At 39.8% G+C, this 72,089-nt stretch overlaps 2 long non-coding RNA genes and 1 pseudogene across 2 annotated transcripts in view; all 3 read left to right on the forward strand.

The window, feature by feature from the left end:
• The first annotated feature begins 23,342 nt into the window (after positions 1–23,342).
• Positions 23,343–52,941, forward strand: LOC148977329 (uncharacterized; annotated as a pseudogene).
• On the forward strand, positions 38,545–40,963 carry LOC148977330 (uncharacterized). The gene is made up of 6 exons (XR_016169877.1): positions 38,545–38,734; positions 39,196–39,250; positions 39,353–39,404; positions 39,513–39,556; positions 39,684–39,744; positions 39,847–40,963. It is a non-coding gene; the product is annotated as an uncharacterized LOC148977330 (long non-coding RNA).
• Positions 52,942–71,257: 18,316 nt separating the features above from the next.
• LOC120485936 (uncharacterized) overlaps positions 71,258–72,089 on the forward strand; it is a 5,232-nt gene continuing 4,400 nt past the window's right edge. Inside the window, exons 1-2 of the long non-coding RNA XR_005624074.2 lie at positions 71,258–71,431; positions 71,793–71,896. This is a non-coding gene — a long non-coding RNA (uncharacterized LOC120485936). The remainder of the gene's footprint in view (positions 71,432–71,792; positions 71,897–72,089) is intronic.

Here is a 72,089-nt window from a genome sequence, read left to right on the forward strand (position 1 = left end):
GTAAAACGCATCGTGCAGACCAAACCGTAAGTGCTGCAGCTCTGAAACTTTGTCAGATGGTAGTACAAAAATCGAGGAGAGGTTATCAAATTATGAGCCCGATTGGCCCATAGGTGGCGGTATAGGGACCAATTGCGCGAAACTGCTCATAACTCCTAGACCATAAGTCGTACACTCAAGTGTCTTATATCGTTGGAAAGCTGGTCACCTGACGAAAAAAACGTATATCTCCGATTTCATTTCCGGTATGCAAATTTTTCCGCCATTTTGAATTTTGTCGAAAAACTACTTTTGCGAACTAGTCCCTGGTTTTTTACCCGATCGGAACCAAACCAGTGCATACATGTTCTATGGAGTCTGAATATCAATAATTATCAAAAACATGTTGAAATTTGTATTCAGGGTCGCTAGGGGGCGCAAATTGATCGTTGTGGGAGGAGCCTATTTTACAAAAATGGCTATAACTCGAGAAGTAAATGAGATATCTTCACCAAACACAAAACACTTGTGTAGGAGGACATTATAAGGTCACAGTAAAAAAACGGCGTTGATTGGCCACATGGTGGCGCTATAACATTAAAAAAACATAAAAAGGGCTATGACCACATGACCTTTACCCCAATTGACTTGAAAATTGTTATGCAGTGTCTTGGACCAAGGCCCCATGTATGTGTCTGAGGACATTGGCGTATCTCAAAAAACATGGCCGCCATCGGCCAATGAAGTTTGAGCATCTATGAGACAGGGTTAACGGAGGCCGATCGGAACGAAACTCGATGGGCATGTTCGACTCATGGCCCTAGAGGTCTGTAAGAATTTTGAAAAAAATCGGCCACTAGTTGGCGCTAACGAGTTTTATGGCTCTGTAATCACGTGTTGTTGCGCACATCCCCACGAAATGCATATCATTCGATAGATCTCCTCATGATGAACAACTTTGCCTCTAGAACCATTGCTGTCAATCAAATTGTTCATTAAATATTCACGAATATGTTAAAAACCTACTTTTGCGAACTAGTCCCTGGTTTTTTGCCCGATCGGAACCAGACCAGTCTAGGATAATTCTTTGGACTCTCTAGATCAATAATTATCAAAAAAATGTTGAACTTTTTAAATTTGCGCATGGTGTTAAATGGTCATTTAGAAAAGGGGCGTGAGAAAATGCACCCAAAAGCCTATAAATCCTAAATGAAAAGTCAGAACTTCACAGAAATTGATGAGCATATGTGTCATAACATGCCGAAGAAGCATGCAAAGTTTCATTGAGATCGGACTATAGGTGGCGCTATAACTGTTAAAAAGCTGTAAAACCATATGTTTCCTATGGTAAATTGCCAGTATTGGCTGTAAAAAATTTGAGCACCTATGAAACAAGGTTATTGAAGGCCGATCGCAACGAAACTCGATGGGCATGTTCAACTCATGGCCCTAAAGGTCTGTAACAATTTTGAAAGAAATCGGCCATTAGTTGGCGCTAACGAGTTTTATGGCTCTGTAATCACGAGGTCTTGCGCACATCCCCACGAAATGCAATTTCATTTGATAGATCTCCTCATGATGAAAAACTTTGCCTCTAGAACCATTGCTGTCAATCAAATTGTTCGTTAAATATTCACAAATATGTTAAAACCTAATTTTGCGAACTAGTCCCTGGTTTTTTGCCCGATCGGAACCAGACCAGTCTAGGACAATTTTTTGGACTCTCTAGATCAATAATTATCAAAAAAAAATTGAGATTTGTCATTTGTTTTGCTATAACAGGGTCATTTACAAAAGGGGGCATGACAAAATGCACCCACAAGCCTATAAATCCTAAAGGAAAAGTCAGAACTTCACAAAAATTGGTACGCACTTGTGTCATAACTTATTCAGCAAGCATGCAAAGTTTCATGGAGATCGGACAATAGGTGGCGCTATAATTGTTAAAAATGTTAACAACAATGTATACCCTATGGTAAATTGCCATTATTGAAACTTAAAACTTAATGTCTTTCGATGCTTTTGTGCTTAAAGGCCTTAAAGGCCTGAACTGCTTGAACCCCGCTAAATGCTGCTTGCAGCTTTAATTATTATTATTAGGGGTTCAAGCACGAAGTGCTGAAACCCTATTGTAATTGGTAGGATTTTTATTAGGTGTTCAAGCACGAAGTGCTGAAAACCTATTGTAATTGTACCGATTTTTATTATTATTATTATTATTTTTCTTCTGCCGTAAAACGCATCGTGCAGCCCAAACCGTAAGGGCCAGAGCTCTGAAACTTTGTCAGATGGTAGTACAAAAATCGAGGAGAGGTTATCAAATTATGAGCCCGATTGGCCCATAGGTGGCGCTATAGCGACCAATTGCGCGAAGCTGCTCATAACTCCTAAACCGTAAGTCGTACACTCAAGTGTCTTATATCATTGGAAAGCTGGTCACCTGACGAACAAAACGTATATCTCCGATTTCATTTCCGGTATGCAAATTTTTCGGCTATTTTGAATTTTGTCGAAAAACTACTTTTGCGAACTAGTCCCTGGTTTTTTGCCCGATCGGAACCAAACCAGTGCAGAAATGTTCTCTGGAGTCTGATTATCAATAATCATTGAAAAAAAGTGGAAAATTTCTATTTCCGGTCGCTAGGAGGCGCAAAATAAACGTTGTGGGAGGAGCCTATTTTACTAAAATGGCTATAACTAAAGAAGTAAATGAGATATCTTCACCAAACTAGGTACACATGTTTAGGAGCTCAATTTGAGGTCACAGTAAAAAAATAGCGACGATTGAACACTAGGTGGCGCTATAAAACGAAAAAAAAACAGATAACCACCTAACCGTCAGTCCGATTGACTTGAAAATTGGTATGCAGTGTCTTGGTCCAAGGCCCCATGTACGTTTATGAGGACATTGGTGTATCTCAAAAAACATGGCCGCCATCAGCCAATGAAGTTTGAGCACCCATGAAACAAGGTTAACGAAGGCCGATCGGAACGAAACTCGTTGGGAATGTTCGACTCATGGCCCTAGAGGTCTGTAAGAATTTTGAAAGAAATCGGCCACTAGTTGGCGCTAACGAGTTTTATGGCTCTGTAATCACGTGGTTTGCACACACCCTCACAATATGTATATCAATTGATAGATCTCCTCATGCTGAACAACTTTGCTTCTAGAACCATTGCTGTCAATCAAATCGTTCGTTAAATATTCACGAATATGTCAAAAACCTACTTTTGCGAACTAGTCCCTGGTTTTTTGCTCGATCGGAACCAGACCAGTCTAGGACAATTCTCTGGACTCTCTAGATCAATAACTATCAAAAAGAAGTGGAACTTTGACATTTGTTTTGCTATAACAGGGTCATTTACAAAAGTAGGCGTGACAAAATGCACCCAAAGCCTAAAAATCCTAAAGGAAAACTCAGAACATCCCAAAAATTGATGAGCATATGTGTCATCACATCATTAACAAGCATGCAAAGTTTCATGGAGATCGGACCATAGGTGGCGCTATAACTGTTAAAAAGCTTTAAAACCATGTATTTCCTATGGTGAATTGCCAGTATTGGCTGTAAATGGTGTTTTCCATCTCTGATCATATCATAATGTTAAAACCAGTGCAGTACAATTCTCTGGACTCTCTAGATCAATAATTATAAGAAAAAGTTGAACTGCTTCATGTGGATGGCTTCAACATGTACTGTGTTGAAGCCATCTACTACTACACTTTCAGTGTCCCTGAAAGCGTTGATCTCTTCAATAAACAAGTCAGAACACGTGACATTAAATAATCATGAACATTTTCAGACAGATCGGACAAAATATGCCTGTAGAACAGTTAAAAAGGTGAAAATGATGGTCTGTTAAGCCAATAAGTGGAGTTTTACTGCCCCCTGCTGTTCAAAATAGTAAGTTGTCATGTATAATTTATATTATGACTTTATCAATTCACTAATTTAACATTTACAATCACATTTAGTCAAAAAGTACTATGACAACTGTCATATTGAATTAAAATCTACACACACTCATTCAGTTGTAGATAAATGATAAGAGTAACTACCACTGTTGTCACTGTTTTTAACATAGTTTTATAACATTAGATTACAAAGAAATATCCCAAAGGTGTGTGTGTGTACATCTCTGATCATATCATAATGTTAAAACCAGTGCAGTACAATTCTCTGGACTCTCTAGATCAATAATTATAAGAAAAAGTTGAACTACTTCATGTGGATGGCTATAATCGATGGCTTCAACATGTAGCCTTAAAATGAATGCTCAGATCACAAGACTTGTTAAAAACAAGTCAGAACACATGCCATTAAATAATCATTAACATTTTCAGACAGATTGGACAAAATATGCCTATATAACAGTTAAAAAGGTGAAAATGAAATCAACATGATGGTCTATTAAGAAAATAAGTAGTGTTTTAATGCCCTCTGCTGTTCAAAATAGTCATTTTTACACTACTCAACTATAATTCATATTATTACTTTATCAATTCACTATCATATTTTGTCAGAGTTTATCACTTCAGTTGTTCTGAGTTTTCACCTAATTGCTATTAACATGGTAAATAGCTGTACTATATTACCAGAATCACATTGAAATCCATGTTGAATCTTCTAAACGCAGCACACAAAGATATGCATTTCAACTTTCAACTCCCAGCTCAATTACTCAGCAACACCAGGATGGGTGTTCAAGAGGGCTCATTGAACACTAAGGTCTGAGTTTCAGATTTTTTCACTTTATCATTCCCGAGACATAAGTTAAAAAAAACAAATTTCCCGTCATTCATTTCAAGTTTATGTAGGTTGTAAAACCAATGTTGTCCACTAGAGAGAGCAACAGCATTGGTTATTTTTAATCTTTTTTAACCAGTTTCCAGCACTGGCTAACAAACAAATGCTCAAATCTATTTATTATGTTGGAAATAATATTTATAATAATTAATATTATGTTAACCCTTTATGACCTGCCATAGAACAATTTCACTAGAGTATATCTTTGCATTTTTACATGCTGTGCTGTCATTCTTTTGAGCATTTTCAAATGCCACACATCAAAATTATCCTTACTCTCCCAATTTGAAGGCTATGTTTGTAAAAAAAAAATCAATAGAAAGAAGATAAATATCTCAAAAGTGCAATAAACAAAAAGAAAAACAATTAACAAAAAATCTACATAATTTTATTCAATACAAAAAATTATAAATGTCAACCTTAAACTTGTCAATGTGAAAAACTTGCATTAAACAATTTAAAACTATACAGAATACATCAATTAGTTTTGAATATACACTCATTCAAAAAAGGGGGTAAAAATGCCATGTAAAATATTCAAGTACATTGAATGACGATTGAACACTAGGTGGCGCTATAACATGAAAAAAACATACTGTGTACACACAGTAAAACATACGTCAACACATGTACTGTGTTGAAGCCATCTATTACTACACTCCCAGTGTCCCTGAAAGCATTGATCTCTTCAATAAACAAGTCAGAACACGTGACATTAAATAATCATGAACATTTTCAGACAGATCGGACAAAATATGCCTATATTACAGTTAAAAAGGTGAAAATGATATTAATATGATGGTCTATTAAGCCAATAAGTGGTGTTTTACTGCCCTCTGCTGTTCAAAATAGTCATTGTCACACTACTCAACTATAATTCATACTATGACTTTATTAATTCACTAATTTAACATTTGCAATCACATTTAGTCAAATATTAATATGACAACTCACATTAGGTCCTGAATTTAAAAAATGTGTAATCTACACACTCTCATTCTGTTGTAGATAAATGATATTAATAATATGACATATTGTATATGAAGGCTGTAATTCCACTGTTGTCACTGGTTTTAATATAGTTTTATATCATAAGATTACAAATAAATATGTGAATGAATATGCTTATAGTTCAAATAACAAATAAACTATCCCAAACGCGTGTGTGTGTGTGTGTGTGTGTGTGTGTGTGTGTGTGTGTGTGTAAGCATGAAGCATGAATCATCTATTGAAGTAACAATTGAGTCACTTTGGATCCTTTTCAAAATGTCTAAAGTATGAGTTTGTGTAGATGATAATAGCACTGTTGTCCACTAGATGGAGCAGCAGCATTAGACTTTTTTAAACTTTTTATTATTCTGCCGTAAAACACATCGTGCAGACCAAACCGTAAGTGCTGGAGCTCTGAAACTTTGTCAGATGGTAGTACAAAAATCAAGGAGAGGTTATCAGATTATGAGCCCGATTTGGCCCATAGGTGGCGCTATAACAACCAATTGCGCGAAACGGTTCATAACTCCTAAACCGTAAGTTGTACACTCAAGTGTCTTATATCATTGGAAAGCTGGTCACCTGACGAAAAAAACGTATATCTCAGATTTCATTTCCGCCTGGATAGATTTTTCGCCATTTTGAATTTTGTCGAAAAACTACTTTTGCGAACTAGTCCCTGGTTTTTTACCCGATCGGAACCAAACCAGTGCAGAAATGTTCTCTGGAGTCTGGAGATCAATAATCATTGAAAAAAAGTAGAAATTTCTATTTCCGGTCGCTAGGGGACGCAAAATAAACGTTGTGGGAGGAGCCTATTTTACTAAAATGGCTATAACTCGAGAAGTAAATAAGATATCTTCACCAAACTCGGTACACATGTGTAGGAGGTCAATTTGAGGTCACACAAAAACAATGGTGACGATTGAACACTAGGTGGCGCTATAAAGTGAAAAAAACATAAATTCAACTGACCGTTTGTCCGATTGACTTGAAAATTGGTATGCAGTGTCGTGGTCCAAGGCCCCATCTATGTGTGTGAGGACATTGGTGTATCTCAAAAAACATGGCCGCCATTGGCCAATGAAATTTGAGCACCAATGAAACAAGGTTAACGGTGGCCGATTGGAACGAAACTCGATGGGCGTGTTAGACTCATGGCCTAAGAGGTCTGTAAGAGTTTTGAAAGAAATTGGCCACTAGTTGGCGCTAACGAGTTTATTGGCTCTGTAATCACGTGGAGTTGCACCCATGCCCACGAAATGCATATAATTGGATAGATCTCCTCATACTGAACCACTTTGCCAATAGAACCATTGCTGTCAATCAAATCGTCCATTAAATATTCACGAATATGTTAAAAACCTACATTTGCAAACTAGTCCCTGGTTTTTCGTCCAATCGGAACCAAATCAGTCTAGGCCTATTCTCTGGACTCTCTAAATCAATAGTTATCAAAAAAATGTTGAGATTTTACATTTGTTTTGCTATAACAGAGTCGTTTACTAAATGGGTGGGACAAAATGCACCGAAAAGCCTATAAATCCTAAAGGAAAACTCAGAACTTCACAAAAATTGATGAGCATATGTGTCATAACGTGCCGAAGAAGCATGAACAGTTTCATGGAGATCGGACCATAGGTGGCGCTATAACTGTTAAAAAGCATAAAAACCATGTATTTCCAATGGTAAATTGCCTATATTGGCTGTAAATGGTGTTTTCCATCTATTATGTCAGTGGATAAATGTGTGTTATATAAAACTGAATGCCTTTTGATGCTGTTGTGCTTAAAGGCCTTAAAGGTCTGAACTGCTTGAACACCGATAAATGCTGCTTGCAGCTTTAATTAGGGGTTCAAGCACGAAGTGCTGAAACCCTATTGTAATTGTATTGATTTTTATTATTATTATTATTATTATTCTGCCGTAAAACGCATCGTGCAGACCAAACCGTAAGGGCTGGAGACCTGAAACTTTGTCAGATGGTAGTACAAAAATCGAGGAGAGGTTATCAAATTATGAGCCCAATTGGCCCATAGGTGGCGCTATAGCGACCAATTGCGCGAAATGGCTCATAGCTCCTAGACCGTAAGTCGTACACTCAAGTGTCTTATATCATTGGAAAGCTGGTCACCTGACGAAAAAAACGTATATCTCCGATTTCATTTCCGGTATGCAAATTTTTCCGCCATTTTGAATTTTGTCAAAAAACTACTTTTGCAAACTAGTCCCTGGATTTTTGCCCGATCGGAACCAAACCAGTGCAGAAATGTTCTCTGGAGTCTGAAGATCAATAATTATCAAAAAAATGTTGAAATTTCTATTTCCGGTCGCTAGGGGAAGCAAAATAAACGTTGTGGGAGGAGCCTATTTTACTAAATTGGCTATAACTCAAGAAGTAAATGAGATATCTTCACCAAACTCGGTACACATGTGTACGAGTTCAATTTGAGGTCACAGTAAAAAAATAGCGACGATTGAACACTAGGTGGCGCTATAACATGAAAAAAACATAAAAAGGGCTATGACCACATGACCGTTAGTCCGATTGACTTGAAAATTGGTATGCAGTGTCTTGGACCAAGGCCCCATGTATATCTATGAGGACATTGGCGTATGTAAAAAAACATGGCCGCCATCGGCCAATGAAGTTTGAGCACCTGTGAGACAAGGTTAACGGAGGCCCATCGGAACGAAACTCGATGGGCATGTTCGACTCATGGCCCTAGAGGTCTGTAAGAATTTTGAAAAAAATCGGCCACTAGTTGGCGCTAACGAGTTTTATGGCTCTGTAATCACGTGGTGTTGCGCATATCCCCACAAAATGCATATCTTTTGATAGATCTCCTCATGATGAACAACTTTGCCTCAAGAACCATTGCTGTCAATCAAATCGTTCATTAAATATTCACAAATATGTTAAAAACCTACTTTTGCGAACTAGTCCCTGGTTTTTTGCTCGATCGGAACCAGACCAGTCTAGGACAATTCTCTGGACTCTCTAGATCAATAATTATCAAAAAAAAGTTGAACTTTGACATTTGTTTTGCTATAACAGGGTCATTTACAAAAGGGGGCGTGACAAAATGCACCCAAAAGCCTATAAATCCTAAAGGAAAACTCAGAACATCCCAAAAATTGATGAGCATATGTGTCATCACATCATTAACAAGCATGCAAAGTTTCATGGAGATCGGACTATAGGTGGCGCTATAACTGTTAAAAATGTTAAAAACAATGTAATCCCTATGGTAAATTGCCATTATTGACTGTAAATGGTGTTTTCCATCTCTGATCATATCATAATGTTAAAACCAGTGCAGTACAATTCTTTGGACTCTCTAGATCAATAATTATAAGAAAAAGTTAAACTACGTCATGTGGATGACTATAATAGGATGGCTTCAACATTTAGTGTGTTGAAGCCATCTATTACTACACTTTCAGTGTCCCTGAAAGCATTGATCTCTTCAATAAACAAGTCAGAACATGTGACATTAAATAATCATGAACATTTACAGACAGATCTGACAAAATATGCCTAAATAACAGTTAAAAAAGTGAAATGATATCAAAATGATGGTCTATTAAGCCAATAAGTGGTGTTTTACTGCCCTCTGCTGTTCAAAATAGTAATTGTCTCACCACTTAACTATAATTAATTTTATGACTTTATTAATTATCTATTTTAACATTTGCAATCACATTTGGTCAAATATTGAACACAATCATTTTTTTGTCAAAGTTTATCACTTCAGTTGTTCTGAATCTTCACATAATTGCTATTAACGTGGTAAATAGCTATACTGTATTCCTAGAATCACATTAAAATCCAATCATCCAAGCCCCAATCACTTTAAATAATGATAAATCATGCTAGAACGTGGTAAATTAATGTACACTATGGTCAGAGGTGTAGTGGTAAAAAAAGAGGTGGGTAAACTATAAATTCTGGTGTATTATTTCGAATAATAAGACACTATGGGCTGTTACTCTAGGGGCTGATCAAATTAAATCATTTACACTGAAAAAACACAATTGCATAAAATAATGTTATGACATTTATTTAAATTTACATAAGAAACTGGGAAAGAATGATACTACTTTTAAACATTTAACACTAAACCGCCAGTAGGTGGTGGCAGGCGACCGTCTTAATGAGTGAGTCATTCAATTCATTCATTCAAACGATTCGTTCAAACGGCTGATCATTCAAGAATGAGACCGATGTTTTTGAATGTGTCTTTGAATCTTTGACTCAATCGATTCGTTCAAAATGCTGAATGATTCAGTAATGAAAACACGTCGAGTGTTCCTGTGACATGTGCCGTGGTTCTGCTGTGTTGTTTGGAACTATTTTCGCTGCTGAAACACAACAAAAACAGCCAATATAGCATCTAAAATGTAAGTGATTTAATTTTTTACTGTTTATTGAACTGTTGTAGGAAATCAATGTCACATTTTCAATCGTGATGGTGTTCAGGAAGAATAAGAGACCCCATTTACACCTGGTATTAAAATGCGATCTGTATCCAGACAAGTTATCCGGATAATAAGTACCGATTCCATTTACACCTGGCCACATAAATGTGTTTTTGCAAAACGGATATAAATCCGATCTTAAACTCCCGCGTATGCAGATTTAATGGATTGAACGACACCAAAAGCAACAGATATGAGCTGCATTTCGTTGGTCATCAGCTAATTTCCAAATCAAAGACATCAATAAAAGAGTGGCAACACCGCTGGTAAGATAATTTCGTTTCTTTACTTGAAGATGATTGTGTGTTAAGCGTCTGTGACTTACTTTCACTTTTATTTGCGATGTTTGCACGTTGGCTCGATGAATAGACGCTCATGAGCGGTGATGGGTGATCCGTGTCGCAGTAGCGCCGTCATATCTGACTATAACATGACTTATAGCCTATATAACAAGCTTACTCGTTTATTTTTTTGCCTTTTTGGGAGGAGTAAAATATACATATGTGGTTTCAACAACCAGATTGCGTTTACACCTAGTAAAGATCCGGACACAATGCGAGCCAGACTACCTGCAGATGTGGTCAGGCAGATCCAATCGCGATCACAACGCATTTACACCTTGCATTAACATGCGTTTTTTTATTATCCGGATAACTTATCTGGATACAGATCGCATTTTAATACCAGGTGTAAATGGGGTCTGAGTGTGTTCTGCGCTCATTTGTGTAGATTTCTGCTCGAGAGGCTGCGCGAGGATCAACAGTACAACCTTACCGTCAGTAATAGTCAACAACACAGTAATGCAGCGCAATATAAGAGTTCGTCTTAGGTGCCTGTTGACTTTGGATCAATGCATTGTTTGTGTGTTGTTGCATAAGGAGATAAAGAAATAATACAATTGGTGACAGTGATCAATCAACACAAAAGGAACAATGATATAAATGAACAAAGATATGAGTACTAATCACAATAAAACAGGCTGTAAAAAAATCATTGAAACAAACAATCTTTCAACATGGCTCAGGGCACATGTCTGGCAAACAAATTAATCAATTAGCAGCGCACAGGCTGACAGTGACATTAAATCATAAAAAGGCATAAACAATGTAAACACAATCAAATTAATAGATGGACTCACGTAATTCATGAAGACACACACAGTTATGCATCAAAATGCCAGGAAAGAGTGCAAAGAATGAGCCAAAGTGTTCACAATCAATTGAAATTGAAAAAGCGAAATGGAGTTGAAAGAGATTAGAAAGGAAATCTTTTCAATTACTATTATGAATTATTTAATTATATCCATTATGCAATATTGGTTGGTGTTTTTCTATAAATCCAGCAATGAACATGTAACAAGAAAAGTCATTGAGAAGAAAATAACAGTCAGCCATTACCTCATGAACCATGGTTAAACCAACAACTAATAAAATACAATTGTGAACATTATGAACCCCAACACCACAGTGAAGGACGCTTAACAGACAGAATAAGTTAGGGATTACGCAAAGCCTGCGGGTTTATATTCGCTATAACAACCGCCTCGCTCTACATTACCCTGCTTATTACATTGCTACCTACCAAGTAAATCAATAATTTGACTCAAAATATAGATATAAACAGTAGTTTATTGATTTAAAAAACGATTGCCGATAAAAAAGAAAAATAGTCCGTTCTGTCTCTACGTTTAGAATCCATGGCAACGCTCTGTTTTTCATGGCAACGGTGTGTTATACTTATAAGCAGCGGCCTGTTATAAAAACAGACCGCACTCTACATTAGAATTCAACCAAGCCATATAAGAAACAAATAATTACCGTTACCAAGCTAACAGAGCTACGTAAACAGAGCGAACAGGAGAGCACTCGTCTGCAGACGTCAATAATGGAATATACTCCCGATCAAACTCCGCTTCCCGAAAGTTATAAACTGCCTCTGGAACCTGGTTAAGCTACAAACATCTATTCAACAAAAATAGTGATGCAGTTAAGTGTTTTTTCGCTCAGCCGAGCCCTCTCTGTTGCTGTGTGGAGCAGCCTGTGTCAGTCACCTCTTTCTGAACGTTGCTCACTCAACTCGCGCACTGCGGTCTCGTGAGGAACGCAGCTTTTTGACATACAGTATTTCTTGTTCCCGAACACAAATATTTTTTAAGTATTTGTTCGGAATAAGTATTCGTAAAAAACACATTATTTGTGCCTTTCCGAATACCGTATTCGGCTCCACCCCTAGTACACACTATATTTTGCATAGTTAATTTATTTAACAAATTTCTTTTTGTTAATGTTTTGCAGTCAAACTATACATATACTGTACACACTATAAATGTGTGTGTGTTTGTGTGTGTGTGTGTGCGTGTGCGTGCGTTTGTGTGTAAGCATGCTTTATGAAGTTAACATGAAAAAAATGGTTTGCTTTAGTGCAGAATAGTGGAGAAACAAAGCATTTCAAAATGGAAGTGTGCCAATAAGTGGTCTTCTACTGCCCTCTGCTGGCCACTTTTCTTATTAATAGTCTTTTCACATGCTATATTGTGGTAAACCATCCTATAACATGGTATATCAAGGTAAACTATGGAAAATCATGTTAGATTCATGGTAAATCATACTAGAACATGGTAAATCATGAAAAATAACATTGAAATATGGTTTATCATGGTAAATAATGCTTGCTACATAAAACTTAATGTCTTTTGATGCTTTTGTGCTTAAAGGCCTTAAAGGCCTAAACTGCTTGAACCCCGCAAAATGCTGCTTGCAGCTTTAATTATTATTATTATTCTGCCGTAAAACGCATCGTGCAGACCAAACCGTAAGTGCTGCAGCTCTGAAACTTTGTCAAATGGTAGTACAAAAATCGAGGAGAGGTTATCAAATTATGAGCCCGATTGGCCCATAGGTGGCGCTATAGCGACCAATTGCGCGAAACTGCTCATAACTCCTAGACCGTAAGTCGTACACTCAAGTGTCTTATATCGTTGGAAAGCTGGTCACCTGACGAAAAAAACGTATATCTCCGATTTCATTTCCGGTATGCAAATTTTTCCGCCATTTTGAATTTTGTCGAAAAACTACTTTTGCGAACTAGTCCCTGGTTTTTTACCCGATCGGAACCAAACCAGTGCATACATGTTCTATGGAGTCTGAATATCAATAATTATCGAAAACATGTTGAAATTTGTATTCAGGGTCGCTAGGGGGCGCAAATTGATCGTTGTGGGAGGAGCCTATTTTACTAAAATGGCTATAACTCGAGAAGTAAATGAGATATCTTCACCAAACTCAAAACACTTGTGTAGGAGGACATTTTAAGGTCACAGTAAAAAAACGGCGTTGATTGGCCACATGGTGGCGCTATAACATTAAAAAAACATAAAAAGGGCTATGACCACATGACCTTTACCCCAATTGACTTGAAAATTGTTATGCAGTGTCTTGGACCAAGGCCCCATGTATGTGTCTGAGGACATTGGCGTATCTCAAAAAACATGGCCGCCATCGGCCAATGAAGTTTGAGCACCTATGAGACAGGGTTAACGGAGGCCGATCGGAACGAAACTCGATGGGCATGTTCGACTCATGGCCCTAGAGGTCTGTAGGAATTTTGAAAAAAATCGGCCACTAGTTGGCGCTAACGAGTTTTATGGCTCTGTAATCACGTGTTGTTGCGCACATCCCCACGAAATGCATATCATTCGATAGATCTCCTCATGATGAACAACTTTGCCTCTAGAACCATTGCTGTCAATCAAATCGTTCATTAAATATTCACGAATATGTTAAAAACCTACTTTTGCGAACTAGTCCCTGGTTTTTTGCCCGATCGGAACCAGACCAGTCTAGGATAATTCTTTGGACTCTCTAGATCAATAATTATCAAAAAAATGTTGAACTTTTTAAATTTGCGCATGGTGTTAAATGGTCATTTAGAAAAGGGGCGTGAGAAAATGCACCCAAAAGCCTATAAATCCTAAATGAAAACTCAGAACTTCACAGAAATTGATGAGCATATGTGTCATAACATGCCGAAGAAGCATGCAAAGTTTCATTGAGATCGGACTATAGGTGGCGCTATAACTGTTAAAAAGCTTTAAAACCATATGTTTCCTATGGTAAATTGCCAGTATTGGCTGTAAAAAATTTGAGCACCTATGAAACAAGGTTATCGAAAGCCGATCGCAACGAAACTCGATGGGCATGTTCAACTCATGGCCCTAAAGGTCTGTAACAATTTTGAAAGAAATCGGCCATTAGTTGGCGCTAACGAGTTTTATGGCTCTGTAATCACGAGGTGTTGCGCACATTCCCACGAAATGCAATTTCATTTCATAGATCTCCTCATGATGAACAACTTTGCCTCTAGAACCATTGCTGTCAATCAAATTGTTTTTTAAATATTCACAAATATGTTAAAACCTAATTTTGCGAACTAGTCCCTGGTTTTTTGCCCGATGGGAACCAGACCAGTCTAGGACAATTTTTTGGACTCTCTAGATCAATAATTATCAAAAAAAATTTGAGATTTGTCATTTGTTTTGCTATAACAGGGTCATTTACAAAAGGAGGCATGACAAAATGCACCCAAAAGCCTATAAATCCTAAAGGAAAAGTCAGAACTTCACAAAAATTGGTACGCACTTGTGTCATATTTTATTCAGCAAGCATGCAAAGTTTCATGGAGATCGGACAATAGGTGGCGCTATAATTGTTAAAAATGTTAACAACAATGTATACCCTATGGTAAATTGCCATTATTGAAACTTAAAACTTAATGTCTTTCGATGCTTTTGTGCTTAAAGGCCTTAAAGGCCTAAACTGCTTGAACCCCGCTAAATGCTGCTTGCAGCTTTAATTATTATTATTATTCTGCCGTAAAACGCATCGTGCAGACCAAACCGTAAGTGCTGGAGACCTGAAACTTTGTCAGATGGTAGTACAAAAATCGAGGAGAGGTTATCAAATTATGAGCCCGATTGGCCCATAGGTGGCGCTATAGCGACCAATTGCGCGAAACCGCTCATAACTCCTAGACCGTAAGTCGTACACTCAAGTGTCTTATATCGTTGGAAAGCTGGTCACCTGACGAAAAAAACGTATATCTCCGATTTCATTTCCGTCATGATAGATTTTCCGCCATTTTGAATTTTGTCGAAAAACTACTTTTGCGAACTAGTCCCTGGATTTTTGCCCGATCGGAACCAAACCAGTGCAGAAATGTTCTCTGGAGTCTGAAGATCAATAATTATCAAAAAAATGTTGAAATTTCTCGTTCCGGTTGCTAGGGGGCGCAAAATAAACGTTGTGGGAGGAGCCTATTTTACTAAAATGGCTATAGCTTGAGAAGTAAATGAGATATCTTCACCAAACTCTGTACACATGTGTAAGAGTTCAATTTGAGGTGACAGTAAAAAAATCGCGACGATTGAACACTAGGTGGCGCTATAAAATGAAAAAAACAGATAAACACCTGACCGTCAGTCCGATTGACTTGAAAATTGGTATGCAGTGTCTTGGTCCAAGGCCCCATGTACGTCTATAAGGAAATTGGTGTATCTCAAAAAACATGGCCGCCATCGGCCAATGAAGTTTGAGCATCTATGAAACAAGGTTAACGAAGGCCGATCGGAACGAAACTCGTTGGGAATGTTCGACTCATGGCCCTAGAGGTCTGTAAAAATTTTGAAAGAAATCGGCCACTAGTTGGCGCTAACGAGTTTTATTGCTCTGTAATCACGTGGTGTTGCACACACCCCCACAAAATGTATATCAATTGATAGATCTCCTCATGATGAACAACTTTGCCTCAAGAACCATTGCTGTCAATCAATTCGTTCGTTAAATATTCACGAATATGTTAAAAACCTACTTTTGCGAACTAGTCCCTGGTTTTTTGCCCGATCGGAACCAGACTAGTCTAGGATAATTCTTTGGACTCTCTTGATCAATAATTATCCAAAAAAAGTTCAACTTTGTCATTTGTCTTGCTATAACAGAGTCATTTACAAAAGGGGCGTGACAAAAAGGCCCCAAAAGCCTGTAAATCCTAAAGGAAAACTCAGAACTTTACAAAAATTGATGAGCATATGTGTCATAACATGCTGAAGAAGCATGCACAGTTTCATGGAGATCGGACCATAGGTGGCGCTATAACTGTTAAAAAGCTTTAAAACCATGTATTTCCAATGGTAAATTGCCAGTATTGGCTGTAAATGGTGTTTTCCATCTCTGATCATATCATAATGTTAAAACCAGTGCAGTACAATTCTCTGGACTCTCTAGATCAATAATTATAACAAAAAGTTGAACTACGTCATATGGATGACTATAATAGGATGGCTTCAACATTTAGTGTGTTTAAGCCATCTATTACTACACTTTCAGTGTCCCTGAAAGCGTTGATCTCTTCAATAAACAAGTCAGAACACGTGACATTAAATAATCATGAACATTTTCAGACAGATCTGACAAAATATGCCTAAATAACAGTTAAAAAAGGTGAAATGATATCAAAATGATGGTCTATTAAGCCAATAAGTGGTGTTTTACTGCCCTCTGCTGTTCAAAATAGTAAGTGTCTCACTACTCAACTATAATTAATATTATGACTTTATTAATGATCTATTTTAACATTTGCAATCACATTTAGTCAAATATTGAACACAATAATTTTTTTTGTCAAAGTTTATCACTTCAGTTGTTCTGAATCTTCACATAATTGCTATTAACGTGGTAAATAGCTATACTATATTCCTAGAATCACATTAAAATCCAATCATCCAAGCCCCAATCACTGTAAATAATGTTAAATCATGCTAGAACATGGTAAATTAATGTACACTATGGTCAGAGGTGTAGTGGAAAAAAAAAGAGGTGGGTAAACTATAAATTCTGGTGGATCACGACGTGGTCACCAGGTAAGGTGGGCCACTGTCTACCGGTGTATGTGTATCCTGATAACATTGCTATAGGGAGGCCTCGACATTAACCCTTTTAATACGCTTGTCCTTCGGACAAGTAAGTCTGCCATTCATTTGTCTGAGTAAAAAAGTTGCTTGACCAGATTTTTTATTTTTTATTTTGTGTGTGTTGATTTATTCTGAAACAATATTCTCATCAGTGTTCAATCAGCTTTGATATTTAAATCACATTATTTTAATATCCCCTCACCCAATATTATTAAATGTATGCTTCATCTTTCATTTTAAATAGTTAAATTTGATAAATAAATTAAATTATTTCGAATAATAAGACACTATGGGCTGTTACCCTAGGGGCTGATCAAATTAAATCATTTACACTGAAAAATCACAATTGCATAAAATAATGTTATGACATTTATTTAAATTTACATAAGAAACTGGGAAAGAATGATACCACTTTTAAACATTTAACACTAAACCGCCAGTAGGTGGTGGCAGGCGACCGTCTTAATGAGTGAGTCATTGATTCATTTATTCAAACGATTCGTTCAAACGGCTGATCATTCAAGAATGAGACCGATGTTTTTGAATGGGTCTTTGAATCTTTGACTCAATCGATTCGTTCAAAATGCTGAATCATTCAGTAAACACGTCGAGTGTTCCTGTGACATGTGCCGTGGTTCTGCTGTGATTATTGTTTGGAACTATTTTCGCTGCTGAAACAGAACAAAAACAGCCAATATAGCATCTAAAATGTAAGTGATTTAGTTTTTTACTGTTTATTGAACTGTTGTAGGAAATCAATGTCACGTTTTCAATCGTGATGGTGTTCAGGAAAAATAATTGAGGTTGTTTATTAAAATGCGATCTGTATCCAGATAAGTTATCCGGATAATAAGTACCGATTCCATTTACACATGGCCACATAAATGTGTTTTTGCAAAACGGATATAAATCCGATCTTAAACTCCCGCGTATGCAGATTTAATGGATTGCACGCCACCAAAAGCAACAGATTTGAGCTGCATTTCGTTGATCATCAGCTAATTTCCAAATCAAAGACATCAATAAAAGAGTGGCAACAACGCTGGTAAGATAATTTCGTTTCTTTACTTGAAGATGATTGTGTGTTAAGCGTCTGTGACTTACTTTCACTTTTATTTGCGATGTTTGCACGTTGGCTCGATGAATAGACGATCAGCTGCTCATCTGCGGTGATGGGTGATACGTGTCGCAGTAGCGCCGTCATATCTGACTATAACATGACATATAGCCGATATAACAAGCTCACTCGTTTATTTTTTGCCTTTTTGGGAGGAGTAAAATATACATATGTGGTTTCAACAACCAGATTGCGTTTACACCTAGTAAAGATCCGGACACAATGCGAGCCAGACTACCTCCAGATGTGGTCAGGCAGATCCGATCGCGATCCGATCACAACGCATTTACACCTTGCATTAACATGCGTTTTTATTATCCGGATAACTTATCTGGATACAGATCGCATTTTAATACCAGGTGTAAATGGGGTCTGAGTGTGTTCTGCGCTGTGTAGATTTCTGCTCGAGAGGCTGCGCGAGGGTCAACAGTGCAACCTTACCGTCAGTAGTCAACAACACAGTAATGCAGCGCAATATGAAAGAGTTCGTCTTAGGTTTAACAACCTATGAAACTAATAATGAACAATATATAACTAAAACGACACAAGCTTAATTTAAAATGTCTTAGGAACCACATGCAGGATATTTAGAGGTGGATTAACGCAATTGAGAGGTGGATGCGTTCATGTTAGTTCACAGTCCATTAACCAATGTTAACTAATGCAACCTTTGATTTTAATAACGTATAAGTAAATGTTGGAATTAATATTAACTAAGATTAATAAATGCTGAAGAAGTATTGTTCACATAATGTACATGTTAACTAATGTAGTTAAATAATGTTAACTAATGAACCTTATTGTAAAGTGTCACCAAAAATGCCTAATTCTGCTTCTCTATCTAGTGGACAACAGTGCTATTACAGCTAACGTATACAGTATGCCATGAATCTAGCATGATTTACCATAGTCAGGGATGTAGTGGAGGCTAAATGCACTCCACTACATGGGTAAACGCTACCTATGTAATGGGTAGGTGGGTAAACGCTATTTCCGAATATTGGGAGATACGTAAACGGCGTTTACGTGCATTTAGCCTCCACTACATCCCTGACTATGGTCAATCATGCTTCATGGCATAGTGTATAAGTTAGCTGTAATAGCACTGTTGTCCACTAGATAGAGAAGCAGAATTAGGCATTTTTGGTGACACTTTACAATAGAGTCAGAAGATGTAAAATGATATGGAACAATGAATGAGGCAGGGAGAAAACTAGTTTTTTTCCAACACCAGTCTTAATTTATTGCATCATGCCTGTTGACTTTGGATCAATGCATTGTTTGTGTGTTGTTGCATAAGGAGATAAAGAAATAATACAATTGGTGACAGTGATCAATCAACACAAAAGGAACAATGATATAAATGAACAAAGATATGAGTACTAATCACAATAAAACAGGCTGTAAAAAAATCATTGAAACAAACAATCTTTCGACATGGCTCAGGGCACATGTCTGGCAAACAAATTAATCAATTAGCAGCGCACAGGCTGACAGTCACATTAAATCATAAAAAGGCATAAACAATGTAAACACAATCAAATTAATAGATGGACTCACGTAATTCATGAAGACACACATCAAAGTGCCAGGAAAGAGTGCAAAGAATGAGCCAAAGGGTTCACAATCAATTTATAGGCAACAGGTGAGTCGTGCATGGTGAAGTGGCAGAGTCTCATTGAAAAAGCGAAATGGAGTTGAAAGAGATTAGAAAGGAAATCTTTTCAATTACTATTATGAATTCTTTAATTATATCCATTATGCAATATTGGTTGGTGTTTTTCTATAAATCCAGCAATGAACATGTAACAAGAAAAGTCATTGAGAAGAAAATAACAGTCAGCCATTACCTCATGAACCATGGTTAAACCAACAACTAATAAAATACAATTGTGAACATTATGAACCCCAACACCACGGTGAAGGACATTTAACAATGTCCCTGCGGGTTTGTATTCGCTATAACAACCGCCTCGCTCTACATTACCCTGCTTATTACATTGCTACCTACCAAGTAAATCAATAATTTGACTCAAAATATAGATATAAACAGGAGTTTATTGATTTAAAAAACGATTGCCGATAAAAAAGAAAAATAGTCCGTTCTGTCTCTACATTTAGAATCCATGGCAACGCTCTGTTTTTCATGGCAACGGTGTGTTATACTTATAAGCAGCGGCCTGTTATAATAACAGACCGCACTCTACATTAGAATTCAACCAAGCCCTATAAGAAACAAATAATTACCGTTACCAAGCTGTCAGAGCTACGTAAACAGAGCGAATAGGAGAGCACCCGTCTGCAGACGTCAATAATGGAATATACTCCCGATCAAACTCCGCTTCCCGAAAGTTATAAACTGCCTCTGGAACCTAGTTAAGGTACAAACATTTATTCAACAAAAATAGTGATGCAGTTAAGTGTTTTTTCGCTCAGCCGAGCCCTCTCTGTTGCTGTGTGGAGCAGCCTGTGTCAGTCGCGCACTGCAGTCTCATGAGGAACGCAGCTTTTTGACATACAGTACGTCTTGTTCCCAAACACAAATATTTTTTTAAGTCTTTGTTCGGAATAATTATTCGTAAAAAACACATTATTTGTGCCTTTCCGAAAACCGTATTCGGATCCAACCCTAGTACACACTATATTTTGCATAGTTAATTTATTTAACAAATTATTTTTTGTTAATGTTTTGCAGTCATACTATACATATACTGTACACACTATAAATGTGTGTGTGTGTGTGTGCGTTTGTGTGTAAGCATGCTTTATGAAGTTAACATGAAAAAATGGTTTGCTTTAGTGCAGAATATTGGAGAAACAAAGTATTTCAAAATGGAAGTGTGCCAATAAGTGGTCTTCTACTGCCCTCTGCTGGCCACTTTTCTTTCTATATTGTGGTAAACCATCCTATAACATGGTATATCAAGGTAAACTGTGGAAAATCATGTTAGATTCATGGAAAATCATACTAGAACATGGTAAATCATGAAAAATCACATTGAAATATGGTTTATCATGGTAAATAATGCTTGCTACATAAAACTTAATGTCTTTTGATGCTTTTGTGCTTAAAGGCCTTAAAGGCCTAAACTGCTTGAACCCCGCTAAATGCTGCTTGCAGCTTTAATTATTATTATTATTATTATTATTTGCAGACACGGAGTTTTTGTGAAATGGACGTTTTGCTTATTTTCAATTGGCAATTTCAGTTTGAAGGGTGATGGAAATGGGATTTAACTGCTCCGTACTTGCTGCGTTTTATTTCTATAAATTAATTTCGTTTCAAATGGGGTCCAATCAGTTATTAAAGGTGTTAAAAATTTACTCTGTATCTCGAGGTTGCGGCGCGCACACTATGCACCGAGTATTAACCGATGGGCCTCGGTTAACGATTAATGAATAACTTGAAAACGTGCCCGCAGCCTGTTATATTGCGCAAAAAATCGCTGCTTGAAATGGAGAATCGTCTGTACTGGTCTCGTGACACTATTGCAGCCACTACGGCAGGTGAGTTAATATAGCCTACATGCTATCTTCCTAATTTACAAAATAAATTAATTCATAATACCCGCTGAAATGGGTTGGGTTTTATGACGTTTGATCCTGAAAGGCGTGTTAGGGGTGGGGTCTGGGGCAGCGCTGCTACTGGCCCGGCAGTGGAAACGCAAGCCAGGTGCTTGAGGCCCGAGGCCACTAGCTCGGCCCGGCTCGCTGTTAGCTCTGGCCCAGCCCTAGCCCGGCAGTGGAAACGCGGCTAATGACATAGGAGCAAAGATGTGACCAACAGCGGAAGGCAAGCAAAATAGTGTGAGAACAACAGCTCATAACAGCAGACCACAGAAATGCAAAATTAGAGACATGAGATGAAAGAGAGGGGTTGGTTTTATTGTGTTATCCGTCATACTTATTAGTGGTGCTTGCCAAAGGATTAAACTACCATTCAATATGTACTCATAAACCTATCTACCTATCTGCCTACCAGAGCATATGAGCGGAGTGGAGCGGTGAGAATCTCCGCTCCTCGCTCATGGAACTGTTCACCCCACCGCTCCCCTGCTCAAAGCCACACCAGGCCACTCTGCTCATTATCGCTCAGCGCTCAACACAGTTTGCGACAATAAAAGACAATAAACAACAATTCTCAAGAGCAAATTTTGAAGGAGACACCAATAATACAGGCAAAAAAAAAAATACAGAGGAAAGCCTTATTATTAGTGTAGCATGGAGACCATTTCATTATAGTTCTTAAAATTTCTTTCTGGTTTAAGCCAGCGGTGAATCTGTTTACTCTCATCACGCAGCGAGCGACTCATTTTATTTCATTCATTGACTCACTCTTTAACTATATTAAATGATATAAACTGCCTAAATCACAGTGAAAGCATTAAAATCTAAATTCACAGCGCACCCGGACTAGTCTAATCTACAAGACTAACGTTACATCACGTAGTATTGTATGTGTACACTCTGTGTGTTTGTGTGTGGGGATATACTGTATTAAACAAGCTAAACGCATAGACTATTATAAACAAGGAAGGGTAACGTTATAATCCCTAACATAGCAGACTGCATCAGTGACAAAAGTAAGCTACATTGGTTACACAATCATATTTGTTTTTTGACATGATTTATTATAATAACTCAGCATAATCTATATTAAAGAGAAAATAATCACTTCATCTGATGTTTAAAGTGAATAAAATAACATTAACTAAAGGGGGTCGCACGGACGAGAAGCGCAGCGCCGCGTCGCGTCTAGGACAACTCCAGGGGGGCTGTTTCATAAAAGCCGCTTAGAAAAGCGGGGATTAAAGTACAAAACCTGACTGACTTGAATGAGCCGAGCTAAAAATCTGCGCTTAAATTGGTTCCATAACAGTAAGTTGAGGATCATATGATCTTACTAATTTGAGTCAGGTTTAAATAGTCTAGATAATTGTACGCCATTCTTTAAAAGTCCTGAAAAGTCGAGCATGGGTCAATTGATTTACTGTGGGCTACCATGGCAACAAAAGGAAAAGATAGAGCGGCGATGTTCACGGCAACAGAACAGCAGATTGCTATTGGAAACATAATGAAGAATTTAAAGATGTCATCACCAAAAAAGTCAATACAGTGGCAGTAAATAAAGATTTTGTCCCTGGACAAAATCTTGTCCAGGGACTACGGATGAAAAATAGCCTTTGGCTAATTCTGGTACATTTACAGGAATGTGTTATACAATGTCCCTGTCAAACTAAATAAAAAAATTTAAAAAAAGCAAAAGAGAAAGTTTGACAGGAAATTGCTGATCGTCTCAATGCATAAGTAGCGGTGTAAACTATTTAAATACTTCAACATTTAATGTGTGTCATTGCAAAATTTGTGTGTGAATAACAGTAACGTTAATGTAAACAGTAACGTTAGCAACTTAACCCGTTTAATCCCACCGGTCACAATTGTGACCGCAGCTTTTTTCTTATTTCTGGAAGCTCTAAAAATGTTGTTATTGACTTTGGGCAAGAAATTCAACTTTTAAATGACAAAATAGACTGTCTTGATTAAAATCAATTAATGTCATGTGACTAGTGTGAAAGGTCACATGACCAGATCAGTTCACTTCCTGCTTGCACATCTAGAAGAAGATTTCTTCCTCAGACTACTAAAATAAGTAGTATATAAAACATCTTAATTTACAGATAGAACTATCAAATTTTGTACATATATTCTTTAAAGGGTCTACTACTGATATATTTTGAGAATTATACTCCTGCATTTATATTTTGCTCGTAAGACTTGTAAATTTGTTTACGGTCACAATTGTGACCGGTAGTATAACAGTATAGCAGTGCTTCAATTGAAAACACAGGTATAGGGAGATATTGCCGGGTATTGGCAGTCCTACACTGAATATGCCACATCTGTGAGGAGGATGGATGATCTCGGCGAAGGAGAAGTGCTCACTAACACAGATTTAGACAGATTTGTGAACAATATTTGAGAGAAATAGGCCTTTTTTGTACATAGAAATGGTCTAGATCTTTGAGTTCAGCTCATGAAAAATGGGGGCAAAAACAAAAGTGTTGCATTTATAATTTTGTTCAGTGCAGTTATCAGTATCCCAGAAACGTTCAATGTGTTGGACCTTCTTGACGTGCATGACCCCCTTCCCCCCACCCCTACCCCCACCCCAAATTGAAAGTGACTGTGATAGTGATGGCTCATGTAACACAGGTTAAATAAAGGAGGTTAAGTTTAATTTAATTGCAATTTATTAACATCTAATTTACCTAATAAAGGTAAAATAGTGATGTGTAAAAGTGATTTAAGAAAAATAGCGATTTAAGAAAAGCAGTTATTATTTGAATTTTGATTGACCAATGAGAACGCGCCGACGTCACGCGTGTGTGTGGACGCGCCCGCGTAACGAAAAAATGAGTTGAGCACAGAGGAGAGAAGATGTGAGTCGATCTTCACGAATAAAAGTTAAAAGTATATAGTTGAAAGAAAAGAAGAAAAACGTTAAATTAGTTCATTTCATACCGTGTAGTGTATGGAGAGGCTAAGTGAGTGTTGAGTTGCATTTACTCCGGTGAGTTAACATAACTTTCTAAATGGGAAAAGTTAATGTATAAATTTCCTAACCCGATAAAAGACGTTAATTCGTTTGACTAAAACAGTGTTATTTCCAATTTCATGTCATACTTTTACGTTAGAGATTATAGTGTATCGTGTGGATATTCCTTGTGTTCACCGACGCCATTGCTGGCCATGCGGGCCTGTGAGATGCGCTTGGGTGAAAGCAAAAGACGATTAATAGAGGTAAATGAGTTCTATATAAGTTCTTGTACTAAACAATGCTATTTTCTGCTGTTTATTTTTAGTATTTTATTCTAAATGTTTATAAATGTGGTTATAGTGAACCGCGTGGAGATTCCTCCATTTTAGTTCATCTGCGCCATTATTGGTTCACGCGCCTTTGTGCGAAGAAAAAATAGGATTGTTCTAGAGGTACATAGTGTAATATCTTTTCTTGAAACATGACATTTGTATGTTTAATCTTTATATTGATTGTTTTGATCTGATCTGTGATGTGAAATGGTTTCCAAAATCACTAAATCAATGTTCTGGTCTGTGATCAGGCCAGGTTTTTTTTTGTGCGTCTTCTTTGTATTTCTATTTTGTCGTTGGTACTGCGGATCGTGATGATCTGTGATAACCTGTGAGAAATTTGATGGCGAGCCACCCGAATCTACTACAGTGAAAGAATCCTCTACGGTGGAAGAGCAACAACTCTTAAAGAAGAGGACCATATCCTTTCCTTTTCTTTCTCCAGTCTTGCTGTAGTGAGACCATTCACAAATAGAGACTATTGAGTTTTTTTTTCTTTTTCTCAAGATTGACATTGTAAAAATACAGAGACTGATGAAAAGAAACTGATATGTGCTTTGAAAAGCATTTAATCCTCGTGATAGTGTATGGTTATCCATAACTACATTTGAATTAGAACTGAGGTTCTTGTTGATTGACATTGTGATATTTTGAGAGAAGAGTGTTTAAAGGAAAAAAAGACACCACTCCATTATTCATTTTATTTCTTTTATTTTGTTTTGTCATTGCATTTATCTGTGATTGTTTAGGGGTAAAAGAAGAGTGCACTCTAGGGGTCATTTCATGTTTTGAGCTGTGTTTAAATTACTGTCATTGTAAATTTTTTTCTGTTTATTTTCATTGACAACAAAAAATTACAAACCAGTTCATATATCACTTGTGTTGCCTGTTGCTTCTCACCACAACCCGCTACCTCCTTCACGAATTTAAGAATCTTCTGCTAAACCTATTTACATCAACAGCAATTCAATTAATAAATTGTCAAATTCTTTAGACACTTGTTACATAAACTTTGGCGAGCCAGCCAGGAGGTGGCGCTGTTGCTGAGAACTAACGGCTGCACATCCACACAGGAACGTATTTCAGGGTTCTTTTCTTTTGCTCTCAAACAAGCGTCGATAATGGAGATTGTTGAAGCTGAAGGGATTATTATCCCAAACTCCGTAATCGTCAGTGGTTTAACTGACACCAAGAGCGATGACGAATTGTTTGATGCTCTGAAACGATACGGGTCGTTTGCCAAAACTGTGCGTATCGATGACAAAGAATCCGAGCTCTACCGAAACGTGATTGTTGAGTACAACAGTAACCAAGCGTTGCAATCACTTGGACCAAAATTGCCGTATACTCACCAGCTGTCAAACGAACCCGGTGTTACGTGTGAAGTGAGAGCATTGGCCAGTGAATTTACACAGCAACTAGGTAGTAGCATAACAAAGTCCTACCTGGACAGATTAAAAGAAATAGCAGAAATGAGCGGAAACAACTTTGAGTCTGTACTGAGTGAAATGTTGTCGCAAATGAGTGCTGACCTCCCACCAGAGCCCTGAAGGGGTGGTCAAAATCCCTTGCCTCTTCAGTATATATTTCATAATATAATTTTGAATGATTATGTATTTCTTTTATAAAATCAAAAATTAAGTATGTTTATTGTTACTTAATCATTTATTGACATAAATGTATTCTTTGTGCTTTTGCTTGTGAAATAATATTCTTAAATGCATGCTGATGTACATGCACAAGTCACCAGCTTCTTTTAGGTGCACAAGGCCATTTGTCTCTTTCTCTGGTCTCAGGAGAAAGGTTTATGGATCATAAAGGCGTCGTGAACACATATGTCCAACACATATGATACTTCTCTGTACAGATGGTCAAGCTATATTGAGCATTGCTTTATTGAACTTTAATTGTTATATTAAACTGTATTCTTTCTATTATATTTGCTTTCTGAGAAGCAAATGTTATCTGTTTTTCTCCCAAACGAGTGAATGTTTTACCATTATGTTTTGGTACACTTAACTGATAATAAGACGCTCAGACTCTCTTCAGCCTTGATAGGAGCTCCTATTTGCTAGTGTCCTATGTGAACGCAGTAACAGTGAAAATAATAGGGAAATAGAGATTTTGGTTTATGTTTGAGTGTTAAAACATAAACGGGTCTTTGAAGCCAACAGTTTAAGGCACTATTTCTTTGTTAAAGTCTTACTCCAGTTAGACTAAAGTTTAGTGTTAGTCTTCTTAGTTGCAGGTTAAGCAACCACTGCCATTATTGGAGGTTGAATAAGTTGTTGTTCTGGACACACTGGCGCCAGCAACCCAAATCTGTGACCTGGAAGGTCATGACGTGCCTCATCGATGGAGATATGTTTCGTCTATCTGTATATGTGTGGAAAATTACTGTGTTTATCTATATCGTAGCCAATGAGAATCATTCAACGTGTAAGCAATGACGTAGCTTAGACCTTGAAAATGGTATAACTGCTGTGATTGTTGTAACTGTAAGGGGGCGGCCTACGAACTCCTGAGTGAGTCTTGAAGCTGACTTCTGCTGATGAAATGGCAAACTATGTTCAGTAAACTTTTCTTTAATTTTTTATAATTCTGACTCCGGGTCTTCATTCTTCATATCTGGTTCTGGGTCCTTTAACTGTTAACCCCTAACAGTTTGGTGGAGGATGCGCGGGCAATTATTCTCGGTGACACCCCTGGCAAATCAACAAACAAGGTAGTAAGCTTTTGTTAATTGTTAGGGCTGTCTGACTGGAAGAGATTTTGAAGGAGGTCGGGAGAGTCTTCACTCAGATGAGGCGAGTGAAGAAGTTAATTATACTAAAGTTTAAAGTATAAAATGAAGTCGCTGATAGCATTGTTTAAGGTTTAAAGTTAACAAGAGCGGACAGCGCAAGCGAAGCGTGCTTTGTGGGGGCCCCACTGGGCATTGTTGGTGTAGCAACACCCCAGCAAAGTACGTCCCTGGATTGGGTTTAAGTTCCAGGGCACCGCGAACCTACTCTATCTCTTCCATCTCAGATAGGGGTACCCCGAATTTAGTGGATTAGGCAGTTAGGGATACTAACAAAAACAGGGTTGTTTGCCAGGGATGCATCAAGAACGATTCCGGGGAAAAATAAATAAAAAGTTGGGACCCAAATTGGCGTGGACCAGTATATGTAACTGTGATTTTGCAGTATACTTTGCAGTTTCATCACGCAGAAGCCAAGCTGAGTTGTTCAAAGATTGCCGCCTCCATTTCTGCAATAACTTCAGGTGAGTATGAACTATGATTAAGATATGGCAGAAACATTGGATAACTTAATCAGTAATCTGAACAGTCCTAAAACAAATAGTGCGACAGAAGAGAGCAAATGCTGTAAACAGCTGTGCTCTGAAGCCCTCACTTTGAAGAATTTTGCAGAAATTATTAAGTAAATGGTAGTCAGGGTTTTGAGTCTGATTGGAAATTTAAATGACAACTTGACTGGTTATAAAGAAACTGAAAGATGAAATTGTTTAGCCTCTTATTGCTAATGATCATTACAAAAAGCAAGTAGAATAAATTCTGGGGCGGGAATAATTTCCCTAGGCAAGTGATTAAAGTTAAACTGAAACTTTGTGAAAACAACTTAGAAATAGTTTGAGCATTTCGATGCAGCTTCTGAAAATTAATGTTCTGTCAATAATAATGATGAAGATTATGATTGGGCTATTGTGATTAAATCCACCACTGGTGGACTGTAAAATAATACAGAGAACTGCTTATCAGTGGCTCTGTGTGCATTCCTGAATGGGTCACACACTGCTTCAAGAGTGTGCAATAAGTTGGAGCAGATAGAGAGTGTTTTAATTGTGGTCAGCAGGATTATTTAAACGCGTAACTGTAAATGCCCACAGAGAAGGTGTCTCAAAATGTGATAAAGTGACAACAACTTCTGGTATTAATGTGGGTTTGGAAGTGTAGATCCGTGTTTAAATGACGACATTAACATTTTTCGTCTGAGAAATAAGAGATAAAAACAAGGTCAAAAGATTGAAGTTTTAAAGTGAGTCCTTTTGAAGAAAAGATCTATAATAGTAATTTTTATAAGTGAATTAATGAAATACAGTTTGATGTAAATTGAATGACTCCAACAAATGTGAGTTGCAAAATATATCAAAGTAACTAAAAGGATGATTGTGTTTTAATTAAACATTTTAAAAAGGTTTTAGATGATATAGAGAGACTAATCGCACAGATGATTTACAATAACTGTAAAAGTATCACAAGCAGAGAGTGCTTGCCTCGTCAAAGTTAGTGTGAATCCTAATTGGAGATTGATAAACTCCAAGAGAAAACTTAAGTCAAATATTAAACTATGGTTGAACTCGACGATTGAAATTGAGATTGAGAAATGAGAAATGTTATTGAGAACAAGAATAATTATTTTTATTTTAAAAACAAATAAGCAGAAGCAGTACTTTATTAGCAGTTGTTGAATGCTAATTAAACAAACAACTTGAGAAGTTGACCAAGAAAGAACTAGAAGCTGATGTTTAGCTTTCAAAAGATAAGTTTGTTTTGGGCTGTAATGAAACAGTTTGCTTATCTGAATCTGATGTGTACTGTGGCTGAAAACTGCCAGTGCAACAGAGACTCAATCTGAGAGGAAATTAGTAATGCCTAATTCCCTGATGTGGGCAAAAGACAAATGTAAATAATGTTAATTTGAAACCGTATGTAATTTCTGGCAAAGATGCCTTAAGTTGGAATAGAGTTAAACGATGGGATAAAGTTTGATGTTAGAAGTTTATGAGCGAGCAGTACCAGTACTGAATCCCTCACAGTCTCTCTCTCATTCAATGTCAGCTAAAGATGTTATCTGAGCCTGTGTCATTAGTGATAATAAGATATTTGTATTAAAACACAGTGTTTCAGTTGAAGATCATTGACACAGATATGTTAAAAGAAATCATTGCCATTCAGAGGCAATTTGTATTTTAAATGTTTTAAAGGTAAAACTGAAGGACTTTCAAGAAGTCATTAAAATAATAATAGATGAAATAAATTGACATCTTTGACTAGGTTGTTTGCGAACCAGTAACTCCGTGCCTGAAGATCTTAGTCCCCACCATGAAACGGGGGCGGGGCTGATGGCTCCGCCTACAGATGAAGTACACTGAATGTACGGTTGTGATCTAAATCCACTGAGTAGCTAGTTGCTGCTTTTAAGATGGTTAATGGATTTAAGTGATTGAATACTGTTGTTATTAACCTGTCTCCCTGTGTTACAACTATTAGGCAATCCGAATGGCCCTGGTGATTGGTGACTCTTGAATATTTTTCCTAAGCTCCAGAAACAACAGATTTTGTTGAAGAAAACGGTTTTGAGAAAATGGCGGTTACCATGTGTGCACGAGTGGTCATCTCGATGACGGGTAAGACCTTCTTTGGCCAAATAGGAGGCAACCTAAGGCAGGGGGATCACGCAGACACTGGGCATCTCCTGATGGAGGTGTTTATGTGAGGTTGGGTATGAGAGTGGACGGGTGTCTGCGAGGCCAACAGCATCCTGTATCGTTAGGGGGGATGGAGCTGTGAGGAGTCACGGCAGTCTGCCCCAGGAACGTAAGTCCCTCTATCCCACTCACCAGAAACCGCATTCACTGTATGGCTTGTTTCTCATTGTGACAAGCTCTGTGTATGCCAGGGGACCACACCCTGATGGAGATTATAGATAAAGAGCTAACAGGAAGTGGGCTTTCGGGGTTCAGTCAGGGCCATGAAGTGATTCCCATTTGTTGTTGTGGAGACAGTAACAAAACTTTTGGATGTCGGTTGCCTTATGGGCAAGGAAAATTATAGTGTTGATTTAGAACTAATATGTCTAACACAATTTTGACTCCTGGAGGTCGTTAGATGTGGTGGTGACTAAAGATGAAGACAGCTTTTGTAGATTTAAGAAAAGTCTGGATAACAAAGGTGAATGGTCAAAGGATACTGTAATGAGTTTAAATGTTGTCTAAGTTACAGTCTTAGGAGGCTGTTAAAAAGATTATTTTGTTATAGTGAGAGAGACTTGAGTGGAGGAAGGGATGGAAACTGTGTCCGTCTTTCTGTTTTGGCCTGCTAAAGGAAGCTTAAACAAAATAATGTTAATGAACCAAAACAACCCAGCTGACTGTCTAAAGGTAAATGAATAATAGCAGGCATGCTTTGAAACTGGTTTAGAGACCATAAACAATTAAATAAAAGCTACAAGAAAAAAAAATGTTGATTACTAAACTGTAAAAAAATATTGTTGGTTTAACTAAAAGTAAGTAACCTGGGTTGCCTTAAAATTTTAAGTTGATTGAACTGGAAAAATGAGTTAATACAATGAAGGAGATTAATTTAATCATCAGAAACTCAAAATAATAAGTTATCTCAACTAAATAAATTATTATAAAGTTGATTTGACAAAAGAAAATATGTTGTGATAACAAATCTTGAAAATATTTTTTTTACAGTGTATGAATGTGTGTATTTTTTTGGTGACGGCACGTTATATGTGTTAGTTTGGGGGCTATTATTTCCTGATTTTGAGGATTTTGTGTCATTAACCTCTGGAATGAGTGTTTTAACATTACAGATGGGTTAAGTGGAATGACAAACTTTTAAAAAGTTGACATTTCTGAGTCAATCTGATGAAAAGACAATACAGAACATGGGACGAGCTTTAATTGGAGTGATTTTCCAGCTCTGTCTGCTATTGGTAATTATAAATACTTTTGTCATTTATGATATTGTTCTGAATTACTCTCTGGATTAGTATGTTAAATAAACTGGAATTGTAAAGTTGAAGATTGCCGTCCATTATGGGGTAAAAAAAACTCTTCTCTAAATTCAACTGAGGGTCTACATTTAAATAGACGACTATGTGGGATCTTAATGATAAACGTAAATAAAAGAAATTATAGACTTGACGGCAGAGAGACAAAGTGACACATTGGCTGAGTCACTATCCAAATTATCCAGAGAGAGCTCCCTCATTTTTTTATGAAAGGCCGGTGGGCGAACAAAGGAGGAGTGAATATAACTTCTTCAAAAGTTTTTATTTCTCAAACCATTGAATGGATGTTTAACATTAGATGTCTAAGAAAACTACAATTTAGTTAATGAAGGTTAAATGAGAAAGCAGCTTTATGGCTGTCTTAGAGGTTGCGAGGTGAGTAAGATAATATTTTCGTTTCTGTAAAACTGTAAAGATAAGTGGGACTGAGACGATACTGTTAATATTTTTAGACTTCTATTTTTCTAATATTCTTTAGACTAACCATTTGATAGACAAATATTGAAAAGCAGTTATAAGGAAAAATAAAGTTGAAATTAATGATAAGAAACCAAGGGTATTGAAGAATTAATAAAATAATTTCCCCAACGAGGGAACTCGTGTCACTAGGCTGACAGCGGTGAGAGACTTGTTGGAAGAGGGAAGTGAAAAACAAAAAGGTTGTTTTGTGAGATATGTTTGTGTGGATTGTAAGCAAACAATTATACTGGTTAGATGAGGAGTGTAGGTAAATAGGTAAAGATAGAAGAAACATAGGTTAAATTAAGTTTAAATGGTATGAAATGTTTCAGAATAAAAATAAGGCATTGTATGATTAACACGGTTTAACGTGATATAAAGATAAGGAGTGGACAAAAGCTTTATTAAGCAGAATGGGGAAAATTCTGTATTTTAGTGGTAAAATAATAAATAAACTGATGATGTGGATTTGTTTTATTTTATTACTATTTTATTACTATTATTATTGAAACAATAATAATAAAACAGGTGTAAGATGTTATACAATTAAACTGATACATGCTTTGTGACCGTAAACTGATTGATAATTTCAGTAAAGACTTAAAAGTGCTTGAATCGATTATCAGTAATCTTATTAATATTTTATTTTTTTGTTGTCATATTTTTGTTAGACAACCATTGTGTTTTGAACCTAAAGGGTCTATAAAGGGGGTAGTGAAAATAATGGATTAACTATCCAACGTTGTTTATGATAAAAGGATTTGAAAATTATGGTTTTAAATAAATGAATAAAAAATAGTGCTTATATTCTGGTATTTATGATTATAGACAATGTCCTTATTTAGGATCTGAGTAGTGACTGCGGGTCTAGCCCATGCTAGGAATACAGCAACAGTGCTTGTTTGTTTAGCCCGGCTTCCAGAGGATAAATATGTAGCTACTTGTTTCATAATCAGTTATGTGTTTTATAAAAATGTTAACCTGACTGATAAACTGAGGAAGAATGACATTGATGTCCTGTTGTGAGTGGAAGGTGGGAGAGCCTCTTAATGGGGACTGGAATTTTTAGTATCCAGCATGTCCGTGACGAGGTGAAGAGACAAGTGTGACCCGTCAGGGGAGCATGCGTCATCACTCCCCTTTCCGTAGTGACCTCACTGGTTAGACCAGACGTGGCGGTATTGGACCCCACATTGGTCTAAAACGGGGGACTGAAGGGGTGGTCAAAATCCCTTGCCTCTTCAGTATATATTTCATAATATAATTTTGAATGATTATGTATTTCTTTTATAAAATCAAAAATTAAGTATGTTTATTGTTACTTAATCATTTATTGACATAAATGTATTCTTTGTGCTTTTGCTTGTGAAATAATATTCTTAAATGCATGCTGATGTACATGCACAAGTCACCAGCTTCTTTTAGGTGCACAAGGCCATTTGTCTCTTTCTCTGGTCTCAGGAGAAAGGTTTATGGATCATAAAGGCGTCGTGAACACATATGTCCAACACATATGATACTTCTCTGTACAGATGGTCAAGCTATATTGAGCATTGCTTTATTGAACTTTAATTGTTATATTAAACTGTATTCTTTCTATTATATTTGCTTTCTGAGAAGCAAATGTTATCTGTTTTTCTCCCAAACGAGTGAATGTTTTACCATTATGTTTTGGTACACTTAACTGATAATAAGACGCTCAGACTCTCTTCAGCCTTGATAGGAGCTCCTATTTGCTAGTGTCCTATGTGAACGCAGTAACAGTGAAAATAATAGGGAAATAGAGATTTTGGTTTATGTTTGAGTGTTAAAACATAAACGGGTCTTTGAAGCCAACAGTTTAAGGCACTATTTCTTTGTTAAAGTCTTACTCCAGTTAGACTAAAGTTTAGTGTTAGTCTTCTTAGTTGCAGGTTAAGCAACCACTGCCATTATTGGAGGTTGAATAAGTTGTTGTTCTGGACACACTGGCGCCAGCAACCCAAATCTGTGACCTGGAAGGTCATGACGTGCCTCATCGATGGAGATATGTTTCGTCTATCTGTATATGTGTGGAAAATTACTGTGTTTATCTATATCGTAGCCAATGAGAATCATTCAACGTGTAAGCAATGACGTAGCTTAGACCTTGAAAATGGTATAACTGCTGTGATTGTTGTAACTGTAAGGGGGCGGCCTACGAACTCCTGAGTGAGTCTTGAAGCTGACTTCTGCTGATGAAATGGCAAACTATGTTCAGTAAACTTTTCTTTAATTTTTTATAATTCTGACTCCGGGTCTTCATTCTTCATATCTGGTTCTGGGTCCTTTAACTGTTAACCCCTAACAGCCCGCTGTTTCTGGTAGTACTGGTGAGGACACCTGTGAGAAACCACATTGGGCATCTCCTTATGGGAACTCCGACCCAATTCGTAAGCCACCGAGTCAGATAGATGACGTACCGCCCCAACCTACTCCTATCAATTTGATTGGGCCGACCCTTCGCACGTCGTCCCAATTTCTCAACCCGCCAGAGGTCCAAAGACTAGTAGTTGAGCATGTTGTGCGGAGCAGTGAAATGGTTGCTCAAGGGCAGATACAGCCTAGGCTCAGAGTATTTTCAGGAAAATGCCCCCGGCCTGGTAACGAGGTAGATTACGACATTTGGCGTTCTAGTGTCGAATTCATTTTGAAAGATCCCTCTTTGTCCAATCTGCATGCGTCTAGGCGCATATTAGACAGTCTTTTGCCGCCTGCGGCGGATGTCATAAAGCATCTTAATCCTGAATCTCCTCCTTCCGCTTACCTCCAGCTGTTAGACTCCGCTTTCGGTGCTGTGGAGGATGGGGATGAATTATTGGCGAAATTCATGAACACGTTGCAGGATGCGGGTGAAAGACCGTCTACTTATCTGTACAGGCTACAGTCAGCTTTAAGTGCAACTGTCAAAAGAGAGGGTATTGTCCCAGAAGAGGCAGATAGGCATCTCCTTAAGCAGTTTTGCAGGGGCTGTTGGGATAATGACTTGATCGCCGAACTACGACTAGAGCAAAAGCGAAACAATCCTCCTTCCTTTGCACAGCTTCTGCTTATGCTTCGTACAGAGGAGGATAAACATACTGCAAAAGCAACTCGAATGAAGCAACACCTTGGGTCTTCTAAGCAGAGAGCGTTTGTGCACTCTCAGAAAACGTGGGTTTCTACTGAATTGGAACAAGACGAAAGTCCTAGAGTGAGCTCTCTTGAAACTGAAACGCGTGAGTTAAAGAAGCAGATTGTGAAGCTTCAAAGTCAGTTAGCTAATCTTGCAGTCCGGTCAAAACCTCAAAATAAAACTCCGTCGCGAGAGGTAGTCAACAAGCCTGCACCACCTGAACAAAGAAAGTCAGGTGCTGCTGCGAGTGTAGTTCCAGTCAACAAGAAACCAACTGATAGACCTAGGCCGTGGTACTGTTTCACGTGTGGTGAGGATGGCCACATCGCGTCGTCATGTAGTTCTGAGCCAAATCCCGAGCTTGTCGCTACTAAACGTAGGCTATTAAAGGAGAAACAGTTACAGTGGGAGTCGCAGAATCCTTCCACTAGCTCTGATTTAAACTAGAGACAGTTCCTGTTGTGGGACATACAGGAACTAAGTCTAAATCGAGTGGTCCCATTGTAAATCGGGTCTTCAAGAAATGCCAAACTCCTATAAGGCGGAGTGCAAACCTACCTAAGGGTTTAGTTGGTGCTAGATGTGTTGCCGAAGTCAGCATAGCTGGTAAGAAATGTCACTGTCTGCTTGACACTGGATCTCAGGTCACGACTGTGCCTAAGTCTTTTTACGAACAACACCTATCAGAGCACCCGATTAACTCTCTTGACGATATATTAGAAGTAGAGGGCGCAAATGGTTTGGCCGTTCCGTACGAGGGTTACGTAAAGGTAGACATCACGTTCCCTGAAGAGTTTTTGGGTGTGACTATTGAAGGGGCTACAGTAGCTTTAGTAGTTCCAGATGTGAAGTCTCACGCTCAGCCGTTGATCTTAATAGGTACCAACACTCTTGACATCCTTTATGAGCAGCAGTTACAGGCAGAATCCCCGAAGCACCAGCCATCTCTATTTGGGTATAGAGTGGTTTTAAAAACCCTTGAAACAAGGCGAAAGCAGAATACGAGTGGCATCCTGGGTCATGTGAGATTAAGAGGCAACGTACCGGAGGTCATGTCCGCTGGTCAAACTGTAGTAGTGAAGGGCTCTGTTGCAGTGCCAGGTGGGATAGATAAGCGTGTAGTGGTAGAACACCCGTCTGAATCCTCCTTGCCTGGTGGTGTGTTTGTGAAGCGCTGCTTACTTACCCCTTCTAGTAGTCAGTCTGTCTGGTTGCCTGTGGTACTAAAAAACGAAACCGAGCACGATATAGCCATTCCCCCACGTTGCATAATAGCAGAGCTGCATGCAGTTGAGTCTGTGCTTCCTCAGCCGAGTGTTTCTCCGGCTAGTAAGCATTCACCTACTCAGGAATCCGAGTTCGACGTGAATTTTGGTGAGTCCCCATTGTCACAAGAATGGCGGAATCGCATCTCAGAAAAGCTCCGAGAAATGTCTGATGTTTTCAGTCAACACGATCTAGATTTTGGGCATACACAAAAAGTGAAACATCGTATACAACTTAACGATGAAACTCCCTTTAAACATAGGGCGCGACCAATCCATCCGCAAGACCTGGAAGCCGTCCGCAAACATCTGCGCGATCTTCTCGCGAGTAATGTCATTCGAGAGTCTGAGTCGTCCTTTTCTTCGCCCATCGTAGTAGTGCGGAAGAAAAACGGAGATGTACGGTTGTGTATAGACTACAGGAAGTTGAATCTTCAGACCGTGAAAGACGCCTATGCATTGCCAAATCTCGAGGAGACGTTTTACGCTTTAACTGGATCAAAGTGGTTTTCTGTACTTGACTTGAAATCTGGGTATTACCAGATAGAGGTAGAAGAAGCAGACAAACCTAAAACCGCCTTTGTCTGTCCCCTGGGGTTTTGGGAGTTTAATCGTATGCCTCAGGGGGTCACTAACGCCCCACACTGCATGAAAAGTGGGATTTTCGTCAGTAAGCGGCACTGTAGATTGTCGTGGAAGTTCAGGTTTGAGTAACACTCAAAACTGCTGTGAATTGCCGGAAATTGACGTGGGCCTTGCTTGGCAGTTGTCCCCCCATTGTCCCCCCTTCTCCTAAATCTAGAGGAGGCTTTGACATGTAAATGAAAATGCTGTGAGCTATACACATGCAAATAAGGGTAGGGGAGTTTCACCCCAGGTAACATTTTTCTGAAAGGTATAACTTCATTCTAAGACAAGATCAGGCTCAGTATAACCTAATTGCTGTGTTTTTTTTGTTTTTTGTTTTTTTAACATTGCACATAATGCACAACAATTACAACAATAACATGACATCCAAAAAGATAACAATCAACAAATAATAATTTCACAATAAATAAGAAACAAATAAAAATAGGACAGAATTGAACAAATGAAATAAAAACAGGAAAGGGACTATCTCTATTGTGTATAATATTATGATTTAAGAGAAAGTTAGAAACCAGTAATTTGTACTATTTAAAGAAAGAAAATTAGCTTCAATTAGCTTCAATATTCTTTAGCAAATACAATTGTATCACTACATTTTTATCGATACATTTGAGAGACAGAATATACTGAAAACTAAAAATTAGACCAAAAAAAAAAAAAAAACTTCAAACAAGGTTTAGAATTATTCATTTTACTCTTATAAATATGAAATTTTCCTAATAAAATTATAAGATTCATCATAACATTTACGGAAGCAGTTTTCAAAATATATGATAACATCTTTGATGTTAATTCACAGTTATAAACAGATGTTTTTTGTTTTTGTTTTTTTCAATTTTTTTGACTGGTTTATTTAATTTAAGTAACCTAATAAAGTTATTTATTTATGCATATATGTATTTTTACATTTCATGGTAGCCTATTTAGGTATATCCACCTTATTCCTAATTTAAAATGAACTAACAGCAGCAGAAAAGTCAAAGGACAGCCGACGACAGCCTTTCAACCTGAGTCAAAAACCAGTGAACGTAACTCTGATTGGCTGAGGCAGCATATCGTCATAATCCAACCTGTAACGTCAGCCACTCTGATTGGCTGAGGCAACGTGCCAGGCATGTGGCGTGTTTTTTTAAGCAGAAAGTAACTACACAGATATTCAGCCTGCTTCGCCGTCATGATCGCTGGGGAACCCATCTTTTCCTCTAAATTGAAGGTGGTTCGTCCAGCTTAGTGAATTCTATGTCCATGTCTACTTATAGTTTTTGGTAGTTTAGCGTTTTTGTCTTAAACTTCACAAATCGGCTGTGATTACTGCCGCGAATGTCCAAGGGTGTTAACCTAACGGAACAGTTTTTTGTTTTGCGTTAGCTTGCTGCTCTTAATTCTTTTTTTGTTTCATTTCAATTTGAACAAATTTGGGACACTAAACTGTACGTTGGGTTGCACGTTGTTATCTGGCTGCAAGTTAGCTACCATTCTTTGATAGTAATCAAACTAACTCATTTACTCTGAATATCGTCAGAAATTATGAAAAAATAATAAGTGCCAGGGTCCTAAAACAAAGCGCGTAATGTGCTTGTATGCTCTAGTGTAGGCTATCCTTGTTTGTAAAATTGCATCACTTTGTGTGATGAGTGAAATCTTCAGATGTTTGTGATTTGTTTTGTCTCTCAGGGGCTGTTAGGAGTGAGGTGTCCTTCGCTGATGGGAGAAAAAACACCTAAATAAGGTAACGTTACGTGTTGTGATTTCATCCTCTTTTCTTTTGAACAGACCCCAGTCAAATAAAAAGTAAAACTAAACTAATTTGGATTAACGTCTGTGTTTATAGATGACTTTGAGCGTGAGACAGTGGTGAAAACGCCAAAGAGAACTGGAACATGGCATGTTATTCAGTTATAAATGTTTGACCAAGTTTTTAAATATCTTATAAATCTGTTCAGTTTCATCATTTGATAATAACTTTTAAAACACATTTTTTTGTGGTATAGATGCAGTGACTGAGACTGGGAGATGCAGTGACTGAAACCTGGTGGTAAGTGTTGATCTATTGGCAGTGGAGAAGACACTTTTAATAGACACCTTCTCTCTTGTGAGCAAGCAAACTTTGTTATTCTAATTAGAGCATTGTAAACATCACCAAATGTGTTCGTTTATTTCAGTGTTCCAGAAAAAGGTCCTGAAACTACTGGTCGACATCCGCCATCGCCTGAAGGAAACCAGGTAGTGGATGCAGAAGAAACATATTTTTGCTTACAAATGTGGGGACTTGGGGCAGATTGCCTTTGCATACATCTAAATCATTTGTCTTTTTCAACTTTGCAGAAGGGGTCATGAAATTCGGTTCCACAGCCACTGAGGTGTATGTACATCAAGGTGAACCTCAAGCACGCGTCGCAAAGACTTAAATTCACTTCGCCCTGATGAGCCAAGCCTACAGGACTTGAATTAAGAGTTTTAAAGGGATAGTTCACTTTGAAATAATTTTTTGAAATGTTTTGGCTTACGTCAAGGGCATCAGTCAGTCATATAATGGAAGTCTATGGGGATCTCTTAAAAGAGCATGCACAGAGAAGTACAAATTAAACATGATTTAATGAATCATAACTGTAAGTACACCTTGATGGCTTAAGATACGAGACGAGCGGTTTGTGTGAGAAAATGAACAGTGTGTGTGTGTGTATATATATATATGATCTGCGCATGCGGTGGAAACCGCCAGAAGCGATCTTGCACTGGTACGTCACTCATTGTTTACACAGATTTCGGAAGTTTTACTGTGAAGATCTAGACATATTAAGATGTATTGCATTTTGTGTATATCTAAATATATATATATATACACACACACACACACACACACACACATTTATACAATATAAATACTGTTTGTTTTCTTTCCCAAAACGCTCATTTCGTGTCTTAGTCAATCATTGTGTACTTAATTTATGAGTCATTAAATCATGTTTAATTTGGTCTTCTTTGTGCATGCTCTTTGAGGTGGTGACCATAGACCTGCATTATATGACTGACAGACAACAACAGTTTGACCTAAAAATATCAAAATTGAAAATACTGTGGAAACAAAACCACCTGCATCTTGGATGCCCTTGAGATAAGATAAAACATATCAAAAATTTATTTCAAAGTGAACCATACCTTTAAATTACATCCTTATTATTCGTTCATAATTCTGGCTCCACTGTACATTGTGTTTGATATATCTGGTGCCCAATTCTGATGCCATTCAGGGCAATTTATTTTTGAATAGAGATGCAATATATTATTGATTTATTTGTATAACTGTAGTGCTGTATGTATGTATGTTGTCCCATGTTTCCAGAGGGTGGAGGACATGTTTTCTGTGCTTTGAAAGATGTTCTCCTATGCTGTGTACATAGTTTTGTGTTTGTTCTAATAAAGCTATTTCTTTGAATAAACAGTATGTGGCAAATGTTCCTTTCCTCAATAAATTCATGCCCTTGATGGTAATAATAATTTAGTCCATAGGATAACAATGACATGAATAAACAACATAATAGCATATCATATGAATATGAATATATATATATATATATATATATATATATATATGATTATTATTATTATAATTTTATGTCGGCTGACCAATAGTAACAGATCTGCCAACCAATCACGAGTGATTTTCTTGTTTAAATGTAGTGAATTTCAACCAATACTGAGTGAGGAAATTCAAGCCATTCTCTGGCAAGGCGCGCGCAGTGCTGCTATTCATATGCTAATTAGGGCCATTCGCACCTCCGCGAGCGCTGCATGCATACGTCATGGTTCGTTTCCGTCAATATGTGGCACAGTGGAACGCGACGTTCACAGTCTGTAAATTGTCGTTAACTGCCGAAAATTAGGGAGATTTCCGGCAGTTTACGGGGACGAAAATCCCACTTTTCATGCAGTGCCAAGTACTTTTCAGAGATTGATGGAGAAGTGTATGGAGGATATCAATCTCAGGGAAGTACTTGTCTTCCTGGATGATCTGATCATATTTTCTGAAACTTTGGAAGAGCACGAAAGACGTCTGTTAAAAGTTCTTTCTCGGCTCAGAGATTATGGGCTAAAACTTGCCCCAGAGAAATGTAAATTCTTTCAGACGTCTGTACGTTATTTAGGGCACATTGTGTCTGAGCACGGCGTTGAGACTGATCCAGAGAAAATAAGAGCCTTAAAAACCTGGCCGAGTCCCAAAAACCTTAAGGAGTTAAGGTCGTTTTTGGGCTTTTCGGGCTATTACCGCCGACTAGGAAAAGTGTTAAACAGAGTGAGAGTAAGGGTCCGTACCATAATCCCAAAGAGTCGTTCGGAGACCGTTGGACGCCCCTTTGTGAGGAAGCGTTTCGTACTGTTATCAACAACCTAACTACTGCGCCTGTGCTGGGCTTTGCTAACCCTAAACTTACTTACTTCCTGCATACAGATGCAAGCACCAAGGGTTTAGGAGCAGCCCTGTATCAGGAACAGGAAGGGAGGATGCGAGTCATTGCTTATGCAAGTAGAGGGTTGTCCCGCAGTGAGTCCCATTATCCGGCACATAAGCTTGAGTTTCTTGCCCTTAAATGGGCAGTAACTGAAAAGTTTAGAGATTATTTGTATGGTAGCCAATTCACCGTCATTACAGACAGTAACCCTCTAACGTATGTTCTAACCACGGCGAGACTAGATGCGACTAGCTACCGGTGGCTTGCTGCTATTTCCACTTTTTCGTTTAGCTACAATACAGAGCAGGCAAGTTAAATGCCGATGCTGATGGTCTATCGAGGCGACCGCAGGAACAATTGCCTGAAAATCCTCAATCCCAAAAAGAGTATGAACGAATTAAGCAGTTTATGCAGAATCATCTCGCGGAAGCTGCAGATTCGTGTGACGCCCCAAGTGACGTAGTCCAGGCAATATGTGAGAAGCATCTGGTCAGACAGCCAACGGACATTGGGTCAGGTGCTGCTTTTGTTGAATCTCTTGCACTTCACCCTGATGCTGTACCTGATAGTTACGAACAAGAAGGTGATTTAGAGGGATTACCTGTTGTGTCTTACCTGTCAGGGAACCTCTGTGACGAGCAAAGAGCAGATCCAGTCATTCGGGAAGTAGTGTCGTTCTTAGAGTCAGGAGAAAAGCCTCCACCGACAGTCAGGAAGCAACTCCCAGACTTTCCTTTCTTTCTAAGAGAGTGGAACCGTCTTGTGTTAAAAGATGGGGTGCTTTATCGGAAGCGGCAGGTAGAGGAATTAGTCACTTACCAACTCGTGTTACCTGAGAAACTGAGGTCCCCTGTATTGAGCAGTTTGCATGACAGTATGGGTCATATGGGGGTAGAGAGGACTCTAGATTTAGTAAGGTCTCGTTTCTATTGGCCGAAAATGGCTGCGGGAGTAGAGCAAAAGATTCGGACATGCGGTCGTTGTGTGAGGAGGAAATCAATGCCTCAAAAAGCTGCACCGCTGGTAAACATCCAAGCCACAAGACCTTTAGAGTTGGTCTGTATGGATTTTCTCTCATTAGAGCCAGACAAAAGTAACACAAGGGACATTTTGGTAATCACTGATTTCTTTACTAAATATGCTGTGGCAGTCCCCACACCCAACCAAAAGGCAAGAACAGTGGCGAAATGTCTTTGGGACAATTTTGTTGTACACTACGGGTTCCCCGAGCGTCTTCATAGCGACCAGGGCTGAGATTTTGAATCGCGCACCATAAAAGAGCTCTGTGAAATGGCAGGTATTAAGAAAACCCGAACAACCCTTTATCATCCCAGGGGAAATCCGGTCGAACGCTTCAATAGGACCTTACTCGGTATGTTAGGTACCTTAGAAGAAAAAGATAAGGGTCGTTGGAAAGACTTTGTAAAGCCTTTAGCTCATGCGTCCAATTGCACGAAACATGAGGTCACTGGTTTCACCCCTTACGAATTGATGTTTGGACGTCAACCCAGGTTACCAGTCGACCTTGCTTTTGGGTTGCCGTATCCAGATGGTCCGCGACAGTCTCATTCCGAGTATGTCAAGCATCTGAAAACCAATCTGAAAGAGAGCTATTCGCTTGCGTCACGTGGTATGTCAAAAAGTGCCGAAAGAAACAAAGCTAGGTTTGACAAATCCATAACTCATTGTTCCTTGGAGATTGGTGACCGAGTGTTAGTGAGGAACATTAGGCTACGCGGGAAGCATAAGTTAGCTGACAAGTGGGAGTCAGAGGTGTATGTTGTGGTGAGTCAGGCAGCTGAATTGCCAGTTTATACTGTTCGTCCAGAGAGAAAGGACGGTCCTCTGCGTACTCTTCACAGAGATCTGTTGCTCCCGTGTGGGTTTTTACCGTCTTCCGAAGATGAACCACCTACTCTAAACAAACCCATCTCCAAACCTCGAACGCGACAGAATACTAAGGTTCCGTTAATTGATGACGCTTTCCTTTCTGATTCCGAAGAAGGAAATTCGTATTGCGAGTACAGTCATGCTCCGACGATAGAAACAGTACGTTTCTCCACGGTTCATGATACCAGTACAGAAAGAGAGGCAATGAACGCTGATATTGCTGACAACGCAGCTGAACAAATTTCCCCTACCGGTGAAACTTTGCAGGGCGACCAGGGTAATAATTTACTTATTGAAGCCTTACCAGTCGATAAACCTAGTGAATACTTGCCTGTCGATACACCTGGTGAACACTTACTTCTTGATGTTCCCGACACCCTTGAACAAAGTAACTTACCTGATAAGGGCCAAATTGAAGCTGTAATGGGTAGTTCTACTGAAGAAGTAGATGTCGTCAGTGTTTTTGAAAGTTCAGACGTTCCTGAAAAAACAGAACAACAATCAGAAGATGAGGTAGACACTTTACCAAGGCGTTCTGTTAGACAGAGAGGAGAACCAGAGAGACTTGCTTATTTTCAGCCAGGAAACCCATTAATATATGTGGTCCAATCTTTGTTCCAAGGTCTGAATTCGGCTTTTGTGAAATCTCTTGGTGGAGATGAAGATCGGAGTGTCCTTCCCTTGCTGCCTAGTGGTTTACACGATGTCGTCACCAGTCAGCCAAACAGAACATGCAAAGGGACTTGCATGAATTTAGGAAGGGAGAATGTAACACAGGTTAAATAAAGGAGGTTAAGTTTAATTTAATTGCAATTTATTAACATCTAATTTACCTAATAAAGGTAAAATAGTGATGTGTAAAAGTGATTTAAGAAAAATAGCGATTTAAGAAAAGCAGTTATTATTTGAATTTTGATTGACCAATGAGAACGCGCCGACGTCACGCGTGTGTGTGGACGCGCCCGCGTAACGAAAAAATGAGTTGAGCACACAGGAGAGAAGATGTGAGTCGATCTTCACGAATAAAAGTTAAAAGTATATAGTTGAAAGAAAAGAAGAAAAACGTTAAATTAGTTCATTTCATACCGTGTAGTGTATGGAGAGGCTAAGTGAGTGTTGAGTTGCATTTACTCCGGTGAGTTAACATAACTTTCTAAATGGGAAAAGTTAATGTATAAATTTCCTAACCCGATAAAAGACGTTAATTCGTTTGACTAAAACAGTGTTATTTCCAATTTCATGTCGTACTTTTACGTTAGAGATTATAGTGTATCGTGTGGATATTCCTTGTGTTCACCGACGCCATTGCTGGCCATGCGGGCCTGTGAGATGCGCTTGGGTGAAAGCAAAAGACGATTAATAGAGGTAAATGAGTTCTATATAAGTTCTTGTACTAAACAATGCTATTTTCTGCTGTTTAATTTTAGTATTTTATTCTAAATGTTTATAAATGTGGTTATAGTGAACCGCGTGGAGATTCCTCCATTTTAGTTCATCTGCGCCATTATTGGTTCACGCGCCTTTGTGAGAAGAACAAATAGGATTGTTCTAGAGGTACATAGTGTAATATCTTTTCTTGAAACATGACATTTGTATGTTTAATCTTTATATTGATTGTTTTGATCTGATCTGTGATGTGAAATGGTTTCCAAAATCACTAAATCAATGTTCTGGTCTGTGATCAGGCCAGGTTTTTTTTTGTGCGTCTTCTTTGTATTTCTATTTTGTCGTTGGTACTGCGGATCGTGATGATCTGTGATAACCTGTGAGAAATTTGATGGCGAGCCACCCGAATCTACTACAGTAAAAGAATCCTCTACGGTGGAAGAGCAACAACTCTTAAAGAAGAGGACCATATCCTTTCCTTTTCTTTCTCCAGTCTTGCTGTAGTGAGACCATTCACAAATAGAGACTATTGAGTTTTTTTTTCTTTTTCTCAAGATTGACAGACTAATACAGAGACTGATGAAAAGAAACTGATATGTGCTTTGAAAAGCATTTAATCCTCGTGATAGTGTATGGTTATCCATAACTACATTTGAATTAGAACTGAGGTTCTTGTTGATTGACATTGTGATATTTTGAGAGAAGAGTGTTTAAAGGAAAAAAAGACACCACTCCATTATTCATTTTATTTCTTTTATTTTGTTTTGTCATTGCATTTATCTGTGATTGTTTAGGGGTAAAAGAAGAGTGCACTCTAGGGGTCATTTCATGTTTTGAGCTGTGTTTAAATTACTGTCATTGTAAATTTTTTTCTGTTTATTTTCATTGACAACAAAAAATTACAAACCAGTTCATATATCACTTGTGTTGCCTGTTGCTTCTCACCACAACCCGCTACCTCCTTCACGAATTTAAGAATCTTCTGCTAAACCTATTTACATCAACAGCAATTCAATTAATAAATTGTCAAATTCTTTAGACACTTGTTACACTCAGATAGGGAGTCCCAGGGTGAAACAGCCCATTTGCCAGGTAGACTATTGAATGGGGATGCAGAGGTGAACTATCTGGAGGATTGTGCAGATGTTCATGAGAACCAAATGGTGTGCCCCACACATGACCACAAACAACCCTTTCTACAATGCACGGCCCATCTTCAGTGCACTGTAAGAGTGCACACACATCTACCTGAAACTGGCCTAGGACAGGGCCCAAGTGTAGACATGGTCTAACCCATAGGGGTCTAGCCGAACAAGCGTCTCTGGTTACGTATGTAACCCTAGTTAACCCTGCGTGTAAACGCCGTGGGAACGCCTCTGCGTGACGAGTCATGAAGCACGTATGAAATCTGTCCAATGGCGAGACGGAACGTCATAGGCGGGGTGACGTATCGACCAGGAAACTATAAAGCATCCCCGAAACACAAGCGCAACAGCTTCTGATAGGACTGAAGCAAGCGCTCACGGGCATGCTGGGAGTATGGCATAGACACGCAGCGTCTCGTTCCCTTCAGGGAACTAGGGTTACATACGTAACCAGAGACGTTCCCATTCAGGGAACTTCGAGCTGCGTGTAAACGCCGTGGGAACCCTAATACCAACGCCGCCATGCGAGCAGGTGTCCGTTGTATGAAATCAGGCACATATTTAGACGAAAGCACCTGCGCCCCTGGAGCGGAGCTACCATACCCCTGGTTGAGTGAGCCCAGACAGCCAAAGGAGAAGGCTGACCGGCGGACTCATATGCAAATGAGATGGCCTCGACCACTCACTTACTCAACCTCTGCTCAGATGCGGGACAACCTTTCTTCGGAGGTCCAAAACAAACAGATAACTGTTCAGGCTTTCTCCACAGGGCAGCTCTGTGGACATAAGCATCTAGAGCCCTCAGAGGGCAGAGCAGATTAGTTTCTCTTGGTCTGACCTCACAATACCACGAAGAAAAAGAATTACCAATGGGTATCTCCCGTGAAAAGCTCCACTCAAAGGGACGTGGTAAGCAGATAGGCCACCACATACACCTTTAGTGTGGAGTGGGATAACCCTGTGGAGAAATGCTCCAAAGGAATTCCAGCACCGCCACACCGGGCAGTTAACTGGGTCCAACTGGTGTTCTCCCCACCAAGAGGTGAAACATTGCCACCTCAAGGCATATAATCTCCTCGTGGACGGGGCTCTGGATTGGAGGATGGTCTCCACGACCTCAGTCGAGAGACCCGATTCTATGAGCTGGGCCCCCTCAGAGGCCAAGCCACAACCTCCATAGATCTGGGCGGGGGTGAAGTATCGACCCGCATCCATACTCGGGCCGGCCAACGCGGGGCTACTAACAGTAGAAAGACCCCGACTCGGTGAACCCTCTCCAGAACTCCTGGGAGCAGAGCAATCGGGGGAAATGCGTACAGGGGTGACCTCGGCCACTCCTGTACCATCACATCCAACCCCAGAGGGGCTGGTGGATACAGAGAAACCACAGCCTGCAGTGTCTCAGTCCCTGGATTCAAATAGGCCTACCTCGGTATGACCGAAATGACTCCATAGGAGCTCCACCACCTCGGGGTGGAGTCTCCACTCCCCGGGCCTCGGCCCCTGCCTCGACAGGATGTCTGCTCCCCGATTTAAATATCCTGGGATATATAATCGCCAAAGAAAGAAGCTTCCCCTGGGCCCACAGAAGGATCTGGCGCTAGCCTGAATAATGGACATGAGCGCAGACCCCCTTGATGGTCTATAAAAAGACCACCGATGTGCTGTCTGACCGGACAAGAACATGGTGACCCCTCAGGTCTGGGAGAAAGTCCACAGACCCCGGGCCGAGCGACCACTCATGATCGCCCCCAGCCCGTGAGGGAGGCGTATATCGTTAGCTTCTTTGGAACAATGAAGTAACGGCTGTAATACCCCAACTCTCTGTCGGGGGGAAGAACTCGTTCTATCGCCCCCTTCAGTAACAGAGCTTTCACCTCTTGTTCCATGACCAGAGCCTGCTCGGGGGATACCACTGTAGGCAAAATCCCCCGAAAACGAGGCGGACGTGACCTGAACTGGACCGCGTACCCACGTTCGATAGTCTGCAGGACCCATCAAGATATATTTGGAAGACTTTCCCATTCTGCCAGAAATTCCACTAAGGGTACCAGTCTCTCGAGACTGGCCTCTGGAGTAATTATAGAGACAGAAACAGTGCCCTGTGACCGCACACAGGCAGGGTTTAACGACTGTTCTGTATCGCTCCTCGGAGCAAACGAGCTTCCCTCGGGAAATCACTCGCTAGGACCGTCTGCGCCCACCCTCACAGGCAGGTTCAGCAGAACGGGTCCCTGCAGACCCCCCTGGTGGTTTATGTAAGAGACCACAGACATGTTGTCTGACCGGACAAGAACATGATGATCTCTGAGGTCTGGGAGAAAGTGTTTCAGAGCCTGAAACACCGCCATCATCTCTAGACAATTTATATGCCATCGGAGATGATGGTCTTGCCACAACCCGCGGGCCGAGCGACCACTCATGATCGCTCCCCAGCCCGTGAGAGAGGCATCCGTCGTCACCGTTACCCGGCGACACGGGGCTCCCAGCGCAGGTCCCAGGGACAGGAACCAAGGTTCTTTCCACATAGCCAGGGCACGGAGACCACGTCGCGTGACCTTGATCTTGCGGAGCGGCTTTCCCCTCGGGGAGAACCCCTTGGTCCTGAGCCACCACTGTAGTGGTCTCATGTACAGCAGGCCGCACGGTAACACGTTGGATGCTGCTGCCATCAGACCCAGAATTCTCTGGAATTCCTTTACAGTGAGTGACTGGCCTAGCTTCACTTGCTTGACAGTCGAGATAATCGAGGCTATACAAGCCGGCGACAGACGTGCCTGCATCGTCGTCGAATCCCATACCACGCCTAGAAAAGTGGTCCGCTGAACTGGCGAAAGCACACTCTTCTTGGCGTTGAGTCTCAACCCCAACCTTCTGATGTGGGCGAGGACGGCATCTCGATGCCGAATCGCCTGATGCTCCGATTGAGCCAGAATCAACCAATCGTCGATGTAATTTAAAATGCGAATGCCCTGGAGACGCAGCGGGGCCAAGGCCGCGTCCATGCATTTCGTGAAGGTTCGAGGAGATAACGCTAGGCCGAATGGAAAGACCCGATATTGGTACGCTTCGCCCCCAAAAGCGAACCTCAGGAACTTCCGATGTTGCGGAAGGATGGAGATATGGAAGTACGCGTCTTTTTTTAGGTCTATCGTGACAAACCAGTCCTCGGACCTGATCTGTGACACGATCTGCTTGAGAGTCAGCATTTAGAACTTGAGCTTCCCTACTGACCGATTTAAGAGGCGCAGGTCTAAAATCGGACGCAGCCCCCCATCCTTCTCTGGAACAATGAAGTACCGGCTGTAATACCCCAGCTCTCTGTCGGGAGGAAGAACTCGTTCTATCGCCCCCTTCAGTAGCAGAGCTTTCACTTCTTGTTCCATAACCAGAGCCTGCTCGGGGGTCACCACTGTGGGCAAAACCCCCCGGAAACGCGGTGGACGCGACCTGAACTGGATCGCGTACCCCCGTTCGATAGTCTGCAGGACCCAACGAGATATATTTGGAAGACTTCCCCATTCTACCAGAAATTCTACTAAGGGTACCAGTCTCTCGAGACTGGCCTCTGGAGTAGTTTTTAAAACAGAAACAGCGCCCTGTGACCGCGCACAGGCAGGGTTTAACGACCGTTCTGTATCGCTCCTCGGAGCAAACGAGCGCCTCGGGAAATCGCTCGCTGGGACCGTCTGCACCCCCCATTACAGGCAGGGTTGGCAGAACGAACCCCTGAGGGCACCGAGAGAGAGCGGGCGCCGGATTCAGCGGCGAACACCTCTGTCTCACGGTGGGGACCACCCTCAGTAGCCTGACACCAGTGGCGTCAGGACTTCTTTGACGAAGCCTTCCTGGCGACAATAACCGTCCTCAGATCGGTTCTATCCCGGGAAGACCTCGCCTGAGAATGCCGCGTCTCAGCCCAGTTTTGCTGGGGAGGAGCCCGAGACGCGACGCTCTTCTTCTGCTGCGCCCTATGCGAGGAACCCGACGGGCGGGGCTGCTCTCGCCCAGCAGCCCCCGAAGGATGAGTACGGAGGGGGAGACATTTCTGGAGCGCCGCTGCCTGTTTTTTCGGTCGACAGCGGCGCATTCAGGAGAAAAGCTTTATCTTTCTCCTTCATCATTAGCCAGATTTAGCCACAGATGCCTCTCCGTGGCCACCAGGGCTGCCATAGAGCGGCCGACTGATCTGGCCGTCTCCTTGGTGGCACGGAGAGAAATATCTGCCGCCTGACGCAGTATTTCTCATTAATCACGTCAGTGCCGACGACCTCCCCCTCACTCATATCTCCTAGACCCAGCAATATTAGCATACATAGAGGTCTGGTGTGTCAAAATTCTAGCTGACACTGGTTTGTTCCACGATCTACACACCTCGGTGTGTAGATCGGGGAAGAAGGGCAAACACCGGCATGGAGGTAGTGAGTGTGATTTTAAAAATCTCTCATCCATTTTACTCTCTCGACTCTTGCTTCTCAACTGGCCATTCAATGCTTAATTTTTCCACAGCCCGAGTCAAAAACCTCCATTTTTTTTTTTTTTCCTTTTTTTTTTTTTTACTACATTCGCGGGAGACTGGGATGCTTCCCTCGCTCTCCACTGAGTCCATAGACTCTGCATCCACACTTTCAACATCCAGCTCCTCAGAACTGGATAATTGAAGTGATGGCGCCTCAGCCCGGGCAGGAGAAACCGCAACGCGGACCCCCGCAGCGAGAACTGAGGCACTGGATCTACCAGGTAAGGGCAGAGAATGGGCGGGGCCCGTCTCAATCCCCGCTGATAGATCCATCTGTGATCCCCACGACGCAAGCCTTCGCTGTGCCTCGGCAGCAGCGGGACCCGAGCCGCGGGGAGCGCGCACCGAACCACTCTCCTCGAAGAGTGCCCGGCGGGAGCGAAGTGTCTTCATGGGCAGACACTCGCAGTGCTCACAGCCGGCCCCCTCGAGAGCCGACTGAGCATGCTGCACTCCCAAACAAACAACACACAGATCGTGTGTATCCCCACCCGTGATGAAGCGAGGGCAGGGATGAACACACTTTCTGAAATTCTGCTGTTGTTTGCTCGCCATATCAATATATTTATAAATATACAATATTAGACAGACAGACAAAATTCATACATAGAGCGCTTGTGAAGACTCAGAAGCTGTTGCGCTTGTGTTTCGGGGATGCTTTATAGTTTCCTGGTCGATACGTCACCCCGCCTATGACGTTCCGTCTCGCCATTGGACAGATTTCATACGTGCTTCATGACTCGTCACGCAGAGGCGTTCCCACGGCGTTTACACGAAGCTCGAAGTTCCCTGAATGGGAACAGAAGTTCCTCCAGGGTGTAACTTTGTTCATGACAACCTTTTCACCTCACTAAGCCTTCTTCACGAAATGACAAAATGAGATATTGGATGTCTTGTAATGAATTGTGTCAATAGGTCTAATTGAAGGATTTGAATGAATTCTGACTATATAGTTTCCCACCGGTCACTATTGTGACCGAGTATAAAACCTAATATTTCACTAACTTAACCAACATAAAATCAAAAAAGGCATATTGTTTGAGTGTTAGGGAGGTCTAAGGAGTAAAATGCATGTACTCAAGTTGCAAGAAAAAATTTGGGATTAAACGGGTTAAGTGAAGGAAAAAGAACCTGGCTGCAGGTGAAAATAAAATATAAAAATATAGTTCTGAATGGTAAGGAAATCTAATGGTATGTAGATATGCAATCAATGCAAGCTTGAAGTTACAACTATTCAGGTTTTTTTTTTATTATTTTCTTTATTGAAGCGACCAAAAAGAAGACTGAGTTTGCTGGCACTGGGGGAAGGCGACCACCAGTCAGCTTCACTCCTGCACAGGAGCTGCCTGGCTTTGGAAATTAATAAAGGGAGGCCCGTCCTTGAGGGAATAGAGGGGGGGGGGGACATCATCTAAAATGATATCACGTAGTATAAGGAGTTAGTATATAAAAGCTGTGTGTGTGTGTGTGTGTGTGTGTGTGTGCGTGCGTGCGTGCGTGCGTGTGTGTGTGTGTGTGTGTGTGTGTGTGTTTTATTATCATTATTACTTCATGACTAACTGATTTCCTCCTTCCTTAGGCATTGTAGGCCTAAGTACATCATAGGAGTAATGTCATGTGGTACTTGAGCTATTGTAATGGTGCATTTTGGTAAAAAAAAAAAAATAAAATAAATAAATAAATACATATTTTTTTTTCTATCAAGATTCTGTATGCTTTATGGATCCACCAGACATCATGTTGCCTGTGAGTATGAGACCTTTTAAATCAGTTATGTAAGCTAATGAGTTAAACTGAGTTTAATCAGTGGTCACAGGGAGAAGGCCCATCAGTTGAAGAGGATGAGGAGACTGTGTCTGTATGTTAAAGGAGGGGGTACTCACAGGTTCCATCCATGCTATACTGTATTGAATATTAAAAAGTGTATTTGTGTGATAAAATGATCATAATGTGTTTTCAGGATGCTGACACTGTTCTAGAGCCCTCTCAGTCTGGGACCACATGTGACAAAGTGAGTATTAAGAAATGAAAACAATGTGACAAGAGTAATGAAATAACTTAAATGCTGCTGTGACGAAGAGGCAGAGGCGGACGAATCCATTTGCAGTACTTTATTAACACAGGTAAGCCAACAGAGGTAAGCAGACATAGGGTGCTTCTCATTTCTTATTTGTGCATCCTCGTTTCCTTTCCTTGCTTCCTTTCCTTGCGTCTCAGCTCCACCCCCTGTAGGACGTGAGGGAAGGAAGCGAGGAAAGGAAAGGAGGACAGAGGAATCGAATAAAAGCTTTTTTATATCCATTGGAATTCTTGATCACTCGAGCGTCACTCCACAGTGTCATCAGCAGCGCTAAAAGGATCTGCCCTTATGATGTTGAAGTTTGGTAATTCATAATAAATAATAATAAAGATAGACTATACTTTTGAAATATCTGAGATGTGTGGTTTATATAAACTGCAAATGTAAAGTATGAATTAAAATGATTGTGACCGATGTGAAGGGGGAGGAGAATTGACACGTGCGTCACGTTTAGTCAGTATAACAGTTCCGCGTAGGATGCACCTGTGTATCCTCGCTCATGACTCCTCAGGAAGCCTCCTCACTCCTCGATCCTCGACTCCTCACGGTGCAATTAGAGAATTGAGATGTCCTTCAAGATGGCTGAGCTCGATCGGTTTCCGGGTCATAGGAGGGAGGACGGAGGAGCGAGGAGACGAGGAGGGATATTGAGAAGCACCCATAAACTCAAGGCCCGAGACAGGAAGGGCAGGTAACACTAACTCAAGACGCTGGATAGGGCAATCCAAAGGCGTAAATCAAACAGGCTAAGGTAAGAGGCAGGCAGCAGAGGTTCAAAGGGGAGTAACACAGTCCAAGATCAAAATACCATCGCAAATACAAGGAAACGTGCATGAGACAGAGTAATGGTAAAACAAGACTTCCCAAAAGAACAAAGAACATAGCAGTCCAGATAAAGGGGAGCTGAAGGGTGCACAGGTGGGGCTGATGAGATGATGGGCAATTAATCAGGGGATAATGAGCAGGGAAAGGAGTACTAATATGCAGGAGAGAGGGATCTGATGAAACCAGGAGGAGGCGTCGTTGAGCGTTCTGTGACAGTTGCTACATAACCCAGAAAACATAAAAGGAGAGTATAAACGATACACAAATGGAAGCAATTGATATCGAAATCCAGTATAAAAAACTAAAGATGAGGAAGTTGGAGCTGGAAATTTCTCCAGCATACTACTACAACAAAGTTCCTTTTAAATCAGTAAAACTGTAAATGCTATTGGCTAATCGTGCCGGCAACGAGGGCCGGTGGTCTACGAAATTTCCCGGTAGATTTTTTGGTCCCACTCCGCCCCTGGCGGAGACTGACGGCACATAATCAGGGGATAAAGGGTCATCACTCTTCTTTCCTGATAAAAGAAATCAACTGCCTGAGAGTACCACCAAGAGGGAGCTTAGAACCATTGTCCCAGCCCATATAACTATCCTGACACTTCATCCATTTTCTATTTGTTCAGTAAATTCCTGTTAAATGACAAAAACAAACTCTGGATGGGAAAGGGGTAATTCACAATCACTTTGGAAATCAACTATATAATCAGACAAACTTGTACACAGTTTACCTGTCAGCATTTTAACAGTTTTTATCCAGCTGCCAGCTAACGTTAACTGTCAAGTGTAGTGTTAAAAAGCCTCACAGGCACAATGTTTATGTTGCCTCTAACGTAAGTTTATGAGCATCAGAGAGAAGCATAGACATTTAAATGCAAAATCTGCGTTGTTTATTTTTTGTATGAGATAACGTTACAGATGACACTGTTAGAGACGGGCGATCAGTGTGAATGGGTAGACTGCACAGCCTTATTACGCTAGCTGGTACTTGCTCATAAATATGGATGGGTACCGAAACCCGGTATTAAACGGGCCCCGGTACTGAATTTTGAAAGACCGTTGTATCGATAAGCTCGGACGTTATCGGTTCTGCTGTCGGTACTGGAGAAACTATTTATCATTCCTATAAAGGCGTTGTCTTGAACATGTTTATATCGCCAGCCTTTTCTATATAAACTATATTTTAATTAAACCATTTGTCTGTGATGCAAATTTGAAATTCGCAGTTCAGAAGAGAGAGAGAAGAGAGAGAGCGATCTCTCACGCAAAGCCACAGCACGCGCAACACGACAGCTCTTGCTAATGAGTGACAATGAGGACAAAACTACACATTCAACGTGGTTACACTTTAGATGTGGGATATTATTCTAATATATTTTGTATTTCGGCTTCCAAAGATTATAAAAAGAAGATATTTGAGATAAAACCGTTAAAAAACAAGACGCCTGATCTGTCCAGCTTAACTTCCTTTAGCCTACTTCACAGCACTGCGAAGCGCTGTCAGTTCTTCCTAAAACCCAAACGTACCGTCATAATCAGCACGATCGGCGATTGTTGCAAAATGCTGTCTTCTACTGTTGCAAGATCAAAAAATGGCTATTAAAAACACAAAAGCCTGCGCAAGAGACGCTGTTCACAAGGCGGTGCGCGCTCCGAAACGAACTGCAACGAGTCAAGAAAAGTAGCCATAGCCTACTTTGGGCTTTGTAACCTTTGTGTGTCCTTAACTAACAAATATACATAAAAATGTCAAAATGACCAGCTCTAAGATTCACTTAAACACAGTTTATTTACTTAAACACAATTATGTCTTAAATGGACGTAAATAATAGGGAGAAAATGATGGTGCTTCAGTTACCGATTAGATTTGCTCTCGGTCTTAAAGGGGCAGCAGTGGCGCTTTTCCACTGCATAGTACGGTACGGTTCGGCTCAGTACGCTTCGACTCGGCGCGGAACAGTTCGGATCGCTTTTCGTTTCCACCGCAGTAGTACCCCTTCAAAGTGTGTGGGACTGATCGTTATTTGCGCGCGCCTCTACTGCCATGACATCATCTTAAAAGCGCCACATTTTCAAACCCACAACACAGGAACAATAGAGACTATCGATGGGATGGTGTTCCTGATTCTCGGTATGTGGTTGTTTTTAACTGCTAGACGGAAAAATGTGTTTAAAATGAGGCTGATGGCAGCAAAACAAAAATACTGCTAAAAAAGTGTCTCGTGTCGCAAATCCAATGACGCTAGTGACGCAGGGAATGACGATTCTGTCTGACCAATCAGTGATCTGCAGTGTTTCACGTCACATTTTAGTACCGGTACGGTACGCTTGGAACCTCAACAGACCAGGTACCATTTAAAGCGACCTGAAGCGAACCGTACTGTACCGTACCATGCAGTGGAAAAGCACCACAAGTGAGACGTACCGAACCGAACCATACCGTACTATGCAGTGGAAAAGCGCCTTAATAGCCTAAACCTGCTGACGATTAAGCCATTAATGCAAATCAAACAACAAAAGGCAGAGAAAATCACTCACAGCTTTTGAATGAGTAATTTTAGATTTAATAAGCATTAATCTATCTATAATAAACTATACAGTGCTATTTTATATTTGATTACTAAATTAGGTTTCTTTTCAGACAGAAACAATTACCTGAAAAGATATGTTAGTACACCTTCCTGAAATTAAAGCACTTTGTATATAATTTGTATCTTTGATTAATTGTATTCTTGTGTTTGTACATGTTTTTTTTCTTATGTGTCCTTTTTGTATATAAAACAAAAAAGCCTGCACATTGCTGCATAAAAAAAAGATATTTATCTTTTTTTTGCTTTTTCTATTTTACATTTCAAAATATAGAGTTTAATTATGTTCTTAATTCTTATAAAAAAAATTAAAAAAAAAACACCAAAAAGAACCGATAAGAATACCGTTAAAGTACCGGATCGATAAGCGGTATCGGTAAGAGTAGTAATACCGATAAAACCTTAACGATATCCATCCCTACTCATAAATGTTAAATGACAATTTGACTGGGTCTCCATTTGGACATGGATGACGGTATGGTATTACAAAAAATGAATTACACGTAACTAGGAAATTATTCTTACCTTGTAAAAAATGCTCGCTGCAAATCCTAGAGTACTTGGAGGGCTGCCAGTCCTTTCGTCTGATAGCAGCAATCCATCGATGCCTTCTCTCCCCATCAAATGGAATGCGATAAAAGGATGTATTGGCTTTACCCTGTCTATTAGCACACCCCACGGCACAACACGAAATAACCATTTTATAACAAGAACGAACACAAACACGTACTAATTTGGCTTGCCGTCCGTCTACAGAATAGCTCTTCCGCCGTCCGTCATGGCGTTCAGAATTCGCGCGAGTAGAGCGTGACGTCACGTGCAAAGGGTCTAGTATTGCAAATATACTTTTGGTGGAAGGCCAAGATGGCGTCTGTCTAGTTAGGCGTGTTGATTTCAGTCGCAGGTAAATTGGGGATTTGCAGCTAACAGCTAGTCCTTTTTTTAATATGCAATTGCCTCTAATATCTTAATTTGATCGGAGATATATCCTAAGCTTTGAATGGGCAAAAAAAGAAATAGGAAACAACATTTCGCTCTTCTCAATACTGAAGCAGACGAGATGGATCTTTCTAGCGAGCTCGATTTGGAATCGCGAGGCCCCAATGATTTTCCAGATCTGTCTGAGGCTCATAAAAGTGACTCTCCTGCTAAAAAAAAGGAACAAAGGTGGTTCGAAAATGGAGACTGAGAATACTGAAGTGCTTGAAGCCATTCAGGCACTTAGCTTGAAACTTGATTGTACACTTTCAAAGATTTCAACGATCGAGAAGAACACGGAGCTTACTTCGGCTAAGGTGGACAGTTTAGCAACTTCTGTGCAACAAATCATCGCTGATGTTAAAACTCACGCTGAGCGACTATCCGCGATGGAGAATGAAATTCGAGCTTTGAAGTCCGAAAATTTATCTCTGAAGGGAAATATAGCCGAGGCGCAACGTTACAGTCGAAGATGGTCACTCAAAATGCAAGGTTTGAAAGAGACTGATGGCGAAGACGTTAGACGGATAACTATCAATGCTCTTGCCAAAGTTGCTCCGAAAATACAAGACCAACTTGATCGGGTGGTGGATGTAGTTCATCGTCTTGGTCGCAAATCCTCTCCGTCAAATGTGAATTCTAAGCGGGCCATCGTCATTCTCGATGCGCATCTACCGTGACGAGGTTTGGAAGGCTGCCAGAAACTCCAAGTTCTTACTGGATAACAACCTTCGGATATCCGAATTACTGTCGCCTGAAGATAAAGCAGCAAGAGAGAAACTGTGGCCAAGAGTGAAGAAGGCTCGGGAGGAAGGTAAAAGAGCCATGTTCCGCGGTCCGTTTGCTTACATTGAAGGGAAAAGAATCGACTCCAGTTAAACACTTCTGAATAATTGCTTAAATTAAAAGATGATGCATCGAATGGATAATACCTTTGACTGTTTCACGAAAGGTCTACTGGATGCTGCTTCCCCAAGGTTTAGTTATAGTTAAATAAGTTTTTTGCAACTTCATGACAGTAGGTCTGGAGTTGTGCTTCGTAACTTAATCGTTCTTTTTTTCCTTGCTGATTTAATTCATTTTTTGATTTTTTTTTTGATTTTTTTTATGGATTTTAAGTTTCATTCTTTGAGCATAGCATGTTTGAATGTAAGGGGTATTCGAGAAAACAAAAAGCGTAAGGCTTTATTTATTTACTTTAAACGGAGTGATGCTGATATTATTTTCTGCCAGGAGACACACTCTACGGACCTAGATGTAAAATTTTGGAAGTCTCAATGGGGAAACGTCTCAGGTTACGACTGTAACCTATGTTCCCTGAGAACAGGGAACGAGACAATACGTCGAATGACGCTATGGGGAACGCCTCAGGCGTGACAGGTGTCTGAAATCAAATATCAACTCACAGTAATCAGGTTGACCGGCGACAGCCCGTGCATCATCAGCTTGAATGATGAGCGCGTCAATCTGGATGTATAAGAAGGGCGCCTTGAAACCGTGACAACATCCTATCGTCTGAAGGGACTGTTGCAGGCAGGCCCCGAGGCATGGCAACGAGACGTATTGTCTCGTTCCCTGTCCTCAGGGAACATAGGTTACAGTCGTAACCTGAGACGTTCCCTTTCGAAGGGAACTCAACAATACGTCGAATGACGCTATGGGGAACGAAATACCCACTCCGCCATGCTGAGGGGAGTGCATGCCGAAAGGCAGTGACAACTGTCAGAACCAGTAATTCCAAGGAACACTGAAACCACTCACCCTATGTTACATCGGGCTGTCAGTGACAGCACTCCCTACCGGTCATAGCCCAAGCTAATGAACCAAGAAAAACCGGAACGTAATAACGTGAGTAAATCAGGGCCAGCTCAAAGGCTTTAGGACCACAACTTCAAAACAGAAGGGGTCCCTTCTAGGGAGTGTGGCTAGGGGGCCAAAGGGACCCCCAGCCAGTCACTATTCAGGAGAACACTCCTCCTGAAATGCCCCCAGGCTGACCTGGTGATCTGTACTAAGACACACAGTCTGGCCATAGCCTGTCCGTCCAAGACAGAGCCTCTGGAAATTGCCTAGAAAAGGCATCCAAAAACTGAAGGCCCGCGAAGCTGGCGGAAACCATCGAGTTTCGGATCACAGAGACGGGATCCTCCGGAGAGTGTGACTCAACCTCGAACCAATGGGAATCGTACACTCAATCCACGAGTTTCCACCCAGTGCTCGCTTTTGCACACTGAGGAAGTAAGAGAGGGATCAAAATCAGGAAGGTCAAAGAGACCCACACTGATTCTGAATCTGCCGGCATGGCGAGCGCGAGATGCGGCAGTGCACAGATCGTGACGCGCGTCTCTCCTGTGATTGTGAAGTAAATGGGAGCGGGAATTCACCGCATTATGAACTCGTCTCGCAATTCCCCCAACCTCAGACCAAATGTTAGGCCATGTAGACAGGCCAGCCTATATAAATATCATATTAAGCAGAAATGTGAAATGTACCTTAGCATATTAGAGGAAGACGCTGATATCTGGATTGGATTGATGCGTGATGAATGCACTTCCACCGCAGTCACGAGTAACAGCAGGAATAGGCGGTAAGTTTTCTATGCTTAATTTGAATTGATGACAGTCACGAGACCGATTACTCGATCCAATCACGTTGATGGATAAAAATAAAATTAAAACAAGCATGTAACGAGTAACGGCCACAAACAGAAGGAAAATAGCGGACAAAAAGTACCGATACATCACTTAAAATGTACTCAAGTAAAAGTAAAATTACACAATTTTAAACGTACTCAAAAAAGTACAATTTCTAAAAAAAACTACTTAATTACAGTAACGTGAGTATTTGTAATTCGTTACTTTACACCCCTGCGCGTGACCCTTACCATACAAAATGGATTTTAGAAAGTACACAAGACATCCCGTCATGTGATTTACCACAATAATAGGTGAAGTAGGAGTTAGTGTACTTCACTCTGAATTCAGAAAGGCCGAACTTGAGGCCTGTAACCTTTCTGGCAGCCACAACAAGTGGGAACCCATAATCAGGAAGGCCTGACAAGGCCTAACACCCGATAGTCCCAATGCATGGGGAGCTCACATTCAGGAAGGCCGCTGAGGCCTGCAGCCTGACATGTGAAGACTCACCACTACAACTTAGCGACCACGAAAAGTGGGGGTTTCACATTCAGGAAGGCCTGGTGAAGCCTGCAACCTGACATGTGACAACTCACAACCAGGAAGGCCAATGAAGCCTGAAGCCTGGTGACCACAGAGTGGGAGCAAAGTGCTCAGGGAAGGTGGTGAGGCTGTAGTCTGGCTACCGCATCATGTGGGAGCCCACATTCAGGAAGGCTGGGTGAGGCCTGTAAACTGACTACCACAGTATGTGGGAACTCATAACCAGGAAGGCCCCTTTGAGGCCTGTAACCTAGCAACCACAATGTGTGGGAGCTCATCACCAGGAAGGCCTGGTGAGGCCTATAACCTGACCACCACAGTATGTGGGAACTCATAACCAGGAAGGCCCCTTTGAGGCCTGTAACCTAGCAACCACAATGTGTGGGAGCTCATCACCAGGAAGGCCTGGTGAGGCCTATAACCTGGCAACCACAGTATGTGGGAGCTCATAACCAGGAAGGCCTGGTGAGGCCTGTAACCTGGCGACCACAATATGTGGGAGCTCATAACCAGGAAGGCCTGGTGAGGCCTATAACCTGGCGACCACAGTATGTGAGAGCTCGTATCCTGGTGACCACAGTATGTGGGAGCTCATAACCAGGAAGGCCTGGTGAAGCCTGTAACCCAGCGACCACAGCATGCGGGAGCTCATAACCAGGAAGGCCTGGTGAGGCCTGTAACCTGGCGACCACAGTATGTGGGAGCTCATAACCAGGAAGGCCTGGTGAGGCCTGTAACCCAGCGACCACAACAAGTGGGAGCTCATAACCAGGAAGGCCTGGTGAGGCCTATAACCCGGCGACCACAACAAGTGGGAGCTCATAACCAGGAAGGCCTAGTGAGGCCTGTAACCTGGCAGTCACATTGTTTCCCTGTTTTTTTTTTTTTTTTTTTACACATCACCTCGCTCACCATGATCCCTGGCTCTGTACAGGAGACGATTTCTGAAAAAGAAGAGAAACAGAAGTCATTGCTTTTTCAAAAACCATTTCCACTATTTTTTACTAATAAACCAGGGAAACAAAGGCGCTCCTAACACCAAGCTGAGGCGGGCCATCAGAAATTCTTAACTCATCATGGGCCCCACCCCAGGCCTGATATAGGAAGAGCCTGGGAGCGATGGTGTTAGGAGACAGGATCCCAAGAGGCGATGTCTAAGAATGTTTATTCTGCATTATTCTGTTTATTCTCTCTAAGATCCCGCCTCCCGCGGGAGTTTCGTCTCCTGCGCGCCCTGCTCCCCCTATTGGAAGGAGGGGGCGCACGGGAGGCGACGCTAGCCCTCTGGGCCCGCCTGTGATCCTCAGACCACGACGGACCGGGCTCTCCCGCCTGCCTGGGCTGGGCCGAGGACCTCCGCGGTATGCAGCTCTTAAATGCCGCGGAACGCGCCTTCGCCTCCCTGAACTTCTCAACCACCGTCTCGACGGAAGGTCCGAAAAGTTCAGAAGACGAAACCGGCGAATCAAGGAGAAAAGTCTTATCCTTCTCCCCGATGTCAGCCTGGTTGAGCCACAGATGCCTCTCCGTGGCCACCATAGCAGCCATCGCACGACCGATGGAACCCGCAGACTGCTTGGTGGCCCGGAGAGTCAAATCCGTGGTGCGGCGCAGCTCCGCGACCGCGTCAGGGGACAAACCAGCCCCCTGATCGAGGTCCCAGCAGCAGGTCAGCTTGGTAGGCCTGAAGGACCGCGAGGGTGTGCAGAACCGCACCCGCCTGACCTGCCGCCTTGTACGCTCTGCCATTCAAGCGTGAAGTTGTTTTGAGCGCCTTGGATGGCAGGGTTGGAGCTTCTAGTGATGATGGCCGACCAGAGGCGAGATAGTTAGCCAACGTCTCGTCTACTGGCGGCATCGACACATACCCATGCTCTGCGGCTCCCTCCACATCAGCGAAACTAGCCCGCTGATGCAGATGGAGACGCGCAGAGAACGGGTTCTTCCATGCCTTCTCGATCTCAGAGTGGAGAGCAGGAAGAAATGGAAGGCTCAACCGAGCTGGTGGTTTACGGGTGGGGAGGAACCGGTCGTCCAAAATACCACGAACGGGCTCCTCCCGGATGCGCCTCCATTCTAGCTGTAATCTATTCGTGGCGCGCCCCATAACATCCACCAGCTCAGCGTACACTGGACAAGAGGGCTGAGATGGTTCGGTCTCAACCAAACTGACATCATCCAAAGCCAACTCTTGCCCGGCCCGAAGAGAATCATTTACAGATCCATCAGAGAGAGAGAGAACATCCTCATCATTGATCTGTAATACGTCCTCGTCAGCTGGTGAATCATCCGAAAGGTTAACGCCCCTTTCCAGCTGATCCGCCAGCTCCATCTGAGAGCCCCACGAGCTCAATCGCCGCCGAGCCTCAGCCCGAGCGGGACCAGCACCGCGGGGTTCAGATGCCGTACCCACTTCCCTCGAGAAGAGGGACAGACGAGAGCGGAGAGTTTTGATGGAAAAACCCTCGCAGTTCGCGCAAGAAGCTCCCTCGAGAACCTCCCGCGCGTGCTCTTCACCCAGACAGAACACGCACAGATCGTGTGGATCTTCCGGTGTCAAATATCTAAGACACGGATCAGCACACTTGCGGAAAGTATTCTTTTGCCGCTTATCTGCACGCTTCATCTTGAATCGTTGATATCGAAAACAGACAAACAGTCCCTGAAGACGAAAAAGTTGTTGTCACGGTTTCAAGGCGCCCTTCTTATACATCCAGATTGACGCGCTCATCATTCAAGCTGATGATGCACGGGCTGTCGCCGGTCAACCTGATTACTGTGAGTTGATATTTGATTTCAGACACCTGTCACGCCTGAGGCGTTCCCCATAGCGTCATTCGACATATTGTTGAGTTCCCTTCGAAAGGGAACTCAATTTATTTCGCTCATGGAACTTCACATTCAGCAGGAGTTATGGTTCTATTACACCGTTTTAAAGGAGACGTACTTAATTGTGTTGCAGATGAAAATGGAAGATGGATAGTTTTGACTGTTAAATTGGACAACACAACATTTATACTTTGTAATGTTTACGGTCATAATTCCAGAGTGTTAAATAAGACCCTGTTTTCCAAAGTTTCTGATGTTGTTCAGTCTAAACTTAGTAATTTCCAGACTCCATACGTTATATGTTCAGGTGATTTTAATGAATGTATGGACGATTTGATTGATAGATACCCTCCTCGTTCCTCTCAAGGTGCTGTTCAGTCCAGTGTGGCATCTCTTTGTGCCAACTTATTACTTGCTGATGCTTGGCGTTTCTATAACCCTGGAAAGTTAGAATATACATGGTCTAACAAAAACAAATCTTTGCAATCTAGAATCGACTAGTTCCTAATTACTAATTCAGCCTTACAATATGTTAAGGAAATTGTCCATAGTTATGCCCCATTAACCGACCATAAACTTATCTCTTTAACTCTGACAGGCTCAGAAAGGACTTCTAGCCTTAGGATACTGGAAATTTAACAATAATCTGCTTAAAGATGATAACTTTAATGCTTGTGTTAAAAATATTGCCAAAGTTAGTTTTGGAGGATTAAACGAAGGGTTTAAAAGTAAATGGGAGTTTTTTAAATATAATATCAGGAAGATTGCAGTTAAACGCAGTAAGGAGCTAAAAAAATAAACAAACAAAATGAAATAGAATTACTTGAAAATTTAGGTATATTGGAACAGAAGAAAAATCTAACTAAAGAAGATGAAGTTGAATTAGCTAAAATCCAATCTCAACTAGATCTGATCTACCTCGAACTAGCTAAAGGTGCCTTTATTCGTTCAAGGGCCAAATGGCTGGAAGAGGGTGAAAAAAATACCAGCTATTTTTTTGCTCTAGAGAAAATAAATTTAAAAAGAAATACTTTATCAGCTCTAGATATTAATGGAAGTTCTTGTACAGATCCTAAACTAATATCTGATTCAGTTTTTTCCTTTTATAGTAATTTATATAAATCTAAATTTGATCTGCTTAATTGTGACAAATTCATTAAAATAATTCATCAGAACATTCCTATTATTGATAAAGAACTTCATGACTTATGTGATTCAAACATAACTCGTCTTGAGGTTAAAGATGCCCTCTTTAAAATGAAAAAAAGGAAAGCACCTGGTATAGATGGGCTGACAGTAGAATTGTATTTACATTTTTGGGAACAAATTGAAAATCCTCTTTATAATATGTTAATTGAATGTATTAATAGTGGTGAAATGTCTACTACCATGAAACAGGGAGTTATTTCGTTAATTGCCAAGCCTGATAAAGACCCACACCTTTTAGAAAATTGGAGGCCGATCTCCCTTCTTACAGTTGATTATAAATTAATTACTTCGGTATTTGCTAACAGATTACAAAAAGGGTTAAATAAAATAATCAGTGAATATCAAACAGGCTTTCTAAAAGGTCGCCATATAACTAATAATATTAGACTAGTGCTTGACCTTTTGGACTATGCTGATAGTGTAGAAGATGGTGCTATCATTCTTTTTTGGGATTTTTTTAAGGCGTTCGACACCGTTGAACACAATTTTTTGTTTAAAACTATAGAACTTTTTGGTTTTGGGAACAATTTTCTAAATACTGTTAAGATGTTTTACACTGATATCACTAGCTCTGTGATTCTTAATACCTCCACTACTAAAAGATTCAATATTAATCACGGAGTGCGACAAGGTTGCCCAATCTCCCCTTTTTTATTTTTATTAGTAGTTGAATTATTATCAATCGGAATTGTTAATAATGATGAAATCCAAGGTCTTCAAATTTTTGATAAGGTACTTAAGATTTCCCAATTAGCAGATGACTCTACTTTGTTTTTAAAGAATGTGTCCTTTATTCCCCATGCTATTTCCTTCATCAATTATTTTTCAAGGGCTTCTGGTTTAACATTAAATTTATCTAAATGTGAAATCCTCCCTTTACACAATTTAATTGATAAACATATAATGAACATTCCAGTTAAATCCACTGTCAAATACTTAGGAATTTTTGTTACAAAAAATTTTCATGAAATGCAAAACCAAAATTTTTCTTCTAGATTAAAGAAGACAAAAGTAGTGTTAAATTGCTGGTTACAACGTGATCTTTCCATTTACGGTCGCGTCTTATTATCCAAAGCGGAAGGTTTATCTCGATTTGTTTATCCTGCTCTATCACTGTATATTAAAGATTCTAATTGCAAAGTTATTAATAATTTATTCTTCTCCTTTATTTGGAAAAACAAATCCCAAGGACTTAAAAAAAGGGTTCTCACTAATAAGAAGGCTGAAGGAGGCCTGGAGATGCTTTATTTTGAGGATGTAAATAAGACTTTTAAGGTTAACTGGCTTAAGAGATGTTTGATTACCCCTAATTCTCTTTGGAACCATATTCCTCATAGTCTCTTTAATCAAATTGGTGGCTTGAAATTTTTGTTAACATGTGATTATAAAATTTCTAAAATCCCCCTCAAATTATCAAAATTTCATCAGCAAGTTCTTCTCTCTTGGAAAATTTGTTACTCTCACAATTTCTCTCCTCACTCCTCTTTAATTTGGGATAATGGCAATATAACTATTTCTGATAAATCCTTGTTTTTAATAAATTGGTTCAACAGAGACATTAATCATCTTATTAAAATGTTTGGGAATCTTTTAACTTACGAACAATTCATGTCAACTTATAATTTTCCCGTAAAGTTTAGAGAATTTAACTCGGTTATTAAAGCTATTCCTCTGACACTTCGTCAACTTATCAAATGTCATATTTGTTACAATTCTCTATCTGTGACAAACCCAAATTTAATTTTAGAAGGTGTTGGGTTACTTGAGAAAAAATGTAATAACAAACATATTTGTAATATCTTCCAAAAACAAAACAAAATATCTCCTAGAGGGAAATTTTTCTGGAACTCTAAGATTGAAAATATTGAATGGAGAAGAGCTTGGTTAATTCCATTCAAATACTGTATTAATAACAAAATAAAAGAAATACACTACAAAATTCTACATACCCTTTATCCTTCTAAATCTTTAATATCAAGATTTTTTGAAATTGATGATATGTGCTGTTTTTGTAATAATGAGAAAGAGACACTGACTCACTTATTTTTTGACTGTGAAGTCGTGAGCCAGTTTTGGACTGATTTGGCAGACTTTATATTTAATTTGTTGAATACTAATTATTGCTTTACTTTAAAGGATGTTACCTTGTATTATGAAAATAAAAGTAATAATAGTCAGGGAGCCAAAGTCTCAAAAATGGGTTGAACCTGACATGGTCTGCCATACTTTTTATTTGTGTTTTTTCTGTTAACTTTGACCCTAAGAACAAATAATTGGAGGGTCTGCTCTGCCGGAAATATTGCGAAAAAAAATTGTGGGCATTTTAGTGTACGCACCCTTTATTTTTTATCAGAAAAATGTGAAAAAAAATTTTTTTCATCAAATTCTTAGTGGGTTGGGTAGGTTCTCAATAAATGCATTCCAGATACACAGAACACATGTGCAGACAACATCCACTGAAAAAATAATTCTTAAAACACATTTCTACATGATTTCGCATCAATTTAATGCAAAAAAAACAGGCGTTTTTTCACTTATTTTCCACTATTTTCATCTTTACTTCATTGGCAATCAACTATTCCCTTAAGTTATGACATCAGGCAATATGCCATTCTTTTCACCAAACACTATACTCAGTCATTACACAGAAAAAATTATAAAAATCCAAACAAAATCAATGGATCTGTGATGATTTCACTACTAGTTGGCGATCAACAGGCTCAGAATTTCAATAGAATTTTAGACTACTCTCAAAATTCTTAAAAACAAGCTGGATATTTAGCATCATGGCTCACTTACAAACACACACACACACACACACACGCACACACATGATCTTAGTAATTTTTATGAGTTTGGAACAACCAACCAACGGTTACCAACGGATTTCGAAGCTGCTATACCCACGCTGCGGAGTGGGGCACGTGATGCGATCCCTGAAGTGGTCCCGATTACATTGTCACGTCGATGTTACGCCGCACGTGATCGACTGAAAGGGAACTAAAATTTTAATAGTAGGTACTCAATCAAAACTGCGGAATTGTGGAAGTTTTACACTTACTATCGCCGACTCTGTTATCTTTCTTTCTTCTCAGGTTAAGAGTCTGAGTGTCATCCTGTATTGATAAACTTCAGATGGTTCAGAATTCAGCAGCTCGGATCATTACACAAACACTGTTGAATGAGCATATTACTCCAGTTTTAGGGAACATTCATTGGTTTCCAATCAGATTTCATATCAATTCAAAATTTTACTTTTTACTTTTTGTAAGGTGTCCTTGAGTGTCTTGAAAGATGCCCAACAAATAAAATGAATTATTATTATTACTACTAGCTAACTAGCTTTTGACAAATCACTCACTCTATATACTGTAAAAACAAAAACAAACTATGCATACTATATAGTATGTTTACATTTTACAGAACATTTGTATTGTTCAGTATTGTGTACAGTCTGATATCCAATATAGCTATATATTGTTTTTTTTTGTCTGTGTGGCCATTCATGCCACAAGCTAACTAGCTAAACTTTCTAAATCTGAATGTAACAACTAGCCATGAAGCTAAATGCTAATGGCAGCTAACGTTTAATGTAGCCTTTAGTTATCCTTACTAGCCTACTATCTGTCTGACATGAAAAACACTTCAAGGACCACACCAGGCTTCATACAAGTTTATTTCCAATGATTCCTCGCTCCAAACGTATCCCTGTAGCAGCATTTATTCTCATATCTATTTCTTTACCTAACAAGTCCAGTTGAAATTTTGGCAATTTCTCAACTTCCGGTTGAAGCTTATTGAACATATAGGACACATACCTCTATTAGAGAATAATATCCTAAGCATTTAAAAAAAGTAAGTCTCTACTCTCTACCCCATACCTGTGAGGAGTAATGCCGTTTAAAGAAACCACCGACATTAGCTAAAACGGCTAAAGCTAGCTAAGTAAACTAGTAGAGAATGAATGCTGCTGCTACAGGGGTATGTTTGGGATGAGGAATCATCAGAAATATTATTGTTTGAAGACTGGTGTGGTCCTTTCAGTTAATTAAAATTACAGTATCCATATTACCAATTTTTTTCCCAAAACTCTGGGGCAGACCTACCGGTATATTAGTCACTATCACTTACCACAGACAATGATGAGCAGCTTCGAAGTCTGTTGGTAACCGTTGGTAACCATTGGTTGGTTGTTCCAAACTCATAAAAATTACTAAGATCATGTGTGTGCGTGTGTGTGTGTGTGTGTGTGTGTGTGTGTGTGTGTGTGTGTGTTTGTAAGTGAGCCATGATGCTAAATATCCAGCATGTTTTTAAGAATTTTGAGAGTAGTCTAAAATTCTATTGAAATTCTGAGCCTGTTGATCGCCAACTAGTAGTGAAATCATCACAGATCCATTGATTTTGTTTGGATTTTTATTATTTTTTCTGTGTAATGAGTATAGTGTTTGGTGAAAAGAATGGCATATTGCCTGATGTCATAACTTAAGGGAATAGTTGATTGCCAATGAAGTAAAGATGAAAATAGTGGAAAATAGGGGAAAAATGCCTGTTTTTTTGCATTAAATTGATGCGAAATCATGCAGAAATGTGTTTTATGAATTATTTTTTCAGTGGATGTTGTCCGCACATGTGTTCTGTGTATCTGGAATGCATTTATTGAGAACCTACCCAACCCACTGAGGATTTTATGAAAAAAATAATTTTTCACATTTTTCTGATAAAAAATAAAGGGTGCGTACACTAAAATGGCCACCATTTTTTTTCGCGATTTTTCCGGCAGAGCAGACCCTCTAATTATTTGTTCTTAGGGTCAAAGTTAACAGAAAAAACACAAATAAAAAGTATGGCAGACCATGTCAGGTTCAACCCATTTTATAGAGCTTTTGAGACTTTGGCTCCCCGACTATAAGGATCTGGAATTTATTGTTAACCTTTTCATCTTATTAGCAAAATTTCACATACATAAACAAAAATTCCTTAATTCATCTCCTATGTTAATGACTTTGATTCCTACATTTCTTCAATAAGATTGTTAAAAAATGAAAAATCTGTGAAATATTTACAATGCTATGATGCACTCTTCAATACCCCTGGTGTTTTGTAATCTTATTTGTTAAAATTGAATGTGAACCATGCTCTATTATTTATTTATGTATTTATTTTTGTTTTGGTTGTTTATGTTCTGTTATTGTCTGTATATGTTACCTTTCTGCAATAAAAAAAAAATAAAAAAAATAAAAAATATATATATATATATATATATATATATATATACTTTTGGTACACTTAATAGTGGTAACGTTATTACTTTATTTTTTTGTCGTAATATATATATATTTATAAAACGGTTAGTTCCAATCCTTGATTCTGATTGGTCAAGAGCTGTGCTTTATTCACGATAAAACACGGCAATGACCGCTTCACCCAACGGTTCTAGTTATCACTGCGCCCTTAGCAACACCCTTAGCAACCACACATATCAACCCAATGTGCAGTGAAATGCTTCGTGACTGGTGTAGTGAAAACGGTTGCAGCATATTTTAAGCAACTAAATTAATAACTAGATTAAAGACCTAACTGTTATCTATCAAAATATGTGCCCTTGTGTTTTTTATTATTATTTTATTTGTTAGTTTGCTGAGAGATAAGCTATGCCTATTTGTGTGAGGAAATTTCACAAATTTTGTGTTGTAAAAAAATAAAAAGAATGAGACAAAGTTTGAGAATGGTTTTGTTGTTTTTATTTGAGCTTTCCTGCATATTACACATTGGAACGTTGTTCACAGCCAGGGACTATATTTTTCTAGCGGAAGGAATGTTTTTATTGATTAAACTACATTAAAAAGTTGCACTAATACATTGTTTTTTATTGTAATATTGTGTGGCAACCGTTTTATAAAAGCAATAAGGTACTCGAGGCAAGTGCTGTATCGTGAATAAGTAACGGCTGAAGGGGTTGCAGGCACTCCGCTTCGCGTCGTGCCTAACAACGCCCTTCAGCCGTTACTTATTCACGATACAGCACAGCCTCTCGTACCTTATTGCTTACATATATATATATATATATATATATATATATAAATGTTCATTGTGTAATAAAGTCTTCTTAGGTGATGTGTCAATAATTATGTTAATGAAATTGAAGTATAATTAGTATGAAATGTGTTTTAATATATTCTGGTAGAAGTTATTTATTTATTTACTAGGGAAGGAGAATCCAAATGAGTAAAGTAACTGATATATTGTGAAAAGCTCTATATAAATATACTTGATTTGACTGATAAAACGGTCATTTAACTTTACTCTCTGAAACACTGCAATCTACAGAAGAGTTGAGAAATGTTATTGGTCTAACGTTAAATCTCTTATGTTTTTGTAGATGCCCGTTTCTAAATATTTTGACATCACCTCTTAAAAAACTGATAACTGCTAATGATAAGAGATTTGTTTATTTTTTATTTTATTATTTTATTTTTATATATCAAGCACTGGAAGAAGATTTTTGGGGGAAGAGCAGGCACCAACAGAGAGACAAATCCACCACGGCATGATTATTAACTTCATTAAGATGTAAGTCAGTTTTAACCATTGCTTCTAAACCTTACATTGGGATTAGTATTATGTTGTCAAAAGTATTATACTCATCATCAAAAGTCATATCCTCTACCAGTGACAAATCTGAGTAACTAATTATCTTTATGTCTTTCTTCCTCTAAAGTGACAAAGAAAGGAGAACATGTCACCATCATGAGCCCTTTATTTAGTTCACGGAAGAACATCAAGGGAAAGACCCTCAGACGTGTCATAACAGGATAAATGTGGCTACAGGTAAAATTGTTTGATGGTTTGTTTGATTTTGGAGTAGCAATTTCTTTTTTTAAAGCTTCAATTGATGTGATGTGACATGTGCCCCCAAACTCGGAATTTGTGCTCTTCATTTCATCCATTCAAGTGCACACACACACACACACACACACACACACACACACACACACACACACACACACACACACACACACACACACACACAGCAGTGAGTATTAAACACACACAGTGTGTTCACAGCTATTGGGGACCATTTTTTCATGTTCTCTGAATGTTTTATAATGGCAAATGTTGGTACGATATTGATACGTTTTGTTTTAATATTGTTTAAAGGAATTGTAAAAATGTAATCTTTCTTTTTAAGGACGCATCACCCCACCCCATCCCAGATTGACCAAGGATCCAGATGAGTACTAGCAATTTGGTGGAGGATTGCTCTTTATCTACTACATTGTACTGTCACTTCCGGTATGGATTTATTAACCTTGTTGAGGTGTTTTGATTGTACTTAATTTAATAAATTTTTCTAAATTAGATTTTACATAATTTAATTAGAGTATTTAGCCCATGATTTACTCACCCTCAAGCCATCCTAGGTTTAAATTAGCCCACGTTCTTCTTTCAGACAAATAGAATCAGAGTTTTATTAATAAACACCCTG

This window comes from Pimephales promelas, chromosome 10 (genome assembly GCF_988280905.1).
Source record: "Pimephales promelas chromosome 10, fPimPro1.hap1.1, whole genome shotgun sequence".
Lineage (NCBI taxonomy): Eukaryota > Metazoa > Chordata > Actinopteri > Cypriniformes > Leuciscidae > Pimephales > Pimephales promelas.